This window comes from Natrix helvetica (genome assembly GCF_964273705.1).
Source record: "Natrix helvetica genome assembly, chromosome: 10".
Classification (NCBI taxonomy): Eukaryota; Metazoa; Chordata; class Lepidosauria; order Squamata; family Natricidae; genus Natrix; species Natrix helvetica.
This window is the reverse complement of record NC_138561.1, coordinates 18,203,248-18,275,175: the sequence shown is the minus strand read 5'-3', so window position 1 is coordinate 18,275,175 and position 71,928 is coordinate 18,203,248. Positions and strand designations below refer to the sequence as shown.

Here is a 71,928-nt window from a genome sequence, read left to right as displayed (position 1 = left end):
TAGAAAACATAATCAAATCAGACCTCTGAAACGAGACGTGTCAACCCTAGTTGAACAGAATGCTTCACCTGATAATGGCAGGCTGGGAGGCAAAGCCAGAGAAATCATTGCAAAACAGGATATTCAGCCCTGAAACTTGGGAAGTTTCGGGAAATATTGGGAAATTGGTTAAAAATGGTCATATAACTATTTATAGCTATATAATCAAGTTTTATTTCAACTTGTGTATCATTTAGGCCTAGAAGAAACTCAGAGGTATCTAATATGCTCCTGATAATATCACCAAATTTTAGATTTTAGATCTCATAATGTAGGAGAAAAGGAGAAGATGATGGGGAGAGGAAGTCCCCCTCATTTCCTTTCCTTACAAAAAGAGCCTCATTTCTCAAAAATGCAAAAGACTTTAAAAATGTACATTTTTTCCCTCCGTTATCCTTCAAGCTGCTAGTCGAGCCAGACCTACTGACTGGAATTCAAAGAGGCCTGATTCAGCTTCACAGGTTTGTAAGCCAACAAAGCTTCATTGTGTAACTTATGCAACATTTTTTTAAAAAATCCATGACATGAAACTTAATTTCTACTGTATCTTAAAGGCAAAAAAAAACCCCAACAACAATGAAAAATAGGAATCAATAATACCTTGAAGGACGCAAAGTTATAGTCTTCCCTCTTGCCAACCTTCTCCCTCCTTCTTAATAAGAGGCAGGCATTTTCACAGGCAGATCTATGCTGAGCTTTTGACAACATGTACAGGATACGCAACGGCCAGTGAGATTAATCACAGATCTGGTGAGGTAAAGGTTCCCAGGAGGAAAATATTCAGTGTCTGGTTTCAATATCGGCTAGGTATTTGAAGTGCGACCTGGAAAATTGCTCGGTTTTGCAAATCTTTCATTTTGTCTGATAACAGAAAAATAATCTTTGAGGCAAATGAAAATGGGATTGCTTGTTGGTTTTTGCAGAAGTTGTTTGAAGTGTCACTCCCACCTGGATCTAAGAGGATGCCTAGGTCAGGAGGCGGCTACCTTAAACACTCAACTTGGAGCCATTGGAAGCTGTTTCCCACAGAACAGAAATCACCGGGAGCCCGTGCCTGACTATTTCCTGAGCAGCAACAGAATTAGAATAGGTAGTTGAATTAAACATTCTGTTTTCTTCTGAAACGTTCCTTGGATTTGCCCATGGTTGCTTTACCTGGAGTCGAAAAGCTCAATAAATCGCATGCCGGCGGGTGTCACACATTGGCGGTTGTGACACATATTTTGAGAGACAAGGAGCTGCAGCAGAGGGATGAAAGAGCCACATGCGGCTCCAGAGCTGTGGGTTGCTGCCCCCTGGCCTAGGTAATACAGGTAGTCCTGAAATTACAACAGTTTGTTTAGTGACCACTTGAGGTCACAGAGACACGGAACAAAGTGACATATGGCCGTTTTTCCACACTTACAACCATTGTAGCATCCCCATGGTCACGTGATCAAAATTCAGACGCTTGACAACTGACTCATATTTATGACGGTTGCCGTGTCCCGGGGTCACATGATCCCCCTTTTGCAAACCTCTGACAAGCAAAGTCATTGGGGACACCAGATTAATTTAACAACCATGTTACTAACTGAACAGCTGTGGTGGTTCACTTAACCACCGTGGCCAGGAAGGTGGTAAAATGGGGAAACACTCTCTTATCCACTGTCTTGCTTAGCAACGGAAATTTTGCCCCCAATTGTGGTCACAAGTCAAGGATTGCTTGTACAGAGACAAGGCCCCATCACAATCCCTTAGAGGCTCCTGAAGAAAATTCAAGTCATGCATTATCCAGTTTCTTGCAATTTCCACCCTAACGATGGAACTAGCTGCAGAAATTAATTAGGTAAAACTGACAGCGTGTCCTCCAATCAATGGTCCCCTTAGATTTGAAGGTATCCTAGCAAAACACTTTCTAGTCCATCTTCCTCCTTCTTGACTTCATTTGCACATCCAATTTTCCATATGTTATTTCTCCTCGTTTTTTGTGAGCACTTATTGTTTTACTCTGACTTATAGTTTAAACTTTGGACTGTTTGTTTGATTATGTCACAAGATACATCACAGGAAGTCCTCGGCCGATAGTAGTTGAGACCCGCAATTATGGTTGTAAGAAGCTCATGACAGTTGAGCCACAATTGAGCCGTTACTATTGCAAAGACACCTTCTTGCTATAATAGATCTTAATAGTCCAGAACTTCCACCAGAGGGACTGAATTGGAACTGTCCAAGGTCCTGATCTCTCTTCTGCTCTTTATCAGAGAGATTTTGCTTTGGTTTGGAATTAAATTACTTAAATTTACTTCAAGTAGGAATTTTGTCTGCTGGCTTCTCGGGTAGAATTGGGACTATCTTCATATTTTATTCACAGATGTCAAGATCCCAGCTGACATTCTATATCTATCTATCTATCTATCTATCTATCTATCTATCTATCTATCTATCATCTATCTATCTATCTATCTATCTATCTATCTATCATCTATCTATCTATCTATCATCTATCTATCCATCTATCTATCTATCATCTATCTCTCTCTCTCTCTCCCTCCCTCCCTCCCTCCCTCTCTCTCTCTCTCTCTCTCTCTCTCTGTATGTGTGTGTGTGTTTCAGCATAACTCTGGAACACCTCAAGCAATTTCAACCAAACTTGGTACACAGATGACTTACTCTCTGGAAACAAATACTGTAAGACACCCATAACACCCCTCGTGGTGTGAGTTCTATTATGATACAGCCTGTTGTGCCTTCAAATGGCCTCTACTGTACTGCCATAAAATGGCTTCTACTGTACAGCACAGTGGAGTTACCATGATAATGGCTTCACAGTAGTAGGGGCTCCCTCTGGTAAGGGGGAAAATCCAACATTAGAAATTACGTTTAGTCCAGACATTTTCCCCCTATAAATAAATATCCAGACAATGTCGGGTTATCAGCTGGTAAGTAAATAAAGTTGCTTCCTTTATTCAATTATTACATTCTAGGAAAATGCAGTTGGATTGTTAAACCCACTTCCAGAGAAACTGGATCCTTCAGAATATTTTTTGCTACTACTTCATCTCTCTGGGAGGAATATCTGCTAAATTGATCAACACTGCAATAACCTTTTTATATGCTCTGGCCCTTCTAAAATTCACGTCCAGTGGACTTCATGATAACAATCTGATCCTTGGTGCAGGAACCATGATTCCTACCCAAAGCAAGTTTTTGAATTACAAATAGGTAATGACAAAGAAGCAACCTGAAGCATAGTTCAGTTTATTTCAAGATAGTTCAGATCTTTCTGGAAGAATACGGTCAACTAAATTTAGCAGTAGCTTAGCAAATGTGATTCAGACTGGAATGATGTTGGATTCTGCTAAGAAAGAAATAAGGAAGGAAAGAGAGAGAGAGAGAGAGAGAGAGAGAGAGAGAGAAGGAAGGGAGAGAGAGAGAGAGAGAGAGAGAGAGAGAGAGAGAGAGAGAGAAAGAAGGAAGGGTTGACTGCAACATTGAGGCAGCTGGATTATCTCCTTGAGATAACCAAGAAGAAATGCTAGTTTCCATTTTAAAATTTTGATTGTGTTAGTTTCTCTTTTAAAGTAGCAATGCACTGTTTATGCCCATTTTACAAATGAGGCTTTAAGACTGATTCACTGGAGAACAGTGTTTCTCAACAGTACCAAATTTAAGATGAGTGGACTTCAACACCCAGCATTCCCTAGTCAGCATGGCCAGCTGGGGCATCCTGGGAATTGAAGTCCACTCATCCTCAAGGCGCTAATGGTTGAGCAACACTGCCTAGAGGGTCTAGAATTAGTCTCCGTGTTAGTGGAAGCTGTGGACAAAAAAGTTCACCTTTAGGGATGCTTGAAAGCTGACCTGATCGGCAGAGGGAAAAAAGCAGAGGGAGCTGCCATTTCAGTTCCCCCTAACACCTACGTCTCAACCTCTGCTAGGATGCACCGCAGGAAAATGAAAGGTTAATGAGACCCCTCCCACACAACCCCGATTTGGAACAGCGGCCCTAGGAAAATAAATAAAGAGGTGGGGGGGAAGGGGAGCCACGGATGTCAAATGTAGGCTGTGGACTCATCCAGGGATGACTCGGTTTCCCCAAAACCTCCCTGGAGTTTTCAGCCCCTATTGAAGGCAAACAAGCATTGATCCCTCCGCACATCAAAGCAGCTGCCGTTAAAGCCGAGCATTAGAAGAGGATTCTATCGATTCTGCTTTAAGGTTCCTGATATTGACAGGAAAGAGGGGAAAAAAAGTGCGTTCCAGCGACAGTATGGTTGGCATCGCTGGAGAGGGAACGGAGGAGAAAAAGGGGCCTCTAAATCCCTTGTCTTCTGGGTATCAATTACAGCGTTTTCACCAAAAAAAAATACTTTATTACAGAGACTGGCAAACAAGGGGGAACCATCCCGTGTCATTTGCCATGTCTCAAACCCTCTGTGTCAGAGATAACAATAGGTCCTTTCTGTACACTGACATATTTTTTGTTTTCTAATGTATTCCACCCTTTTGTGCCGGAGAGTATTCTTAAATAAGAGGCACAGATGTACCGTTTTTCCAAAGGTCTTTGACTCATCATGAGGCTACTGTCCTTCCCAATGAAATAAATTGATTACTAGCGACAATGTTAACTGTTATACAAAGACCAGAGCTCGGAGGGGGGTGTCTTTTGTTGCATTTTTAAGAGCGGGGTGGGGCAGTGTGTGTGTATGTGTGTGTGTGCGCGCGTGATTATTTGTTCCTTATGACAGTTTGCAAGATTTGCCAGATTGGGAGGGGCGGAGAAAGAAAGAAAGAAAGAAAGAAAGAAAGAAAGAAAGAAAGAAAGAAAGAAAGAAAGAAAGAAAGAAAGAAAGAGGAAGAAAGGAGAGAGAGAAAGAAAGAGAGAAGGGAGAGAGAAGGAAGGAAGGAGAAACAGAAAGAGAGAGAAGAGAAGGAGAAGGAAGGAAGGAGAAACAGAGAGAAAGATGGACAAGAGGGGGAAGGAAGGAGAAAGAGAAAGAGAGGGAGAAGGAAGGAAGGAAGAAGAGAGAAAGAGAGAGAAAAGAGGGGGAAGGAAGGAAGGACAAAAAGAGAAAGAGAGAAGGAAGAAAAGACGAAAGGTAGGTAGGAAGGAAGGAGACCAGAAGTCGGGTTCCCCCACCATAGAGTCTCCTCCTAGTGCGGTGTCCTTTTTCCTCTACTTGTCCTAACAGAAAGCCCTATCAATTGTGGGCTGACCGGCGATAGGAAGCCACAGCAGAGGGATAGAAGAGCCACATGCGGCTCCAGACCCACGGGCTGCCAACCCCTGGACTAGAAGACTTCCAAGATCCTTTCCAATCTCATTGTTCCGTATCCTGGTAATGAAAATACAATAATTGCGCATCAAAATATTTTGCTTCCTTTTCATGTCTTCCAAATTCATCAGTCTGTGGCAGCTGATTCATCTTCTCAGCAATAGGACAGGTGGCCCTGGCAATATTTCACCTCACTTTGGTTCCTATTGGCATATTTTATATAAGTCTCCAATTATTCACCGTGGCCTCTGGCATCTTTTTCCCCCCCTCCATATTTCTTCCATTAGTTTAATCTGGAAATAGTCTTAATTGCTTTATAGGGTAGGCGTCAACTCAAGAATAATTCAAGCTGGCTATGTGGCTGTAACGGGAACGGTAAGTGTAAGAATCAAACATCTTTATGGGAGAGATTGATATAAAACCATAAAACCTCCCCTATTTCAACCCACTAGGCCTAACAGCTTCCTAGATAAAGTAAATGAAAATTCATGGGAGCGTAGTGTGCCCAAGAGCCAGCTTAACTATCGGCAATATACAATTATTTATAGCTGGGAACCATCAAAGAGAATTGCTGGCCCACCTCCTTGCTCTGCGGGGTAATTGATGTGAAGTGAGGCATCACTTCCCTGGTGACCCCAGTGGAGCAAAAGTCAGATGGATTACATCTGACTCAATTATGATTGATATCATCAAAATCCACGATGAATAACATGCCATAACAAGCTTTCTCAGGATGGCTATTGATTGACTCAGCTGGAGAGGGACAAGAGGTAGGGATAGCAGGGGCCTTCCAGCTTGTGACTGCTCTGACCTAGGGCTTCCCCAAAAAGCACCGAAGCAGATTCCTGGTCCCGACAAAACCCCTTTTGTTAAATGAATGTGAATGCCTCTCATTCACATTCAGCAAAGGCCTGGTAAACAGTCTTTCAAAGGTGAATTGATGACCACAGACCTTATCTAGCTTGGAAAGCTGGCATGTAAATATTTTCCAAATGAGATGCTGTGTAAGGAAAGATTTGACACAGAGTCTCTGAGATTCACGGACAGATCTTCACACTCCTAAAACGAATTAATGAACAAACGAATGAATTGTCTCCTGCAAACTCCACTCCCCTTTTGCTCCTCTTTTATTTCCCCTGGGCGGGGCCACGCATCGTCCACCTGTGGCCTTACTCCCAGGTCGACCACTGTTCTTTAGCTGTTTCCCTTCCTCCGGCCACTCTGCACATGCTCACATTGGGAACAGGCTCCAGCTGTTCGTCTGCCTCACTGATGTCTGACTCTGAAGGCAGCTGAGAACTGTCAGATGGCCCTTGCCCCCTCTCTGCCTCCAATGCAGAGCCCCCATCCAAGCCTTCCCCAGGACTGGTGCATATTCCTCTCCAACCTCCTCACTGCCCAACTCTGCTGCCCTTCCATGCTTTGGAGAATAGGTTAACCCCCCCCTCCCCACCTTCAGAAGAAAAAGAAGGCCCCTAGAAGCATTTTTGCTTGGGATTTAATTAAGCGTGACAAACCAGGGATGCTGTAATGGCTGGCTGAGGAATTCTGCGAGTTGAAGTCCACAAGTCTTAAAGTTGCCAAGTGTGGAGACACTTTCTGTCGATCAAGGCCAAGAAGCTTATGCAATGAAAGACAAGGGCATTCACACATGCCCTTTCACCATCTCTTCCTTAAAAAGTGCAAGGACGCCATCCTCTCCACCCCCCACAAGAATTTCTATAAATCACCTTCTCTTAGACTTGACTTATTTTTCATCAAGTTGGATGAGAACTGGTAGGGATGAAATGCAGGATAATTTCCTGGAATGGCTATAATATGTGGGACTTTTTCTTCTTGTCTACGTTCTTCAAAATACTATATCTCCACTATGATACCAGGCCATACATAATATGCAAATCTGATAAAGCTGGGGTATGAATATCTAGTGTAATATGAATAGTGTTTAATACAGTCTTGTATTAAGTTTCATTCTTGACACCCAACCTATGTTTGCAAAAGTATATTGGAAGCCACTAAAAACCTTTCGATTGCAGTAAGTAAACATTCCATAGATAAATACATATCCAGAATATTTTTTTACTTATTTATTGAATTTATACGCCATCATAATGTATGGCTATGAAAGTTGGACCATAAGAAAGGCTGAGCACCAAAGAATGGAGGCCTTTGAACTCTGGTGCTGGAGAAGACTCCCGTGAGTCCCTTGGAGTGCAAGGCCATCCAACAGGTCAGTCCTAGAGGAGATCAACCTTGACTGCTCTTTAGAAGGCCAGATCCCGAAGAGGAAACTCAAATACTTTGGCCACCTAATGAGAAGGAAGGACTCACTGGAGAAGAGCCTCATGCTAGGAATGATTGAGGTCAAAAGAAGAATGGGACGACAGAGAATGAGGTGGCTGGATGGAGTCACCAAAGCAGTCAGCGTGAGCTTAAATGGACTCCAGAGAATGGTAGAGAACAGGAAGGCCTTGGAGGAACATTGTCCATGGGGTTGCGATGTGTCAGACAGGACTTGACAACTAACAACAACAACAAATCATCATCATCATTATCTTATCAGCTCAAGGTTGAATACAATAAACCAAAAATATCTGCAGTATATGATAAATATATAAATAAGACTTGCACAGTCTGAAAAAGAACATCCATACCCCAGAATTAAAGCCTCCTTATTAAGAACAAATAATGTCAACCCCATAACATCACAACACAATTAACTTATAATCAAAATCACTTTATTTGTCACACTTAAGCATAAAAGAAAAGTACACAATTAGAAATCAGCCAACTCCAAGGCAATGCCAACCACCAAAGAAAACAGTGCTCGTTTCCAATCCAGAAAAAGATCCATTGAGTTCCATTTTGTCTTTTGCTCAGAATACAAAACACCACCTCCTCCTCCATCTCCTCCTCCTTCTCCTCCTCCTCCTCCTCCTCCTCCTCCTCCTCCTCCTCCTCCTGTCTCCTCCTCCTCCTCCATCTTTTCCACCTCCTCCTCCTTCTCCACCCCTCCTCCTCGTCTCTTCCTCCTCCTTCTCCTCCTCCTTCTCCATCTCCTCCTCCTCTTCCTTCTCCTCCTCCTCCTTTTCCTCCTACTCCTTCTCCACCTCCTCCTACTCCTTCTTCTCCTCCTCCTCCTCCTTCTGCCATATCCATCATGGGACATTGGCGATCGTGTAGGCGATACTATTTTTATCAACAGCTGCATGAAAAAGTGCTGCTGAGTTTTGTCCAAACCAGTCTCTTAGGTTTTGAAGCCATGATGTTCTTCTGCCTGGACATCATTTGCCTTCAATCTTTTCTTGGGGGGCACCCCCAGAAGCATTCTGTAAGCCACCCAAAGGCTACTCATGCCTTTTTTTGAAAAAAAACGGGCCCATTTTTGAAAAAAAATGGGCCGTTTTGGGGAGATTTGCAGAATGCAAAAATGTTTTTTAAAAATGTTCCTCTTCAAAACCTTGATGCGTCTTATACTCTGAAAAATACGGTAGTCTAATCCCTCAGGATTCCTTGAGAGTTGGATCTTCCCAGCAAGTTGAGTTTCTTGTGGTACACACAGTCTTCTACAAGCAGAGGGTTCAGTGCCCGACCCACCTGTTGTAACACGGATGAAAACCAGTCTTTGAAATTCATAAATTCAGGGGGAAACCTGTTCTACCTGGACTGATAGCGCCGGTATTAGTTGCGTGAAGTTAATGAGGTCCTGTGTTTGAGTAGGACCAGATTAAAATGAAAAACGAACTACATTACATTCTGTTTCAACAATTATTATCAGTTGGTTGTAATATAAATATGCAAATTTCCCCAGCTTGAACTTTCACATCCTCCGTTGAGACCATTCATCTCTTTAAAGTATTAATTTAAGTTGGAAAAGGATCCATACATCACCGCCGTGTCATTTTGAAAACAAATATTAATCAATTTTGGAATGCGGGATTGCCAGGGTGCAAATCCGACGTCCTCTTACGTTAGCAGCACGGCGACAACGAGAACGATTTACATATTCCTCCTGGGCTTAAGAAGGGTTATGATAAATACAAGAACAATCTCCAGAAACTGAGCGGACTTAAGACCTTATCATCCTCCGGGCTAAGGGGTGGGGTGGGGGGGAGAGGGAAGCCTGGCCCCGCATCTTCAATGCAATAAGCTCCTTCTTCCTATCTCTATAACCTTGAAAGCTGGTGACACTTGATGTCCAGGTATAGGATCTTCCTTCTGGTTCGAAAAGCAAAACACACAACTTACACAAAAGCATGGAGAGGCCTTTAACTTTCTCTTTTTCTTTTTAAGAGACAGGACAAGTTTCAAAAGAGACCTTCTTGAACTGCTCTTTCTTCTGCAGCTCTTTATTATTTGTCTTATGAGATCTTCAAGGAATTGATTGCCCTATGAAAAGTTGCAACTGCTTTTTCATTCCTCCTTCTCTTCCTCCTCTCCTTCCTCCTCCTCCTCCTTTTTTTCTTCCACCTCTTCATTTTCCTCCTGCTGCTCCTCTCCCTTCCTCCTTCTTTACTTCCTCCTCCTCCTCCTTACCCCTTCTCCTTCTCTTTCTCCTCTTTTCTTCCTCCTTTTCATTCTCTTCCTCCTCTCCTTCCTCCTCCTCCTCCTTTTTTTCTTCCACCTCTTCATTTTCCTCCTGCTGCTCCTCTCCCTTCCTCCTTCTTAACTTCCTCCTCCTCCTCCTTACCCCTTCTCCTTCTCTTTCTCCTCTTTTCTTCCTCCTTTTCATTCTCTTCCTCCTCTTTCTCCTCCTCCTCCTCCTCTCTTCCTCCTCCTCCTCTCCCCACCTTCTCCTTCTCTTCCTCCTCTTCCCCCTCCTCTTTCTCTTTCTCCTCCTTTTTCCCCCTCTTCATTCTCTTCCTCCTCTTCCTCCTCCTTTCCCTCTCCTCCTTCTCTTTCTCCTCTTCTTTTCTTCCTCCTCTTCATTTTCTTCCTCCTTTCTCCTCCTCCTCTCTCCCTCCTCCTCCTCTTCTCCCCGCCTCCTCCTCCTCCTCCTCCTCCTCTCTCCTCCTCTTTCTCCTCCTTCTCTACTCTCCATCCTCCTCTTCCTCCTCCACTCCCTTTTTTGATCCTAAGCCTAAACTTCCTTCAGCCTTAACCAACAGGTTCCCCTGATAACAGCAAAGCTGCCAGAAGAGGCTACCCTTAGCAAAGTCCAAGAGAGAGCCAGGGCTTTTTAGAGAAGTCCACTCTGCTAGTTTATTAAAATGCAGCCCCCGATATTGCCAACTCAATGTGCTGGGCAGATGGCAGAGGGGAAAAGTGTTACTCCTCATTCAGAAGCACTGCCGCCATCTGCTCTTGAAAAGTCTTCAAAGGGGTGAGTTTGGGGGCAGCAGCAGAAGCAGGGGAAATAGCCCCTTTTCATGGCCAGCCATAACAGTCCGGGGGAAGGAAAGGACTTTGAGAAGTAACCTTACCATAGGCCCGTGGTGGCGAACCTTTGGCATGCATCCCACAGGTGGCATGCGGAGCCATGTTTGCCAGCACAGCAGCCCTCGATAGCCCTCAGCTCCGGGGCTACATGCGTGCACCGGCCAGCTGATTATTGGCCTTCCGGATGGCCAGGGGAGGCCGTTTCCGCCCTCGGAGATACATGCCTCAGAGTCTTGCTTGCTATGGATTTATTACTTGGAACCTTGACGGGATCAAGGGTGATATGAGAGCAGTTTTCCAATATTTGAGGGACTCCAACAAAGAAGAGGGGGATCAACCTGTTTTCCAAAGCGCCAGAAGGCAAGACAAGAAACAAAGCATGGAAAATAATCAAGGAGAGAAGCAACCTAGAAGTAAGGAGAAACTTCCTAACGGTAAAGACAATCAACCAGTGGAACAGAAGTTGCCTTCAGAAGTTGTGGATGCCCCAACACTGGAAGTCTTTTAAGCAGAAACTGGACTGCCATTTGTCTGAAATGGTGCAGGGTCTCCTCCTTGAGCTGGACTAGAAGACCTGTCCAGCTCTATTCGGTATGTATGTAGGTATGATCTGCTGAGCACAAAGGTACCTACCCGGTGGAAAGTACTATGGGAAGAACGATGAACGCATGAGTGGAAAGCAGGAGGTAGATAAGGAGCATCTGACTTTCCCCCCCCCCTCACTTCCCCGGTCTCTTCTGCAAACCCTTTGCTCCTGGATGCATATTTGGCAGCCAACCTTAAGACACCTAGAGCTCCTATCCATCCCTTCCTTGTCATGTCAACAGCTTTTTTTTTCTGCACACAGCACAACAAATATTAAAAGCCAACAGAGTCTATTAGGCAATTACCGAGGGGGGCGGGAAGCGGGATTCGCCCCTATAAAGCCAATGAAGTTATGACAGCTCCAGCCCAGGAGGAATCAAGGCAGCATCAAAGACGGCCTCTGTGCCAGACAAATGATGATAAAGTGTGCCTTTTAGTTGGCAGTCAATGGAAATTGACAGTGCCAAACCTTGGAAGAAACGAACCGGGCAGGAATCTTTGCTGCGACGCCAGCCGAGTTGGGCTGCAAACTTTCCTCTGGAGGGAAAGATCAAGTTTAAGTAATCCTGTGAGTTGTTTGCCTTGGCTTTCTTTACATCCTCTCATTCCTTCTTTTCTGTTCTTTATTAAGCATGGCATGTGTTCCAGGGTCCCCGTTTGTATTAGGAAACAAGGGGAGAAAGAAAAAGACATTTAGCAAATCCAAACTCCAGCCAAATAAAACCAGTCAGCCTCTGAAACAGTTTATCTTTGGAAAGTTTATCAGGAAAGTGAAATGGTTCACCTCCCACAACTGTTGGAGTTGAATTTCTTTCCTTCCTTCCTTCCTTCCTTCCTTCCTTCCTTCCTTCCTTCCTTCCTTCCTTCCTTTCCTCCCTCCCTCCCTTCCTCCCTCCTTCCCTCCCTCCTTCCTATCATTTCTTCCTTCCTCCCTATCTCCTCTACTCTTCCTCCCTCCCTCCCTTTCTCTTCTCCTTCCTCTTCCCTTCTTTCCTTTCTCCTATCCTTCCTTTATTCTTTCTTCCTTCCTTCCTTCTTCCCTCCTCCTTTTCTCTTATTCTTCCTTCTTTTTTCCTTCCTTCCTTCTTTCCTTCCTTTGTTCCTTCTTTCCTTTCTCCTATCCTTTCTTTCTTCCTCTATTATTCCTTCCTTCTTTTCTCCCTCCCCCCTTTTCTCTTATTCTTCCTTCCTTTTTCCTTCCTTCCTCTTCCTCCATTCTCTATTTCCCCTTCTCTTCCTTCTTTCCTTTCTCCTATACTTCCTTTCTCCCTCTATTCTTCCTTCCTTTCTCCCTCCCTCCCCCTTTTCTCTTATTTTTCCTTCCTTCCTTCCTTCCTTCATCTTCCTCCCTTCTCTATTCCCCCCCCTCCCATAAAAGGTGGCCGTATCTCCATTCGGGTCCATCTGGAGTAGAAAAAGGAGACTGGAAAATTGACAAGCCAGGCCCCACTAGAAGACAACTGAATCCTGGTTAATAAAGCGCCCCTATGCCTGAATATTTATCTGAATGAAAGGACAGATTCAATGGATGAGCGGGACTGAAGGGGGGGGAGGTATAGATTGACTTCTGCAGCATCAAATGCCTTTGAAAACTGGATCATGCCCCACCCCCCGCCCCAAGCAGCATAAAGAGGAGGTGTGGTTTTAATCAAATCACCGCGAGGCACATGCCTCGTCCCATGTTTTGCCCTGAAAAACCTCCTTCTTCCCAGTTCTTCCATTCTTGGAAACTCATCCCAACTCCAGAAGACCATTTCTCTCCCTCCCCCTTCTCCCCCAATGGACAGAGTGTGTTATATCCAACAGGCATGGAGGGTGTAGCAATCACGCACAACAAAAGGACAGCTGCACATTAATAAATATGTAATGTTTGATTTAAAAATATGGATTGTATTTCTCTCGTTTCTCTCCCCCACTCCGGACTTCCCACCCACCCACCCAAAAAACCCAGCTCCGTTGCCAACTACCCCCCCCCCCCTCCAAGGCAGGAGATGCAAACTGGCACGCAGACTTCTTGCTGGCTTTGGAAATCTAAACCTCAAATGTTTTCCTGTCCCAGCTGTTTCCCATTGTTCTCCTTTATCAGCTCAAAGGGTGAAAAGAGGAACAAAGACGCAGGGGGGGGAAAATTCCCCTTGCATTTCAAATGTGCCAGTCAGTCAGTCCATTGTTAAAAGAAGAACGCTGAATTGTCTTTCCTGCCAAACTTCTTTTTTTGGTGAATGTCCAGTTTTTAAGAAAAGCTATTCAGCTGTGCAATTTGTTTAATACATGCAGGGAGGGAGGGGGGAAGGGACAGCGCGTGAGATCACATGTTATGTAGAAGTGGGAGGGTGGGGAATTTTTTTTTTTTAAAAAACCAACCATATCTATACATTTGCAGATTTTGTAAGTTTTTGGCTGCCACGCTGAAATCGGGGCCTTGGATTAAGAGCAGTCAGGGTGGCTTAAATTATTAATTGGTCAACTTTCAGGAAGAGTTCAATCAACAGTAAAACATCCGTCAAATGACAGTTTGGTCAAGTGGATAAGGCACTAGGCTAGAAACCAGGAGATTGGGAGTTCTAGTCTGCCTTGGCCATTAAAGACGGCTGGGTGACTTTGGGCCAATCACCAGGAGACGAGGAATTCTAGTCCCATTTTAGATATGCAAGCCAACTGGGTGATTTTAAGCCAATCACCAGGAGGCAGTGAGTTCTAGTCCTGCTTTAAAATGAAATCTGGCTGGGTGACTTTGAGCCAATCACCAGGAGATGGGGAATTCTAGTCCCATTTTAAGCATGAAAGTCAACTGGGAGACTTTGGGCCAAGCATCAGGAGATATCAGTTCTAGTCCTGCCTTAGGATGAAATTTTGCTGGGTAACTTTGGGCCAATCACCAGGAGACTAAGAATTCTAGTCCCATTTTAGTCATGAAAGCCAACTGGGTGACAACCCCTTGTTGTGGGGAAAAACAGGAGGAGGACAGTGTATCAGATACGTTCTCAGTTACTTTTAAAGAAAATAAAGGCGGGATCCAAACAAATAAACAACCCTGTCCCAAAGAAATTACAGTCAGTGGTTAAAAGGGGCACTTTTTAAGCTAACCTGCATTCCCAGTTCTTAGGGATCTTCCTCTCTCAAAAATAGTTATTTCTCAAAAATAACTTTTTAAGCCTTGAAACTCAACATGAAGAAAACTAAGATCATGGCATCCGGCCCTCTCAATTCCTGGCAAATAGATGGGGAAGAAATTGAGGTAGTGACAGAGTTTATTTTCCTGGGATCCAAGATCACCGCAGAGGGGGACTTCAGCCAAGAAATTAAAAGACGTGTGCTCCTGGGGAGGAAAGCCATGGCAAATCTAGACATCCTACTAAAAAGCAGAGACATCACCTTTTCAACAAAAGTGTGTATAGTCAAGGCTACGATTTTCCCAGTTGCAATGGATGGCTGTGAAGGTTGGACCATAAGGAAGGCTGAGTGCCAAAGAATGGAGGCCTTTGAACTCTGGTGCTGGAGAAGACTCCTGCGAGTCCCTTGGACTGCAAGGCGATCAAACCGGTCAGTCCTAGAGGAGATCAACCCTAACTGCTCTTTAGAAGGCCAGATCCACAAGATGAAACTCAAATGCTTTGGCCACCTAATGAGAAGGAAGGACTCCCTGGAGAAGAGCCTCATGCTGGGAAAGATGGAGGGCAAAAGAAGAAGGGGACAGCAGAGAATGAGGTGGCTGGATGGAGTCACTGAAGCAGTCGGGGTGAGCTTCAATGGACTTCAGAGGATGGTAAAGGACAGGAAGGCCTGGAAGAACATTGTCCATGGGGTGTTGATGGGTCAGACATGACTTTGCAACTAACAACAACAACAAAGCCTGAAGGGAACTTTCAACATTATTGCTGTTGTTTATCTGAAGCAACCTGAAAGGAGAACAGTGTCCACAAGACCACTCCAGATTCCTTCATTTTGCAAACAGGGCTGGTTTTGTTTTGGGTTTTTTTTTGCAATAGCAGAGGGCGTATTTTGCTTGATATAGGAGGAGAAGTTTCTTCTCATTTCCCCCTGCCCCCCCCCCCTTCGATGTTGCCTTTTTTTGGGGTGGGGAGGGGGAGATCTTTGTCTCCTGAGCCATAAAGAGTAAATTGGCAGGTCTTGGCAAAGGCAGTGATCTTATTGAACCTGCAATTGTCTCGTGTCTTTGTTTACAAGTTGGAGAGTCAATACAATATGATTGACACCAGCTCCAGCTGCATTAATGTCATATGCAAAAACTGGGGAGGTGGGGGAAGGAATTAACGGCTCCTTTTGAAAGACCTGGAAATTTCAGCTTTGGGCTAATTAAGCAAGTGAGCAAGCAAGCAAAGAAATGCCACCAGCGGTTTGGGTGACAAGAAAAGGTCTCGCTATTGCGATCTGTCTCCTCTTCTCTGTCCTGCTTGGATCGGTCGGAATTTGTTCGCGTTTTGCTCTATTAACGTAGAACCACATTCTGGGAAGCACCAGCTGGGAAATTTGCAATTTAAAATTCTAATGTTCCAAAGGTGCAAAAAGAAAAAAAAAATAGACGAATGACTAGATTTGTAAAAGTCTCTCGAGCGCTTCCCAAAGGGGTCGTTATTTGGGATTTGGAGCTAAGTAGCGAAACTGGAAAACAAATCTGAGGATGGTACCCGGGAGTTGGGGAAGGGATGTAAGGTTCTTGAAAAAAAGTAGGAAGGCCATTAAAAACGCTTCTTTTGTAATGTGGGAGTCTTCGGCAACTGTGGGATAAGAGAGGGAGGAAAGAAAGCACTGGAGCAAAATCAGGGACAAAAGAACAGAAGAACAGAGTTGGAAGGGACTTTGGAGGTCTTCTAGTCCAGCCCCCTACTCAAGCAGGAAAGCCTATACCAGTGATGGGAAATCTTTTTGGCACCTAGTGCCCAAATTGAACACACATGCATGCATGTGCGGGCATGTGTATGTGCCAGAGCACCAGAAAACCGAAGACCATCTGGTCGGGGTGCACATGCCTGTTTTTTGGCTGTTTTTCAGGCTGTTTTCTGACTGTTTCCTGGGAATTTTTGGATTGTTTGGGGGCCATTTTCAAGTCATTTTTGAGACATTTTTTTCATGTGCGCCAGAAACCAGAAAAGCAGCTGGCAATGGTGTGTGTGCCCACAGCGAGGGCTCTGCGTTCCACCTTTGGCACACATAGGTTTGCCATCATGGCCCTATACCATGTCAGACCAATGGCTGTCCAATCTCTTTTTAAAAGCCTCCAGTGATGGAGCACCCACAACTTCTGGAGGCAACTTCTGTTCCATCGGTTGTTTTCATTGTCAGGAATATCCTCCTTACTTCTAGGTTGCTTCTCTCCTTGATTAGTTTCCACCCATTGCTTCTTGTTCTGTCCTCAGGTGCCTTGAAGAATAGCTTGACTCCCTCTTCTTTGTGGCAGCCCCTGAGATATTGGAACAATGCTATGATGTCTCCCCTAGTCCTTCTTTCTATTAAAGTAGACATACCCAGTTCCTGCAACCGTTCTTCATATGTTTTAGCCTCCAGTCCCCTCATCCTCCTTGTTGCTCTTCTCTGCACTCTTTCCAGAGTCTCCACATCTCTGACTGCAGGCCCATAAAATGAATAGTGATCATTAATTGTCACAACCAGCTTAACCCGTTCTCAAAATCTGAAACAGGGACCCCAAAATGAAGAGACCGAGTGCAACCCATGACAGCAATCAAAGGGAACGACTAGTCAAACTTTGCTATTTGATGTTATAAACATAGCTGTAGGCTGAACATGTTCAGCTGAGACCCCCGATAATCATCAGTTTAGTGCGCTAGGCGATGAAACAGTTTCTGCCATCTTCAATTGAGGATAAGAAGAATCTGAAGTGGAGCAAACGCTGCAATGATTTGGTTTCAAGGGCCCAAGGAATGTATGCGAATGTCTTGCTTGAAATTGTTGTTCTGCCATTCTCTCTCCAGCAGTCCCCCCGTCAAACACTAATTCCAAAGAGCAGGCATTGAGAACATAGAACTCTATCACAGTTGGAAGGGATCTTGGAGGTCTTCTAGTCCAACCCTGTGCTCAAACAGAAGACGTTATATCATTTCAGGCATAAATGGCTGTCCAGTCTCTTCTTAAAAGCACCCACAACTTCTGGAAGCAAGCTGTTCCACGGGTTGATTGTTCTGTTTGGAAATTTCCCCTTAGTTCTAGGTTTCTAACCAATTCCGATGTATATATGATGTACGATGACAATAAAGGCTACGCCACTAGGTTGCTTCTTGATTAGTTTCCATCCATTACTTCTTGTCCTGCCTTCAGGTGCTTTGGAGAATAGATTGACCCCCTCTTCTTTGGGACAGCCCCTCCAAGATTGGAACAGTGCTATTGTGTCACTCCCTAATCCTTCAACCATTCTCCATATGTTTTATCCTCCAGTCCCCTAATCATCCCTCTTATGCTTCTCTGCATTCCTTCCATAGTCTCGACTTTTTATATTGTGGTTGACTGAAACTGAATGCCGAACTGCAGGCATGGTCTTATCAAGGCCTTATAAAGTGGTACTAAGACTTTGCATGATCTCGATTTATCCCTTTGGTTAAAGCAGCCTCAGAGGATTGCATTGGCTTTTTTGATGGCTGCAGCACACCGCTGGCTCATATTTAAGTGAGCAACTAGGACTCCGAGATCTTCCTCCCCCCTCGTCTTCCTCTTCCTCCTCCTCCCCCCCCCATAACCCTCCTCCTCTTCCTCCTCCATTCCACACACCTCAGTCCATTCTAGCACTGATGATGTTACCTAGTTGGGTCATGAAATGTCTGCAAGAAAAAAATAACTCAGAGAACACCAAGGACTCCACAATCCTCCTCCTCCTCCTCCTCCTCCTCCTCCTCCTCCTCCTCCTCCTTCTCCTTTCCTTCCCCTCCCCACTCCCTTCTAGCACCGATGATGTTACCTAGTTGGGTCATGAAATGTCTGGAAGGAAAGAAACTCAGGGAACACCATGGACCCCACAGTCTTCCTCCCCCCTCCTCCTCCTTTAACCTCCAAGAGCAGTCTTTTTCTTAATTATAGTCCCTCCACTCCGTTCGATTCTCAAACATATTCTTATTTATTTTAGGCCTCTGGTTTCTCCCTCCACCCCAGCCCAGGTAATGAAATGTCAGAAGCCTACTTTTTCTGGTTTTGTAGTATGTTGATCAAAGTGACCTTTGAGTGCAAGCAGACACAAATCAATATCGTGCCGAGCGACGTTTGACAGATAAAGGTGCAACATATAATAAATGACAATCACTGGCGAGGAGAGGCCGAAAGCACCTGCCAACTTCGGTTCATACCGGCAATTTTCAGACAATGCCGCATGTTATGTTCAAAGCGAAAATTCATTTGTCCATCTAATAACAGAGATGGGGGTGGGTGGGTGGGTGGGATATTAAAGGACTGGTTTAGTTAAAGAAATGTTTCATCCCACAGTAATAATTCAGAGGGCAAACAGGAGCTGAGTCGCTGCTGGTAAAGTTATTAAGTCTTGAAAAGCAGCCAAAAGGAGGCATTCACAGGTAGACTCGGTCCTCGTTTACCTGTCCCCGGCCAAATAAAAGTCCTAATGAATAAGCTAAACAAGGCAGAGAGAAGACAGCCAAGGATGCAAAGAATTAGTAAAAAGGTAAAGGTTCCCCTCGCACATATGTGCTAGTCGTTCCCAACTCTAGGGGGTGGTGCTCATCTCTGTTTCAAAGCCGAAGAGCCAGCGCTGTCCGAAGACGTCTCTGTGGCCATGTGGCTGGCATGACTCAATGCTGAAGGAGCACGGAACGCTGTTACCTTCCCACCAAAGGTGGTCCCTATTTTTCTACTTGCATTTTTTACATGCTTTAGAACTGCTAGGTTGGCAGAAGCTGGGACAAGTAATGGGAGCTCACTTCGTTACGCAGCGCTAGGGATTCGAACTGTCGAACTGCCGACCTTTCTGATCGACAAGCTCAGCATTTTAGCCACTGAGCCGCCACGTCATTGAGATAGTCCTTAATTTACAATAGTTTGCCTAGTGACCACTCAAAGTTACAACCGCACAGGAAAAAAAGTGACTTACGGTCGTTTTTCACACTTACGAACACCGCAGCTTCCCCGAGGTCACGTGATCAAAATTCAAATGCTTGGCAACTGGCATGTATTTAGGATGGTTGCAATGTCCCGGGGTTCACGTGACCCATTTTTGTAACCTTTGGACAAGCAAAAGTCGTTGGGGGGAGCTGGATTCACTTCAGCAACTAACTGAACAACTGCAGTGAATTGTCTTGACACAATGGCAAGCAAGTTTGTAAAATGAGGCAAAATTTGCAACACCGGTGGCAAGAACGGTCGTAAAAGTGGGAGGGGAAATGCATTCAACAACTGTCTCGCTGAGCGACAGAAAATATAAGCTCAATTGTGGTCATAAATTGAGGATTACCTGTATTGTAGTGGGCTCCAGGATGGGATTCTTTGGGATTCTCCTCCAGTTGGAAACCTCGGGGATCCTAAGGCTGGCATCTCAACCAGTTTGCATGGATCTCTTCTTTGATGCGTTGTTGATTGGCTGCACTGCCTTTCGTCTCTCAGGGTTGGACTAGAAGACCTCCAAGGTCCTTCAACACCTTTTCCACATCCCAGGGTTGTGGAAAACACAATCTGAAGGCAGAGATCAAGTTATTAAAAGTTTGCATGCACTATTCATTCATTCATTCATTCATTCATTCATTCATTCATTCATTCATTCATTCATTCATTCATTCATCCATCCATCCATTCATCCATTCATTCGTTCGCTTTATATTTTGCCCATCTCACTATCTAGACAGGTGACGGGAACATTTCTTAGGATAATTTTTCTTGCTCGATATTTAGGATATATATGTAAACCCAAAACAGAAGTTTGACTTCTAGACTTCCCCGCTCCTTTTTTTCTTTTTTAAAACTTTGTATATTAAAATATGTTAGGCCCTTACGCAGCCCATTTGCTTTCTAAATTGTCAAAGTCTTCCGGCTGGCAAACGGTGGACGGTAAACAACAGATTTATAACCTGACATAATTAATTGCCAAGATAGTGACATTTCCCATATTATAGACAATCATGAATTATGAGGCCGGCTGGTAGCCATCTCATTCACTGAAATCGGTTGATAAATATGTTTATTCGAGGTCAGCCCAGCCTCATCCATTAGAAATATTGTTTTCTCTAAACATTACATTGATTTAATTTAGCTCTAATCAATTTAAAATGGTTCTGACAATTAACAAAAGCTTCAAATATGACCTTAAAGTAATAGGATTCATTAGCTATGTTTAGGATTAAAGTTATCCTAATAGGGCCATTTTTCTTCCAGAAACTGACCGGTGGTCAGTCAAAATGAAATCAATTATTATAAATTATACAGTTTAAGTTGATTATGTAGTTCTTGCTAATTTGTATAAATAAGGACATCAAACAATGGAAGCCATTTATTAATAATTCTCCATCGTAGAGCTTTGGTGTCATACTTCCTGCTAAAGCTTCAGGGTCATCTGTTAACTATGAAATGTTATATTCTCTGCTGCCAGGCATGTATGCTAATTAAACCTATAATTAATTGTAACAGTTATAGTTAAAGTCAAAATGCTGATAGCATTCCTTGCCCTATTATTCACGGTAATCAACTGAATCAAAGGGAATCTAATCAACAATTCATATGGTAGTCAGGGGATCACGGTACATGAAAGCAAGGACTACAGCTGGAACTCATAAGTCGTAGGACGTAATAAAATAATGATTGCAAAAAAAAAAAAAGAAAAAAAAAGAGCCACTCACGTTGCAACATACCAGCGTGAACTCGGTGCTGTCATATTGCAAAACAGCCCGCGTTAAGTCATATTGAAAAGTTCAAAGCTTTGGCAAAAATAACATGCTTTTTTTAACATACCAATAATGCAAATATATACATAAGTCAAACCATGCCTGATTGAGACGTGGCTTTATCAGAGGGCCACAAATAGCCCTCACAATTGAACTCAAAATGTCCATGGCTAGGGCAAGTCAGCCGTTCAGTGAGTTTTGCTCCCTTTTGCAACCTTGTTAAGTCAATCGCTGCGGTTATTAAGTTGGTTGTATTAAGTCAATCTGAGTTCCCCAGACTTTGCCTGTCACAAAAGGTCACAAAAGATGATCCCACGACCCCGGGACACTGCAACCGTCATAAATACATGGCAGTTATCAAGTGTCCGAATTTGGATCATGTGACCGCGGGAATGCTGCAACCGTCATGAGTCTGAAAAAAATGTTCAGTGCTGTTGTAAGTTTGTACAGTCACGAAATGAAAGGTTGTAAGTCGAAACTACCTGTACTAACCCTGGGCTGCTAGTTAGTGGTGATTTTAAATAGAATAGAATAGAATAGAATAGAATAGAATAGAATAGAATAGAATAGAATAGAATAGAATGGAATGGAATGGAATGGAATGGAATGGAATGGAATGGAATGGAATGGAATGGAATGGCATGGAATAGAATTCTTTATTGGCCAAGTATGATTGGACACACAAGGAATTTGTCTTTGGTGCAGATGCTCTCAGTGTACATAAAGAAAAATAAAATAGAATACATTCGTCAAGAATCATAAGATACAAAACTTAATGATAGTCACAGATTACTAATAAGCAATCAAATTATACTAGGAAATAAATTAAACAATATAAATTTTAAAGATTCAAGCAGCATGATCATAGTCATAAACGGGAAGATATAGGTACTAGGAAGGAAGAGAAGAATAATAGTAATATAGTCTTAGTAGGTAATATGATAGTGTTGTGGGAATTAGTTGTTCAGCAGAGTGATGGCATTTGGGGAAAAACTGTCCTTGTGTGTAATTGTGTGCACTGCCCTATAGCGTCGTTTTGAGGGTAGAAGTTGAAGCAATTTATGTCCAGGATGCGAGGGGTCTGTAAATATTTTCACGGTCCTCTTTTTGACTCTTCCATTGTACAGGTTCTCAACGGAAGGCAGGTTGGCATTGTTTTTTCTGCAGTTCTGATTGTCCTCTGAAGTTTGTTTCTGTCTTGTTGGGCTACAGCGCTAAACCAGGCAGTTATGGAGGTGCAGATGACAGACTCAATAATTCCTCTATAGAACAGAATCAGCAGCTCTTTGGGCAGGTTGAACTTTCTGAGTTGTAAGCTGAAGACGCCCCATATAATTTTTATTGCGCATCGACGTACCTGGTTGGGTGACACTGTCAGTTCCAGATTTGGGATCTAGCATAAACAACAGGCAGGGCGGGAATTGTCCTTTTGACAATTCTCAGAAATAACTCCCAATTTCTTTCGTGTCAGCTACACCTTTCCCTTCCTGGTTCTCGGAAGTTAATGACTGGCTGGAAAGTATGTCAACACAACAGCTGGAGAACAACACTTCCGTGTCGCTTTATGTGACAGCATATGCCAGCCACTCAGAACATGTGATAATTCAAAGGGGGGCTGACTGTAGGAAAAGCAGATGGGATGAAACATTATTATTCTCTCTCCGCCTCGCTCCGGCCCTTGAGGGAACCCTAAATAAAATCAAAGCAGATGGACCATTACAGGCTCATCTGTGTTCAACAACAAGCAACACCATCACCTCCAGAGATTTGATATACGGCACCTTGGTAGAAAATGACACCGGGGCGAGAAGATGACCTCATGAAAACAGCGTCCCGCTTGGAGAATTGAAGGAAGGAGGCTGGAGGAAATATATATTCACCGAGGTCTATTTATCACAAAGCAACTTTTGCCGCACAGCTAGGGAAGATCTCAGCTGCTGGTCTGGGCCTTCTGGTTCTCTCACCTCCGCCTCACCTGATGCATGCTTGGTGCAAATTCCCTCACAAGCGGAAGCGGTCGTGCAACGGAATGAGAAGAGCCACGATTGCAGAGAAGATGGTATGACTGGAAGGAGGGGTGGGATTTTCCTTTTGAGGGGGTGGGTGGGAGGATTGGAACGTGAACTGGGAGTCTTTAACTCAGAACAGTTTGTTTAGGGATTGTTCCAGGTTACGGCACTGAAAAACGTGACTTACGACTGTTTTCACCCTTATGACTCCCTGATCATGTGATCAAAATTCAAAAGCTTGGCAACCGGCTTTTATTTATGACGGTTGCGGCGTCCCGGGGTCACATGATCCCCTTTTTGTCATAGTAGAGGTAGTCCTTGACTTACAGCAGTTCATTTAGTGACCGTTCCAAGTGACATCGGGATTGAAAAAAGTGACTCATGAGCGGTTTTAACATTGATGACGGTTGTAGCATTCCCATGATCGTGTGATGTCAAAATTCAGTCGCTGGGCAACTGGCATGAATGCAATGATGGTTGCAGTGTCCTGGGTCATGTGATCACTTTTTGTGACACCCTCCCCCCATGAAAGCCAAATTTGCTTAATATTGTGACCCACCAATGGCCAGAGGAGCTGGCAGCAGATTCGGACAGTGAGGAGGTTGGGGAGGAAGATGGGCCAGTCCTTCTCTAAAACATCCTTCACCCACCTCTTTCTGCCAAATTTGCATTCCTTGTAAATCCCCTCAAGGCTGAGGTCCATGCTGCACAATTGAGCAGAAATCTCAGGAGAGCTAACTTGCTCCTGGACTTCTCTTTCAGGAGATAATCAGTTACACATTGCCACCTCTTTGCTATTCAGGGAGAAAAACCATTAGGGAAGAATCCATGTGATTGCAATAACGGGGCCTAGAGACCGGATTCCATATGATATTGGGCTTTGCTTATATTTTTAACAGCTGTTCTTCCATTTTCATGATCTTAGATCATTATCTGGTTTTGGAAAAGGTAACAGAGGGGTGGGGGAAGGAAGAAGTGGTTCATCTTTCGGCGTTTATTAATAATTATGATTGCCCAACTCATTATTACATTTAAATGCTGCATAATGCATTACCTATTCAGTGATTTATTATATAGTATAGTCTTTATTGTCATTGTACAAAATAAATATAACGAAATTGGTTAACTGTAATTTTTTTTTTGCAAATCACTTCCATGGTCCTGAGATAAAAAAAAGTAGGTAGGTAGGTGATAGATAGATAGATAGATAGATAGATAGATAGATAGATAGATAGATAGATAGATAGATAGATGATAGATAGATAGATAGAATGTGCAACAGGAATAAAAGACTGTAGCTCAGGTTTCAGTTTCGATGGAATTCTTTGTAGGGCGGAGAAAGGCCTACTTTAAACTAAAATAGTTTAAACAGAACTGCAACATAAGACACATTACTTTGGCCAGTGTCTAAGTTCACCCATCACTTGAAATCATGATGGAACACAGGGCTGCATGGTGATGATGAAGATGGTGGAATCCACCTTTATATCAGGTGAAACTCACCCATTGGGGTTTATCAACCATGATTCACACCTTAGCCCACTGATGTAAAATATTTTAACCAGCTAATGGTGTTCCTTTGGCTAACCTTACTGAAAAAGCATGACATACAAGTGCAATTGTCTCACGCACTAAAACCTTTGGACACATTATTTTTAAAATCCCAGCAATTATACGACTGCCTCAGTATGTACAACATCTGGGTATATGCGAACAAATTAATTGGCACTTAGAAAAATTAATGTGGGGCAGTTGCATTCCAAATGCTACAAAGCATTCCAGTGTTGTCCTCCCCTTTTAAGGTGTGTGTGCGTGTTAATAATCAACCAGCAGTTGTGTATTAATTCCACAAGGTGGCATCTAGAGCATTTTTTTTTTTAAAATCTAATGCAGCTGCAAACAAAACTGAACACAAGGTTGTCTTTCAAACATCAAGATATATTAAAGGATATTGTATTAAAAAGGATGCTACAAATGCACCTATGCTTAGAAACCCACAGCTGAAATTGGTGTTGAGAATGTGTAATGAGGGCATTGAAGCTTGTCAGGCAATGAAAAGACGTGCAGTTTTGTGTGTCTATGGTAGCTTTGATAGCAGGAAGCTTATAACAGGCATGAGATCATAGAAAAATGTCTTGGCTGTCAGATTTTGGACTATCCAGCTAATCGATCGGTCCACCTTACCCAAGATTACTAGAAGCAAAGTTTGCCCATCTTCCCATTCTCCACCTGATGGGATGGGCTGATGATGCTCGTTTATGAAAGGCACCAAAGCTAAAAATTGCAACTACACATGTAATATTCCACTAGGCCCGTGATGGCGAACCTATGGCATGCATGCCTGAAGTGGCACGTGTAGCCATGTTGCCTGGCAATTGCAGCATCGCCCGTTCCTCTTCCGGGCACGTGATGATCAGCTGGCCTTCGTGCGTGTGGCAGTGCCAGAAACTGGGAGAGCTGGTCTTCTGTTTTCCAGCGTGAGCATGCGTGCTGGCCAGCTGATCGTCGCGCACACATGCACACCAGTAACCAGAAGGCTAGCATGCCAGCGCGCATGTGCACACCGGAAACCGAAAGGTCATTTTCCAGTGCGCACGCTCCCCTTTGGCAGCTCCTCTTCCGTGTTGCAGACCCAACATGTGCTTGCGCTCCCTTTTTGGCACCCGGTGCCGAAAAAGTTCCCCATCGCTGCACTAGGCTATTCTGTTCTAAGGAAGAGCTTTTCAACAATTCCTTATTTTGGAGGACTCCTTCTGTGAACAGTCATTTTCCTTGCACCTTGGAGTCTTTCAAAATGCCAAGTCCAATGCACATGTCCTGTACGTGGCAGGATTCAGCATAAATAAGCTTTTAGGCTGTAATTGTCAGATCTGCATGCTTAAGTCTAAAGCTTCTCCAATTATATTATCACTCTTCCACCCCCAAAACTAGTGAGCAAAGAAAAGCGCAATATTTTTAATGTGGTCATCCTTTGCCCCTCAAACCTTGGAAACCTTTCTAGCATTCTAAATAAATGACACGGCCACAAAAATGATGAGTTTATTAAATATTAAGTACAGAAATAATATAGGGTATCATTTCTTTCCTCGTCTGAAGAAATTAAGGCTTCACACATGCAATCTGAAAAATTTCCTAAGCTCTCTGTTGAGACACTCAATAGAGGAGACAGCGGCACTCAAACCACAAAATCTTTATTTTTGTTCTTCTAAAAATTGTGCAAGCCAATGCAGAACGTTAAGTTTGTTACAATGGCAGAATAAATAAAACCCAAACCTCGAAAGAGGCAGTTCAGGTCAAGATAAAAATCCAATTCAGCTTTCATATTGATTCAAGCGCTATTATCCTTCGTGACAATCTCAGCAATCCCGGGGAAACCAAAAGACGCCACTTTATATAATGTCTTGCTTACACATCGAAGTCCGTGCGGATGTGGAAAACACGATCTCAAAACAAAACGATCTCACTTCTGTTGAGTTCCTTCCTCAGGGCAATGGCTTAAAAGTTCACTTTTCACAGTACCGCTGGAGACACCTTTTAGAGCGGGGTATCAAAATGCCAAAATCACGACGGATGAAACAGAAGAGGAAATAGAAAGGGCAAGGAAAGGGACGGACGGAGAGCGATTTGCCACGTATGTTTTATTGCCCTGCACATTCAAAAGGGAGACTCTGTCACCTGCGAAGACTTTCCCTCCAACTGCAATATTGGGAAACAAGCTGGAAAGGATCATTATATATCAAAACCACTAAAACTATGTCTCATACACCACCTCCGATGTGATTATTTTAAAAGGGAGATAGTTCCCAAGATTCAGCTGGCCACCAGCTTTCTAGACCCTGTTGTTTTATTCTCACCGCCACATAAACCTTTGTCCAAGGATTGGAGCCGCATCCTCAGATGACCTGAGAATGACTCTGGATGATGCATTCTCCACACCCCTGCAACCTGACAAAAAGACGGAGCTTGTTTTCTGATCAGTATCTCTTTCCACAAATTCTTTCGATTTCTGCTCACTACCTGCCCACATTCTTTCATCCTACTGCTCCATCAAGATTGCCATTTTCCTCTCAGTCCAAGCCAACTGGAGCATGACATGTTCTCAAACCACAATTTCCCAACCGTCTTCTGAGGCACGGAGTTCCCACGAATGTTCAAAGGAAAAGCAGGGTAAGTAGGAACAAGAAGGGCATCCAATCACAAGTTACACAAATGAGAATTAATGCAATGAGCTGGCAGCCCTGCTGTGCAATTAGAAACCATTGAAAAAAGCTTTAGATGCCTAATTACTCTCTCCATCAGTTTCTCTACAGCAAGCTGATCTTAAGAGACATTCAGCACCCACCATCCATCCTGAAGGTGTGTGTGTGTGTGTGTGTGTGTGTGTGTGTATGTTTTTGTGTTACAACCCCTGGTATGCCTGCCTGCCTGCCTGCCTGCCTGCCTCTCTCTCTCTCTCTCTCTCTCTCTCTCTCTCTCTCTCTCTCTCTCTCTCTCTCTCCCTCTCTCTCTCTCTCTCTCTCTCTCTCTCTCTCTCTCTCTCATCTATCTATCTATCTATCTATCTATCTATCTATCTATCTATCTATCTATCTAAACATACAATCCATCTCTATATCATTCATTTGGGCGGAGGGAGTTCCTCACCTCACACATGCCTTCAGCTACTGTTTTCGAAATGTACCTAAGGCAACGATAGCAGGTTTTCCTCCATACTGCAGAAAAGCTATTGCATCTACAGTTCATAAAAAATACTCAATACGACACTGAATACTTCAAACAAGCTAGTAATGTCTTGCCATGTACTGAACAGCAAGTCAAATGATTTAACTACACACTGGCTCAATATAATCCTTTGAGATGATGAATGTGTGAGCACGGTTCTAAAGCGCAGAACGGAAAAAAAAATACAACGTTCGCTTTCCATTTAATAGACAACACACTTCATTTCCGTGGCATTCCCTGAGACAAATAATAATAATAATAATAAGTGCACAATAACTAGCAACCGAGGTCTTAAACATGCTACTATTACATATGGTGTCTACGGGGTACATTTATCCCAAATGTACAATATGCTGACCATTGCCCTCACAATCCAACTTTGCAGACACTGGACTGGGACAACTTGATGAGGCCAATTTCCCATGGTCAACTCGCCATGACCAATTGGCTACGGCCAACTCACAATTCAATTGACTAAAATAATTTTAAAAAATATTTTGTTGTCAATCACATTTCATTTTGTCCCTCCTTTGGCATTCTTTCTTTAATGATTCTATTCCACTATTTCTTTGATATTAGTGTAACTCTTGTCCCACAGCAAGTGGGAAGTTGTCCTAGACCTGAAGACACTGTCAAATCCACCCAATCAACTTATAGTACCTAAAAGTCCCATTGGGCGAATCAGTTACAACCATAAAAGGCAGCCTATGCGGATAGCGAAACAGCAAAAGAATATCTTGATGAGATTAAACTTGACTCAAATTCCCTTGATTAGAACTGTGGAACAAATGTATTAAGAAGACTGGATTGCTTGCGTAATCCAAATTTTCCCTCCAGGTGCAGAAGCATGCGATCACATAAGCTATTACCTAACAGAACACAGAAAGATAATTTAATGGAGTGTTTTTGAATGATCGCTACGACGGCTCTTGAAATGATATGAACTGATCTCATCCCCTTTACTAGGCTGAATTGCAAGCTGTGTCAGAGGGTCTTTTTCCCTGTCACTGGAGGAAAGGAGAATAGCCTCAGTCCTTCTGAGTAATTGGGTACTTTCTGAAAAATTGGCCAAGAGTCACACATGCTGAAAAAGTTTCCAAAACTCATTTAGAAAAAAACAAAACAAAACAGGTTTTCGGGATTCTTCCATTATGGAAACCAAGCTTGAAGACAGCAATGGAATGGCTTTCAGGATTAGCTTTGAAGATGGGTGTGTCCATGGAAAGACATCATACTGGTTCATCCACACATTCCCAGAAATGACCTTACAAATGGCATCCAGGGCATGGAACAGGACTCAGGCAGTTGTGCAAGGGAGGCAAATCTGGCCAAGGGAGGCCACTTCTGGAGCTCCGAGTATGGCTGCAAGGTTGCAGGCTCCTTACTCTTCCTTTTCCTGGAAGGTACCCATTTGCTACGAAGAAAACGATGAGAATTCTTGGTCCAGAGCGACAAGGTGGACTGATCACGTATATCTGCATTGATGCACTCGAGATGTTTTTGGGTTTTGTGATTTAACTTATTCCAGGTCAAAATAAGGAAGCAAAAGACCTTGATGTAGCCAAGGTCGTACGGCTGGTCTTACAGACACGATGGATACAACGCTGGGAAACGTACACCCTCCAAAATATAGTCCTCTTCCATTAGCTGTGCAGGATCAGAAGCATCAGAAGGCTCCAGAGGGTGGGGGTGGGGGGTGTAATCTTCGATCTATGTAAACAGTTTCTCTGAAACACAACCTAAACATTACAATCGCTTCATTTAGACTTTTTTTATTTTTAAAAAAACCCAAACACACACACACACACACACACACACACACACACAGAGGTCCAAGAGCGAAAACATTCGAATGTTTTAGCAACACAACACCGCACCGTTCCCCCTTTCCGATAAAATAGCTTCTTCTTCTTTCTAGTTCTTTGATTTCCATACCCTTTGAGGCATCCATTGCCAGCAACAGACGCACAAGCTGAGAAAGCTCCGTTGCGCTTTCTTGGGCCACCGTCCAGTCCCTGGGAAAAGGCTCCATTCTCACGAGAGTCCTCCACGTCCTACTTGTACAAACTCATCGTAGGGCTCTGATACATGCACATGTAAGCATCGCAAAGGAGCCTCCGCGCACAGCCTTGGATTCTCCTTGAGTCCAGAGAGTGCAATTCATCGAGAGACATTTTCAGATACTCGCCAACTTCTGGGCACGGAGTCACTTGAGGGATGTTAAAACCATTTTGACCTCCTTGGGAAGAGAAAAGAAGGCAGGACACAGGATTACCCCAGCAGGACAATAAGACAGCCCAAACTACCACAGGTCTATGGAGATTCTCAGGCAGCCAAGCCACGGCTGTCCCAAAGGTGCTTTTTTCAAGAGGCAACTGGACTTTCTGGTTTTTCTATGAAGACGTTTCTCTTCTCATCCAAGAAGCTTCTTCAGCTTCTTCAGCGTTGAAGATGCTTCTTGGATGAGAAGCAAAACATCTTCAAGGAAAAATAAAGAAAGTCCAGTTGCCTCTTGAAAAAAGCACTTTTGGGAGATGATGTAATCCCAGGTAAGAAGCATTCTACTTCATGCCAACTTAAATCTCCAACTTGTAATTCCATTATGGAATAAACCACATGAGTTTCACAAAAAGAAAGAGTGCAGAGAAGAGGAATGAAGAGGATTAGGGGACTGGAGGCTAAAACACATGAAGAACGGTTGCAGGAACTGGGCATGTCTAGTTTAATGAAAAGAAGGACTAAGGGAGACATGATAGCAGTGTTCCAATATCTCAGGGGTTGCCACAAAGAAGAGGGAGTCAAACTATTCTCCAAAGCACCAGAAGACAGGACAAGAAGCAATGGGTGGAAACCAATCAAAGAGAAAACCAACCTAGAACTATCATTTCCTGGTAGTGAAAACAATTAATCGGTGGAACAATTTGCCTCCAGAAGCTGTGGATGCTCCAACACTGGAGGTTTTTAAGGAGAGATTGGAGAACCATTTGTCTGAAATGGTTTAGGGTTTCCAGCTTGAGCAAGGGGTTGGACTAGAAGACCTCCAAGGTCCTTTCCAATTCTGTTATTCTATTATATTGTCTCCTTCAACTTTCCATATCCTGCTACTGTCCACATTCACTTTGGATGTAACTTTTGGAATTCCCAAAGCTGAGCAGAGATTTGATTTTTTTAGGTCTCTGGCCTTAGCCTACAGCATTAACCTGGTTTTTCTCAACGAGGTGCCCTACAATCTGGGGAACGTTGACAGAAGTATATGCCATGGTTGAAAGACTGGGTAATTATTGCTTCAACCGTGACATTATGAGTCTCACGACAGATGTTAAGTACTAAAAAAGTTCATTCATTTAAGGGCCAGGCTAACAGTTGAGCGTTCACAAAAGAGAATACATACCATCCCGATCAGCCATGCTATCGAAAAAGAGCCAAGAGGAATCTTCCTTGCCATATTTAACAAAAGCCACATAGTGGCTCGTCTCTATACAAAGAACAGCAAAGAGCTCCATCTTCTGACAAGGTATGCAGCTATGCCTCCAATCCCAGTCCGGTAAATCTTTCGGAAGTGACACTGGGTTGAATTTGTGACTCTGCCTTTTGGGGTGAAGGTGAACCTATCATGGGACAGAGGGAAGAAACTTTTAACAAAGGGAATTACATTCTTGCCCATGCCTGAAATAACTCAGTTCTCACACAAGACAGCAATATCAAAAACGAATTCCTAGGACAGTGATGGAGAACCTTTTCGGCACCAAGTGCCTAAACTGGAATGTGCATACATGTGTGTGCATGTGCCCATGCCAGAGTGCCAGAAATCCGAAGACCAGCTGGCCGGTGCGCGCATGCCTCTTTTTTGCCATTTTTTGGGGGGCCGTTTTCAGGTTGTTTTGGGGGGCGTTTTCCAGGCTGTTTTTTGGGGCCAAAACCAGCTTGAAAAATGGCCTGAAAATGGCCTGAAAAATGGCCTGAAAGCAGCCCAAGAAACAGCCTGAAAACACCCTGGCAAATGTCCCTAAAATGGCCCAAAAATGACCTGAAAATGGCCCAAGAATGGTCTGAAAATGCCCCCCAAAACAGCCTGTTTTTTGGGCATTTTTCAGGCTGTTTTCTGGTACTCCAGTGCCCGCAAAGACCAGTTGCTGATGGCGCACGTGCCCACAGAGACTGCTCGGTGTGCCACCTCTGCAACATGTGCCATAGGTTTGCCATCCCAGTCCTAGGACATTTGGGAAAGAAAGAAAGGAAAAACATTACCTGCGTATTGCAAGTTTTGCAAAACTGCTTGATTTTACCAGAGGAAATGTCTGAATCTTCGTAACATTCCCGACATTCATACATTGCAAGTCCTCCACAGATACGACACTGCCTTGGGGCTGCATTTTACAAGAGGAAAAACACCCATTGTACTGGATGCTACCATTCTGAATAAACAGAAACCCACATCTATGATTTTTTTTTATAGACAATAAAACATTTGAGTAAAAGAAAATTAGCTCACTCCATTTGTGCACAGATATTACTAATTTAAAGAATGTGCCCTGTCATATTTGAAAGTTTAGAGTTCTAGATTTTAACCTGCCATAAAAATCTTAACAGAATAAATTAGTCAGCAGACAGGCTGGTAACAGATTATTTCCTAAAGACTTAGGATATCTGTATTCTTTATTTCCTCATGGTTAGGAACTCATTCATTTTAGGAAGCGGAGAAAAGGTATTATGATCAAAACTAGAGCAGTCTGGAAGTCAACCACTGGTTTGGTCCTGCTAAAGTCTGCAATGAAGATTTCAGACCCTGATTCTATTTGTATGTCTGCATTGAAACGAGATTTTTTGTGCTCAGCAACTCCATTCTGCATTATTTTGAAGGTGATTCATTTTATTGATGAAGTATCCAGGTTCATTCATCAAATGTCATGGAATTCATTTCAACTGAAAATTCAGTCTTATTGCACTATCATGAAGCATATTTAAACTTACTGTCTTCAAGCAGATCTGTGATATTCAATTCCAGAGAAGGGAATATTTTGTTGAACATTTTGAAGTCCTTCCCAAATCGAGGCATCTGAATTATCAGACATGATGGAGCCTAGTAAAACCAACAGAAAAAGGATGCATGTTTTAGCCAAGACACTTCATTCTCTCTGTTTCAGTTTATTAAATCCTGATGCCCCTAATGTAAAATTTAAAAATAGCTCTCTCAAAAGCAAGTAACTAAAAAAAATATTAAAGTTTGATATACATATAACCAGTCGTACAGGTTAGTCCTATCTTTCACTTAATCTAAAGCAAGGGTGTCCAACTAGGCCACTTTTAAGACTTGTGGACTTCAACTCCCAGAATTCCGCAGCCTCTTAGTCTTGAAGTTGCCAAGGTTTGATGCCCTGATCTAAAGCAAGAAGGAAACTAATGGGCCTCTGGATGATGCTGAACTAGAATTCCCAGAATCCCTTTTTCACTGGTCATTCACACAAAGCAGCGGTGAATTTAAGCTGAGGAACATCTGGATACGTTGAGTTCCCTGCCTATTCTTTAATTAATAAATCATTTGCACAAATAGCTCAAGCAAAGCGTCAAGGAAGTTCTTGTGATATCTACCGAAGAAGCAAATCCCTCATTCAAAATAATGAAGTCACCTCCTAATCAATTAAGAATGTAATGAACTACAGTGAAGACGCTTGCATGCGCCAGCTTCTCAAAAGTTGCATCACCCCACCCCACCCCAGCAAAATGTGCACTGATTGGTAAAACTATCAAAAGAGGAATCGTTCTCCAAACCTCTGCAAATTTCAAATTGCTGTTGATGAAAGACCATTCCAGTAACTGCTGTATGGTGGGCACTCCAACTTTCTCATTCTTGTCCATAAAAATCTGATAGAAATAGCAGTCTTGGACTTTTTGCCCTGCCGATCTAAGAAGAGAGACGCAAGTGTATTTGACAATGGGGACGCTTCATATTGATTTTAAAAAAGGACAATCTACTACTACTATTGCAACCAGATTTGTCTTCAGGGTTACAGCAGAATCATTTAGCAATAGATTCCTGCATCTGGAAAGAAGCCAGATCACATGGATTTTAAAATCCTTTCCAAACCTTTAGTTATAAATGTAAGAATAAATTATTATTTAGTCATATATTTATAACAAATAACACACTCTGCTAGAGAAAGGTTCCCTGAAGATAGGCTCCAACACGAGTCTAAAAACTCAGAAGACTAAACCTCTAGTCCCGATGACTGACCCAGATTTGATCCTGGAATAAATTATTCCCCAAATGGATAAAGAGATTATTTAGTTTAAAGTTAAATAGCTGATAGGTACCAGTCTGTGAACTATTACATTTATATTTATAGAGAGAGACTGAGCCCATAAGTGCTGCAAGTTGTAATTTAGGAATACTGAGCTGACCACAAGTTCTCTACACCTGATGCTATTATAGCAGATACAAGTTTGAGACATAACTGACATTTATCAGTGAAGTAAGCGGGATGAGGCAGCAATAAAAGCTTTTGAAATATCCCCAAGCTCTCAAGATAAAGGCACAGCTAAATGTTCACAGTTTACAAAACTAAACACAAATAAAAGTAATGGAGATGCTTTGCAGGGTGTTCCCAGCCATAGCTTTTTGCTGGAAATTATCCTCAAGATTATAAATTATAGATAATAAAATAACTCTTCTGGCTTTTAAAATTCCTCTTGTGCGAGCCAAGGACTGTGTTTACCTTATTTTTAAGAGTGGTTCTACTCTTAAAATATGATGAAACAAAATATTCAAAAATTCTTCTGGATCTGAAAAAAAAAGTGTGTGTTTCATCAGGGTATCAAAGCACAGGCAACCAAAAAACTAAGAGCAAAAATACAAAATTACAAAACATTGCAAGAAACCAAGTCTCAAAACTGTTAATAGCAATTAAAAATGGTAAACTCTTAACCACGTAACTGGGAAACCAATGTTTTTTAGATTATTTGGAGATGGTCTGACACTTGTCTTTAATTGTTTGAAGACTCTACAGATGTAGAACTTTGTTAATTTATCACTTTAAGCACAGTCTTTAGAACAAGGACAGGCTACCAAATGAACATAAAGTTTATTATGGTGATGGTAAGATCTGATCTCGACTTATGTTTAATAACATGCAGCATTCTTTCAGTTCTTCCTCATTAACAATATTACAGAATGAGTTTACCTTTTTCTTCCGAGGTGAATCCTGACGCTGCTTCAACTTTTTCCAGGACTTTTCTCAGCTTCATTATTTTTGTGGCACACACGTATCCATATCTAGAAGATAAAAGATGAAAAGTCTGAAAAGGAACATGGAGCCCCCAAGAGGCAGAATCTGAAGAGGCAACATGGTCTAGAATCTATCTATCTATCATCTATCTATCTATCATCTATCTATCATCTATCTATCTATCTATCTATCTATCTATCTATCTATCTATCTATCTATCTATCTATCTATCATCTATCTATCTATCTATCATCTATCTATCTATCTATCTATCTATCTATCTATCTATCTATCTATATCTATCTATCATCTATCTATCTATCTATCTATCTATCTATCTATCTATCTATCATCTATCTATCATCTATCTATCTATCATCTATCTATCTATCTATCTATCTATCTATCTATCTATCTATCTATCATCTATCTATCTATCTATCATCTATCTATCTATCTATCATCTATCTATCTATCATCTATCTATCTATCTATCTATCTATCTATCTATCTATCTATCTATCTATCTATCTATCATCTTGTTTTGTTTTCGTAGATTTTCATGGGTGTAGGTAGTCTTGTTGTATTCGGGTCTTTTCCCGTGTAAGATTGAGATTGTCTTGGCAACGTTTCAGTGAGGTCTCACTCTCTCTGGAGAAAAATACTGTGGGGGTAAGACACCCCTAAACACCCCTCGGGGTGTGTATTCTGTTAATATGCAGCGTGTTGTGCCTTTGAAAGGCTTCTACTGTACCGCCATAAAATGGCTTCCACTGTACAGCGCAGTAGAGTTGCTATGGTAATGGCTTCACAGTCCTCCACAAGGGGACTCCCTCTGGTAAGGGGGAAAATCCAACATTAGAAATTAAGTTTGGTGCGGACATTCTCCCCCTATAAATAAATACCTGGGCAATGCCGGGTTATCGGCTAGTATCATTTACAACCACTTGATATGCCACCCACAAACCAAAAGGAAAAACAAGCAAAAAGAGGTAAAAACCAGTTAAAAATTGTGGAGGGGCCCGAAGTAGTCGAACCAAAGCAGGGGTTTTCAAGCTTCTTGTTCCACCTTCCAGAAACCATTTCAAACATCTTCCTGTTTGTAGAAGACACTTTCGATATTTCCCACCAAAACTGGCATGTTTTACAGGTAGCTCATTTGTACTTACATTCGAAGGGGATTCACTATCTCTGTCCGTAGCAGTTCTTGAGTTTCGCTGTAATATTCTACATCATTCTTCTCTTTCGGCCGAAGCAAGACTGTATCCAAAACAGAACTGAATGCAAACAGGCTGAAAGAGTAGGGGAAAAAAATAAGTTTCAAATGGGAAAAAAAGGGGGCGGGGGGGGGGGGAGAAAGGAAACCACCTTCAGGTTAAGAACTGTCCCAAAATCTAACACAGAAAGAGATGCTTTTAACGGATTCTGTGAGATTCTGACAAATATCTGTTTCCAGGAACAGCGCTTACATTTTGAAAGAGTGTAATCTGAAACTTGCCAGCAGCTAAGCTCACCATGTTTAAGTCGAATTTGGGACAATTTTGCCTTAGAAAAAAGAATGTGAGCCATATCAAATACCGAAGGCTCAACCAGCAGAGAAAGAGAGAGAAAGAAATACTTGGAATGGAAAAAGAAATCCAGGACAAGAAGTAATTAATTTTGATTCTATGTCTTAAACATAATGCCTTTCCTAGACTGTAAACTAAGCTCTTACACGGTTAAAAGAAATCCCTAATATACACAGAATTCCCCTGTTTAATGACCATTCAAAGTTACGAAGGCACTGAAAAACTTTGTAGTCCTCACATATATGACTCTCACAGTATTCCCCCGTCAAGTGATCACATTTTGGGCATGTCACAAAAATAACATGCACATGCTATTAGGGTCATGTAACCTCGTTGAATTTTTAAAAATGCATATCATTGTGTTTTCTTCATCTCAGGCTTGAAATGCAGTGCGTTTTTTTTCTTTATTTACCAGAATAAGGTGGAATCTAAGTAGCAGGAGTTATAATGACCCTGGATACCCTTTTTCTTCCCGATCATTGTTTCCAATCCTTCTTTTTCCATTTTTGGAGGAGTGTTTTCTTCGACCACTTCACTGAGATAGCCTCCAAAAGCTGAAAAACAAATAGGGGAATTCAAGCTACATCTGTACTCTTTCATAATCCCACATTAGCAACAAGCACAATGGAAATATCAAAAGCCCGATACGAAGTCCAGCAAAGTCACAGGTCCACCCATTTCTCCATTCTTGTGACCAACATTGTTTTGACAGAAACACGTACACTTATTTCTCACAAACGTGCACATATATTACATGCTTACAGGCAGAAGCACACACACACATGCACAGAGACAACTTCCTTGATCGTTGGAAATGGTTGCCCCTCCTCCCCAATTCAGAACGAAAGCAAAGCTGGAGAGAGAGAGAGAGAGAGAGAGAAAGAGAGACCATACCTAAGGAATTGCAACGTTCGATCTGATTGGACACCGGCTGCAATGAAGCAAATCTGGAATCGGGTCGACAGCTCTTCAGTTTGACAAAAAGAGCTTTCTTTGGTGCGCAGGTAAAGTAACGAATCCCTTTAAAAGTCCCATCGGTGCAACCTGCACATTCATCTTCCTGGAAAAACAAATTTGCACTTTGTGGTCAATGCTCACATCTATAGAAGTTGTAGCGCTACGGGACATCCTCCTCCGTATAACCTGGCTAAATGGCAGTCACAACACTTAATCTTCCCGACCCAACCCTTGAAGAGCACACTCACATCATCAACACGATTTCTGATGAAACTACAAAGCTTAAATGTGGCTCCTGGTGAGATCACCATCTCCTTTGATAGAGTCCCTATTTACATCCGTCCCTCCCCACTTAGCACAATGGGTCACAGAACTGCAAGTCCTTGATTTACAATTACTCATTCAGTGACTGTTCAAAATTACAACAAAGACAAATGGGACTTACGACTCGGTTTTGAAGTTCCAAAGCCCAGACAAACACACACACACACACACACGACCACAATTCAGGGGTGAAATTCAGCAGGTTCTGAAAGGTTCTGGAGAACCGGTAGCGGAAATTTTGAGTAGTTCACAGAACCAGCAAATACCCTCTCTGGCTGGCCCCATAGTGGGGTGGGAATGGAGATTTTGCAGTATCCTTCCCCTGCCATGCCCACCAAGCCACGCTCACAGAACTGGTAATATAAATGTTTGAATTTCACCACTGCCACAATTTCAGACATTTTTGCCGGAAACCAGCGTTTACTTCCCCAAAAAATTGTCCCTTAGCAAATGATGGATTCACTTAACAACGGCTGCAAAAAAAAAAAATTGGGTCTGATCTGGTGGAAACCTACCGTATTTTTTGGAGTATAAGACACACCTTTTTTCCTCAAAGAGGAGGCTGAAAATCTGGGTGTGTCTTATACATTGAATACAGCGTTTTTTGCCTCCCGAAGCCCTGCCTTCTTCACCAAAATGGCCATGCGTACCCTTATGAAGGTTTTCAGAAAGCTCCTGGGGGCTGGGGAGGGCAGAAATGGACAAAAAACGGGCTGTTTTTGCCCCCCCCCCGCCCCCAGCAGCACTCTATAAGCCTTCATAAGGCTATGCATGCAATTTTTTTGACAAAAAATGGGCCGTTTTTTACTCGTTTTTGCCCCCCCTCCCCAGGAGCACTCTGCAAGCCCCCCAAGGCTATTCATGAAAAATGGGCCGTTTTGGGGAGATTTGTAGAGTGCAAAAACTTTTTTTTTCCTTTTGGAAAGCTCTTCAACTGATTGAAGAGAATTACATTGATCAAGTGCTGTGCCAGCAGAAACAAAGTCTTAGGTGCTGCAGATTGTCAGTGATTTCCTTCTCCAGCACATGGATAAATACATCTGGAAACATCTACCTATCTACCTACTCTCAATCTCTCCCTACCTACCTACTGTATTTCTCTATCTATCTATCATCTATCTATCTATCTATCTATCTATCTATCTATCTATCTATCTATCTATCTATCTATCTATCTATCATCTATCTATCTATCATCTATCTATCTATCTATCTATCTATCTATCTATCTATCTATCATCTATCTATCTATCATGTATCTATCTACTTACCTACCTACCTATCTAATCTCTCTCTCTAATCTACTGTATTCTCTCTCTATATATATATTTCTCTATCCCTCTACCTACCAACCTACCTACTCTTCCTCTCTCCCTACCTATCTACTGTATTTCTCTATCTTTCTATTTCTCTCTCTCTATCCCTCTCCCTACCTACCTATACACTCTCTCTCTCCCTACCTACCTACTGTATTTCTCTATCTCTATTTCTCTCTCTCTCTCTATCCCTTTATCTACCTACCTACCTACTTACCTACTCTTTCTCTCCCTACGTACCTACTGTATTTCTCTCTCTTTCTCTCCCTCTCTCTCCCTCTACCTACCTACTTTTTTTTAAATTTGCCTCTTCAAAACCTTGGTGCATCTTATACTTCGAAAAATACGGTACATTATGACTATCAGTCAAGCTGTAGCCAGGAAACTTAAGAGAAAAGCAATAATGAAAAGATAATGCAGGGTTAGAGGTGGGCAGGCATTGCCCCACAGTTTCTCAAATCTGACAGTAGTTACCAGTTCAAGCCCGGCTAACACTTCGTTGACCCCTGGCGGCTGCCCGATCCAACGGATTACTCCATAGAAGGGAGGGTTTTCTTTCACTTCTGCTAAAGAGCCAGCTTCGAGGCCATGCATGTTGATGGGGGCCACGGTAGCTGGGGGACTCTCTTGTGTTGGAACGGAAGTCCCTTCTCCAATGACCGACTGGACAGATAAGGAGAGCGGGCTGTGTGATATGGAACTGTTGGTGGTGCTTGACATCTTGGTTAGGCTGAAAGGCAGGGAATGGAATCTGTTTTCGGAAGATATACTATTTGACGGCGCAGGCTGGAGTGGTGGGGAAGAATTTCCAAAGCCAGAAGAGGAGTCGTTGAGTGATTTTGCAGAATCTTCAGCCACTGTTGAATTGGAGGCAAGCAAAGAAATAGGCACAGATTACAATTTTCAACTTTTATTAAGGTACCTGAACTGATATGATGCACTTCTCACATAAAATGAGTTCATTCTCTCTCTCTCTCTCTCTCTCTCTCTCTCTCTCTCTCTCTCTCTCTCCTCCCTCCCTCCCTCCCTCCCTCCCTCCCTCCCTCCCTCTCTCTCTCTCTCTCTCTCTCAACAGTTTATTGGCACTTGCTAACAGGTAGATTTTACTAATACTGTAATCAAGGACTATAACCAAGAATCTGAGCTTCTGCTGCTACACCAATCAGCAAATAGAATAAAATTTCATACATAATTATTACTAAGTTTCTCAGTGATAGATTATAGCAGGTGACAGCAATTCCAAACTTGGGTGGAAGAAACTGGGATCCTGGATTCATTCCAAGTTCATACAGAATATCATGTGATCTTAATACATGCTCCAAATAAATTGGGTATTGTTCCTTAAGTTTTCTGACTCCTACACTCTATGGCAGCTGGGCACAGCAGAAAAGCTGATGTGACAACGACAAAAAACCCTTGAACATAAAAACCTTTGAAGCCACAGTTCCATCTTATTCAACAAATTTAAGGACTATTTAATATTCAAGAGTAACTGGTCAACTTCAAACTATTTGCTTAAAACTGCTGTTCTAGACTGTGTAGGCTAGGGAATTCTGGGAGTTGAAATCTATGCATCACATAGTGGCTGAAAAACAGTGCTGAGATGTTAGTAATCTGGAAGCCAAGATTTACCAGGAAACAAAAAATGAAATCTACCCCTCTCGTGAATTCGTACAATCAGTGGCGGAGGGAGAGGCCCTAAAGGACACATTCACCACCTTGTCTCCTGAAGACACATAAATAAATCATGAGTCAAAGCTCAGTGCATGAGGTCACAAGCTGGTATAATAGCACATTACTATTTATAAGCCTCTTGAACGCTCTGCCTGCAACCCAACTGGTTTAATAAAGAGAGTAAGATCAAGCTGTCATGCAATGCTGGGCATTTTCTACCACGACTGAAAAATTACCATAAAAACCTGAAAACCGAAGAAAAAAGTCTTCAGTTATTTGACAAACTACAGCAGTGTTTCTCAAACTTGGCGACTTTAAGTCCTGTGGACTTCAACTCCCAGAATTCCCCAGCCAGCTATGCTAAGTTTGAGAAACACTGAACTACAGCCATGAACTAAGGAACTGGAAATTAACCAAAGGAGATTTAGATTTTTCCCCACCCTCTTAAAGCCATGTGACTGCTACTACAAGGAATTGCTTAAAAAAAAAAAGTCAAGGGCAACTTTCAAAAGCTGTTTGTGATAGGTTGTTGGATCAAATGAGAGTGTAAAATAATTCCTCTGAGGTCGTGGAAGTAAGTAGGGGATGATGGGCCATGCTCATCTTGACTCAAAGCAGCAAAACAAGGAAAGCTGCAGTTTGGGGGGGGGGGATGCATCAAAGCGCATCCAAAAATATAGGTCAATACAGTTGTCAGAATTCTCTGCATCATTACAGTCATATTTTGTTACTACATCTGTGATCAAAATCCAGTTTGTTACCTTCATCAATATACCATGTATTTTTTGATTTTGACTGAGAATCTACTGAGGAGCCATTTAAAGCGTAGAAAAATTCTGTTCTGTTTCTGTTTCCAGGATCAGAGAGTGCACCTGAAAAACAGGCCATGTCAGAAAGGAAGAACATATACAAGTAAGCTTTGATGTTCTTAGAAAAGTCTGCATCAGAACTGTATGGCTTTTATGGAAGAAAGTTGTCTGGTCCAATCACTTCAACACTGCATGATCTCATGCGGTCCCAACCCTTTAAACCGAACAATTCTGTTCTCAGCTTACATCTCAAACTATGCACATAGTACCTTTTAGAAAACAAAGCTGTATCAGGTAAACATTCTGTTTAAGCTTAATGAAACTGTTTTCTCAATAATGTCCGTAAAATTAATACCACATACGGATCACTGATTTTAGACTTAGAAGTAATGAACATCAGTAGATTACTTAAAATTACATGCCACCAAATCCCAAAAACTCTTGACTCATACATCCTTTGAACATGTGAAATATGGACTGTTAAACTGTAGTCGTTGTAATCTTAATATGCAAGGGAGAAACTGTCTTAAATTGTCTTGTTCAGTAGATTAGAAAGATCCATGGATTGAGAATGGTGCAACCAAAATTTCTTCACAGATTGCTCCACATAAATTGGGATAATCCTAGAAATATGCACCTATGCAAAGGTTCTTATGATTCCTGCTGAAATTTGGACATCCCTTTACAATACATCTAACCCTTCGACGTAAACCCCTCTTTCTTGCTATTTTACAGATCACATTTGCAATTTGGCTCCTTATATTCCACCTGAAGGATCAAGCACAGGAAATTCAAGCAGTGAATCCAGAGGGTTCAATGGAAAATGAATTTATCCATTTCCATTCTTCTCTCTCTCTCTGTCTTTGTCTGTCTGTCTGTCTATCTCTCTCTCCCTCCCTCCTCTATCTTTCCTCTCTGTCTTCCCTCTCTATCTGTTTATATCTATCTCACTTATCCAACCATCCTAGGAAGTCCTTTAAGTATCACTCAAAGAGCTCCAATCATAATTGGTGCAATAACACATATATTTTCCATATATATGGATAGCAATTAAAGATGCTGATATGTTCAAATCTTTATAAGGAATACAATAAAGTACACATTAAATATCTTCACTGACGTTAATGGAGAGACCGTTTTAGTAGTCACACTTGCTTTTGAATAGCAACATGAGGAGATTGCACTGTGGCAATCCTTATTTAACACTCTAAGTTTCACTGAAATGTCGAGTCAAAGTACCTGTAGATTTTGGTTTGCTATGACCAAAAGCTTTCTCACCACCACCTCTGGAAGTATAAGCGAGTTTGGGAGCTCTCCTGTCCTGAGACACGGCCTCTAAAATAGAGCAGAGTTTAGATATTTCACAAAGGATAAGAGCACCCTATACAACAATGCAATGTATTAGTTTCAAAACATTAATCAAAAATAGGAGACACATTAGACATTCCTCAGGAGGGCTGAAAGTCCTGACATACAAGATTTTACATGTAAGAGATAAGCCGAATAGTAACATGATGCCTCAATTATAATACCTGTCATAATGAAACTATAATATGAACTACCATTATCCAGGAACGATGTGTAAGTTTTTTTTTTTTAACGGTTAATGATTAAATATTAAATAAGAACTTTCTCAGTTGGCCATTGTTGGAACAGTTTGCCAGTCTAAATAAATCTTTATATTAATCCAGCCGAGCAAGGTGCTTTCTTACACCTATCTGCATCTCATGCTTCAACACTGGCAGTTTTTAAGATGCTGGGTAACCCTTTGTCTGAAGTGGTGTAGGGTTTCCTGTCTAAGCAGGGGGTTGGAGTAGAAGACCTTCAAGGTCCCTTCCAACTCTGTTATTCTGTTTTCACCTCTCTTAAATTCCGCCAAAGGTTCAATTTACACCTACAAAGCTTCTGTCTTTGTCCTGACCAAGCCAAAAGGTAAGTCTCCTCATCCAGCTGTACTTTCCCTAGAAATGTATGAGCTGCTGGTTCCAAAGGCTGCTCGCATATTTCAGTTTCCTTGGCAATGCAGCCAACTAAATAGTTTCATCGCCAATGTCAAGTTTAAAAAAAACATAAAAGAGCCGTCTAGTAACATAAGATTCCATGGTTTCTTGCTAAGCAAGTCAGCTAATCTCAGTAGATCCTGTTCGTCACTATATTCCTCCAGTGCAAGTGGTTGACTCATGCATGCAGCATAGGGGTTAGAGTATTATTAAAGCTTTGTGAATAGAAAAACTGGCACTCTAATAATATGGAGAAAAGAACAGATTGTCTGTGGTTCCGAGCCCTTCTCACAAACACCAATCCTTTGATCAGAGCATATGTGGGCATCATTTGAACATATTCTTTTTAAAGAAAGTGTAAGAAAACAATCCCATCATCTAATACACAAACGCTGTAAAAAAAAAAAAAAGAATCACCTGGAGAGACCTTATGCATTATTTCTTACAGGTTTTTTAAGTGTTCTTAACTAGCCTTTAAATCATTATGCATAATTATTCACGAATGTGAACTGCAGCCGTATCATTTCCATTCAACGCTGTTCCAGTTCCCTAGCCCACACACTATCCTACTAAACAAAGCCAATTTCTGAAGTAGAAAATTCACTGCCAGATAATGGGACTTTCAGTCCTCAAGCTTTATCATCTACAAAAAATTGTGAAGGCCAGCATCTTAAGACAAATATAATTGGCTTACGAACAGCTCCTTTAGTGACTGTTCAAAGTTACAAGGGCACTAAAAAAAAAAGATGGTTTTTCACTAACTGTTGCAGCATCCCTATGGTCACGTGATCAAAATCCAGTGTCCCAGGGTCATGTGATCCACCCTTTGTGATTTTCTGACAAGCAAAGTCAATTGATTCACTTAACAACCATGATACTAACTTAGCAACTGCAGTGATCACTTAATAACTGTGTGGCAAGAAAGGATGTAAAAAGGGGCAGGACTCACTTAACATCTGGAACATACATTTTGGGGTCAATTGTGGTCATAAGTCACAGACTACCTGTAATGCATTGTTGTAGCACTTCTTAATGAGTTTATGAAACAAAATACATGATATTTTAATGATTCTGAAAACATTTCCAGAATCAGAAGGAAATGCACATTACCCCCCAAAAAACCAATGCCAAGTAATATAGTAGATACTGAAACATCTACTTTAAGAATGAACTGCAAAGGGCCAAATTTTAAGCAAATCTAAAACTAGAACCAGACATTAATCAACCTGCTAAAATCTGGAAAACTCTTCTCAAAATCAAAATAAAATATTACCTGGGATAACATCATTGATATGCAAAAGAAGCGTGCTTTCAACACTTGCAAAACTACAGAGCTGTTGTCCATTGTATCTTCCATCCCAATTTCCAATTGGATTATCCTAAAAAGCATTTTATAACATGTTTATCCTTATAGCCCAAGAGAACAGCTGAATGCATTCAAGAAAACCAGGATGTTACTAAAATTTGCAAAGGCTATGCAAAGCTAAGGTTGAAAGCACAAACCATCACACAAAAAAGGCAGATTCTTGTAATGCTGGCAACCCACCTCTCACAGACAGAAACACAATTTGTCTAGTAATAATCATATGTCAGAGTTAAGAAAAAACTGCCAATTACTGAGGTAGAAAGCCCAGTTTGTAAGCAATTAGAGAACTCACACAAATATAGCCATTCTCATTGGTTACTGAGAAAATAGAAAGGTTGAGGAGAAAGTTAACTGTTTTGATCTTTCATAGTTCTAAGTGGAACCAAGTGAGGCTATGCAAGCACAACCCATTATATTCAATGTGCAAACAGCATTTTGCCACATCAAATACCTATGCATATTTCACCAAGTAGAACATTTGATTTCAGTACTTCAAAGCTATTGTATGTCTTCCAATTATAGAAACAAATTTCAGGACAAAGGTGAGGAACAGCAAGTATTATTGAAGTGCTCTTGAGCATTACAAATTAAGAGGTGCAATTCAAATTCATACCGAAATGTCTTTTTATATAGCCCTTAAAGAGACTAACACTGACATACATCACCATTTTTTTCAGAAAAGAACGGAGTTCAATAAAACATGCTTATCATTAGAATCAAGGACAATATTTTTTTTAACTTGGCAAGTCATTTTGAACAATAAGTAAAGCCTGTTAAACTCATATGTAATCTTGTTCATTGTCTGTTGTCCAACAAGTAATACTGTACTGTAAGATTCAAACGCCCTAGAGAAGATTCTCTGTTACTATGCTGTAATCCAAGAAGCATGATTATCCTCCCCAAAAGCAAATTAATATACATTTTATCTGATACTAAAAAATATACTAGAGTGATTTGCAGATGGCAACAACCGCCATAAGTAGCTTTCAAGGATTCCACCCACCAGCAATATTGCATGTACTACTTTAAACACACATGCAAAAAATCATAAAAATCTTGATTTCTTACCATGTCCACTCCAACAATGTATCCTAAACTCTCGTTTCCTGGTATGACATCACAGAATATAACTGTCCCATACTCTATATTCTTCCCTATCTTCACAGAAACCCTGGAGTTGAGCTCCAAAGGAGGAAGGTCTACCTGCATTGAGTCAACTGGAGCTGCATAGTCATTCTCCAGTTCATTGTCATCATCTTCCATCAGTTCTAGTTTGTCTAGTGCAACAAACACTCCACAGTCCTCATCGCATCTGAACAGCTGTTTGCCTTGGTACTGTCCATCAGTAAAGCCCTGACCACGACCTTCTTCCTGTATTTACAAAAAGGAAAAGATAAAAATGAATTGTGAGGTTCAGCCAAATGTTCGGCTGAGGAAGGATCCAAGTTTCATAACCTTCACAGAAATTACAACTCACGGGAATATCTTAGATTAGGGAGGCCTGTTTCACAGCAGTATGCTGAACTGCCATAAATCAGTTTATTTTTAGCTCAACAAACTGCAGGAATCCAGCAAATGATAAATTGAAATTTATGCAAAGATGTTCATAATAAAAGCAACTCATGTCTGGCATGTAGAGACATTCTCTCAACGCAACCTACTTTAGCTACGTTGCAAGGATAAAATGGTGTGGATAAAACATCCCCCACAATCCTTCAATCTTAAAAGGAAGGCAGGGATACAAATGTAATGAACGAATTAAAACTAACGCTTTGCTGGTTTTCAGAATGGCCCATACCCCAACCATACCAGAAAGCATGCTTCACCAATGTACATTAAAAAAGAAAGAGAATCCTTACCAGAAGCTCCACCCCGAAAAATATACCCGACAGAGATCTCTCTTGTATTAAGGGTCCTCTAAAGCGAACTATTCCAGGGTATTTCTCTTCTCCTGATCTCAGCTGCACTTTCACTGGGGAACCAACATCGATGTGGAGGCCCTTACGCAGCCTGCTTCTGCTTTTAAATATACTGTATCTTTCCTCGCAATTGGTGATTGCCAGTAGCAGCTCGGCTCGTTTTTCATCTATATCAACGAGCTCTTTCTCGTCAACGTACAGGACCACGTGGGGCTGTTCCAAAATCTTGATTCCTATTTGTAGCTTCTTGCTTTTGGACGAAGGGTTGTTCCTGATGTGGCCACCGGAAGACCTGTCTTGAATAAACTGACCAATACTACCTTTAGGTATTTTTAATAGCTTTTGAGTCTGCTTGTCTATAATGCTACATTCCTGGAGAAGTAAATAAAATATACGCTCTTCCCAATATGGAGAGCTCGCTTTTTCTTGACTCCACAAACCCGAAGTCATTGTGGTTCAAGCTTTGTATAAAGGTGAAAAAGAAGAATCTTCAAAAGAAACTTAAGTTGGCAGCATAGCTGTAAATGAGGGTGGTTCTTTTTTTTAAGTGCCAGCTCCAATGACTTAATTTTCTTCATTCATGTCCTACTGAGCTAAATCCAGAATAGATGACCTGAAGCATAAAAATAAAGGAAAACATCATTAGAGGCTAAAGGAGTGAAGGACAGGAAAACAAGACACTTTTGAAAGCAAGTATCATCACTGATTTTTTTATAGACCTATGACAACATCCAGCTGGCAAGAATGAGGACATGTTTAGATAGCTACAAAGGTCATGCTGAAGAATTTCTCAGCACAATAAAATTGACTGACTAACAGATTCATCATCACACCACCGCCACCACAAAACTGACCATGTAGATTTTATCTTTGCAATCCTTATTAATATCTTGAACTGAGTGGACAGCTGCTCTCACAAATAAGAGTCCCCCCCCTTTTAGTTGAATTTTCGGGGGCGGGGGGAATAAAGGTAAGGCAAGCGTTTTGTTAATCTCACAATCTGACTATAGAGAAAACAAAGTTTTACCTTTAGTGTGGGGAAAGCTACAGCTCATTCCTAACTTTGTAGTTCAGTATTACTTATGCAAAGAGACTCCATATGATCATAAGGCTTGCATATACATATTTAAGCTCACTAAGTTAAGACATGAACCACTTCATCCTGAAGTTTCAGTCTGAGCAAACCAGTGACCCCATCCTGACTTATGTTGCAGAAACAGATTCTAGTCCACAATGGCTTCTGCCACAACACAGCTGCCGTTTTTGTGCAGGCTAGCTCACAATGAAGCACGACTGAACTTAATAGTCTTTATTCCAGAACAGGCGTGATCGTGATTCCCCTATAAATCTCTTTCTGTTATGTGATAGTGTGACCTCAGTATTTGTTTTCTGATTGCAAAAGACAAACCCAAGAACTCTGGCTGAAGTAATGTAAGTACTATAAGAAGAAATATTTTTATAATAGATATAGACATGCACACACAAAAACCTCCACTGTTCTATAGAGTAAACAAAACCACAGAACCTTTGTCTGTTTTTAAGTATAAGATATCCATAGAAAAGTTAACAGCTTTCTGAGTGAAAAATCTTAAGCCTGCCTAGAAGTAAACAAGACCCCTTTTTTGTTAAGAAAACAAATGAAAAATGATGCGTGTTTGGCTGGCATACATACATACACACAGAAACACACGCACACATATATACATATTCTACATACATACACATATATTTCATGTATTATGTTTTATCATACATATATGATACACATATGGACGAATACAGACACACGGACACATATACACATATATACACACAAACATTAGGCAAGTTTGTCAACCTGCCCAACACAAAAGGTGGCTCCCTAAATGAGAAAGTGAAACCAGAAAGGGGAAGAGGCAGAAAACTTTCTCTGAAATTGTACACAAAGCATATCCCAAACATTTTAAGGCGCTCCCTCTATGTCTCAAGCACAGAAAGGTGTGTGTAGGTGTGTGTTTATATAATGGGGAAGCCAACCTAAAGGAAACGAGTCAATGAGGAGGGGGAGCAGCTGCCAGCACCATCAAAACTATGTGAAGAGTAGCTTTGCCAACTAATTGCAAGAAGGCGAAAATTCAACATGAAACGAAGGACAGCAAACAGTCGTCTTTGTAGTGAAAAGGATAAAACAATTGACTGTTTGATCAGAGGCTGCAGAACAATTTCACAAACTAACCTCAAGCAACCACATGACCAAGTTGCAGAATTATTCATTGGAAACTTTGCCAAAAGTATGAATTTGAATGTAGCTAAAAAAAAATAACTTCATGGGACCCTCAAGCAGGGAAAGGTTTGGAGAAACAACAGGTTAAGATCTTAGGGGACTTTTAAAATCCAACCGCAATCTTTGTTCAATACATGCCTGATAGAACAGTTACTGAAAAGAAGAAGGCCTGGTTCTGGGTGATGCTAGAAATTTGTCATTATACCAATTATGATTAGAGCCCTCCCAGCGATACTTAAAGGACTTCCTAGCATGATTGGATGATAGATAAGTGAAATAGATATAGACAGGCAGAGAGGTAAGATAGAGAAGATGGATGGGTGGGTGGATGGGTGGATGGGTGGGCGAGTAGGCAGGCAGGCAAGCAGGCAGACAGACAAGAGACAGACATAGAGAGAGAGAGAAAATATAGCTAGAGACAGACAGACAGACAAGATAAGAGAGAGAGATGAGAGATTGATAATGACAGATGATAGCAGATAGATAGATAGATAGATAGATAGATAGATAGATAGATAGATAGACAGAGAGACAGACAAAAACTGATAGACAGAGATGAATAGCTATAGAAATACATAGATGATAGATAGCTCTAATTTATTAAGTAGCCTGCCTTTATTGCTTTTTATAAATAACTGAAAGGTGACAAACATAGCTAATATTTCCTTTTCCTCGCCACAACAACCCTGTGAAGAGGACTGGCCCAAAGTCACCCATGAATTCATCAGACATATACATCCTAAATTTACATAAAAACCCAAAACCCCGCCTTGAACTATCCCTGTCCTCAAACCTTAACCATCCTTAGTTCCTTGGTTAGAACTTGACTTACTAAATTTCCCACCAGTCTCAAGACTGTGACTCTAACTACAGGCAACAACAACAATAGTCAATGGTATTTGTGAGACATTTTTGAATGTTCAGTTGACTGTTCCATGTTTAATGAATAAAATATAATAATAATAATAGTAGTAGTAGTAGTCAATGGTATTTGTGAGACATTTTTGAATGTTCAGTTGACTGAGTTTCATGTTTAATGAATAAAAGATAATAATAATAGTAATAATAGTAATAATTTCCTATTTTCAATGTTCAGTTGACTGAGTTTCATGTTTAACGAATAAGAGAATGATGATGATGATAATAATAATTGTACATATGCACTGACAAAATAAATAATTCTAATTCTAATAAAATAGCAGAAGCCCCGTTTGAGACACCACCAACTCCCGTCTCTCCCTCCCTCCCCCCGCGAGCGAGTCTGGGCCGGCCGCTTTTCCACTCAGGCCAGCCTACCTCGCAGGGCTGTTGTGCAGCGACCTCAAAGGGGCGCTTCGCCGGCCGCCGCGGTCTTTCCTGAGGGGGAACCGTGACCCACGGAGGACCCCGAAGAAAGGAGGGCGAAGGGACCGAACCCACCGCGACGCTTCCCCCCCCACCCCCAGCGCAATGGCCCGGCTGCCATTCCGGCCGCTTCCCGCCATTTACCGTTTTCTCCTCCCTTCGCAGGCGGCCGCAGCGGAGCTTCTTGGCCTCCCGGCGCCCCGTGGGGGAAGACGGGGAGCGACGGCGACGACCGCCACCATCCCCATCCCCTCAGGAGCTTCGCCGAGCGCACCCTAACCCCCCCCCGGTCTGGGTTGCCCGCTCCGACCCACCCCGTCCCCGCGCTTCGCCAATCAGAACACGGGGCAGCAGGCGTCGCTCCTTGCGATTGGTTTTCTCTCCCTTTCGCTCTCGCTTTCTGTCAGGCAGAGGGAATTTCCATCTTTTTCCCTCACCAGCATGCTAGGTTGAACAGTAGCGACGAGTCGTTGGATTGGCTGGCCGGCTTCGTTTCTGTTCGAGGAGTGGCTAGAAAGGGAAGAAAGCCCCCCCCCCCGATGCCTCTCCCCCACCCACCTCCTTCGTACGCGCCGTGATCGGTTGATTTGATTGGGCGGGTTTTCCCAGGACTCGCCTATCTTTCTTTCTATTGGATAAAAAGCGAAAGAGCGGAGGGAAAAGTGGGCGGGAGCTCTAAAAGGTAAAACGTTACCATTCCTCCTCTTCTTCCTGCCCCCGCCCCCAGATTGATGACGTCATTCGGAGGAGGGCGGGGCCATGTTGTCTGTGCTGGTATTGCATATTAATCCGTAATCGGCGCTTATAATTATTTGCAGTGGAATTTGGGGGGGGGGGGGATTCTTTGATTTCTGTTCTTTCACCCCAAAATAATAATAATAAAAATAACAAGGCACAGTTGAAAAGCAAAGAATAAAAATGGAGGAACACCTGTTGAGAGAGTGCGTGCAAATGCGTATGAATGCATAAAGAGAGGGAAAATCCTTTTAAAATAGGTGGTTTCTTTTTAAATCTTTGCAGATCTTTAGATTTTCGTATAGATTCTTCAAAAATGTATTAAATTCTTTGCATAGAAGATGCACTATGTTTAAACGTTGAGAGACAGGAAATGCACACACACACACACAAACGTACTTATATAATATAATGGACATAAAATTGTGTGTTTGGGTGGATGGAGAGAGATAATGAAAATAGATGTAATTTATGTCAGACTAAGTCTTTGACGTTGAATAACTATTGTCACTTCGAAGGTACACTAATCGGCAAACATTAAAATGACATTTTGTTGTATGCAGCTCTCAAAGGCTCACCACCTCCAATATACATTACATTTCTGTTTTTAATGGGATATTTTTAAACCAAGGATTTATTTATTAATTTGATAGATACAGGTGGCTACCTATCTCATATGCATGGCACTGGGTAGCTAATAATTTAAATTATTAAGGTTCTACATTTAGGCAAGAAGAATAAAATGCAAAGGTACAGTATATGTGGTACCTTGCTCAATAATAGTAACTGTGAGAGGGATCTTGGAGTGGACAACCATTTAAATAGGAGCCAGCAGTGTGCAGCAGCTGCCAAAAAAGCCAACACAGTTCTAGGCTGCATCAACAGAGGGATAGAATAAAGATCACATGAAGTGTTAATACCACTTTATAATGCCTTTGGTAAGGCCACACCTGGAATACGGCATACAGTTTTGGTCGGCACAATGTAAAAAAGATGTGGAGACTCTGGAAAGAATGCAAAGAGCAACAAAGAGGATTAGGGGACTGGAGGCTAAAACACATGAAGAATGGTTGCAGGAACTGGGTATGTCTAGTTTAATGAAAAGAAGGACTAGGGGAGACATGATAGCAGTCTTCCAATATCTCAGGGGTTCCTACAAAGCAGAGGGAGTCAAACTATTCTCCAAAGCACCTGAGGGTAGAACAAGAAGCAATGGGTGGAAACTAGTCAAGGAGAGAAGCAATTTAGAACTAAGGAGAAATTTCCTGACAACAATAACTGGAACGACTTGCCTCCAGAAGTTGTGAATGCTCCAACATTGGAGGTTTTTAAGAAGATGTTGGACAACCATTTGTCTGAAGTGGTGTAGAGTTTCCTACATAAGTAGGAGGTTGGACTAGAAGACCTCCAAGGTCCCTTCCAATTCTGTTATTATATTATATAAATTACAAATAAACACAACCAATGCAGACAGGGACTTCTGGGAGTTGAAGTCCACATGGTAGAGAAAGACTGATCTAGACCAGGGGGTTCCAATTTGCTGCCGAACCCTTTGGAAACTGGGCCACCAAAGCACACAAAGCTTCATTTGTGTATGTATGGGATTTGGGTTGTGTGAGAAACCATTCCCGGCGCCGAAATCACCATTGCTGGTCCGCGGAACCAAAAAGATTGGGGACCCCTGACCTAGAGTTTGCACAAGTCACTCTCTGTCCTTCCTTCAATGAAATTGACCTATGGCAGAGGACCCAAGAACTCTCAGTCAATCACGGTTCGCTTCCTGCTGACTTAATTGCTGAGTATCTCCACATAAGTGAGAGAAGGTATTCTTTTCTTCCCATGCATCATGCATTTTTGCGTCTGCAGTTGGGTCCCTGAGTCTGTTGGTTCTTCTCCCCAAAACTGTTCCAACCTAGGCTTCCCCAAAAACCACAAAGCAGACTCCTGGTCCTGACAAAACCCCTTTTGTTAAACGAATGTGAATTCCTCTGATTCACATTCAGCAAAGGCTTGGTAAACAGTCTTTCAAAGGTGAAGTTATGGCCACAGTCCTTATCTAGCTTGGAAAGCTGCCATATAAATATTTTCCAAATGCAGTGCTGTTCAAGGAAAGACTTGGCACAGAGTCTCTGAGATTCACGGACAGATTTTCACACTCCTAAAACAAACAAACGAATTGTTTCCTGCAAAAGCCCACTCCGCTTTCACTCCTCTTTTATTTCCTATGGGTGGGGCCATTCACCATCCACCTGTGGCTTTACTCCAAAGTCGACCCTGATTTCTTAGCTGTTCTTTTCTTCTGGCAGCTCTGCGCATACGCACACTGGGAACAGGCTCCAGCTGTTCCTCTGCTTCACTGCTGTCTAGCAGCTGAGAACTGCCAGACAGCCTTGGCCCCATCTCTGCCTCCAACGCAGAGCTTTCGTCCAAGCCTTCCCCAGCCTCCAGGACCAACCCATGTTCCTCCCCAACCTCCTCACTGTCCAACTCTGCTGTCAGCTCCTCTTCAACCCTAGCTTTAGAAAGATGCTACTTTGCTGGCACTTCTGCACCAATGTGATGCCAGTATGCAAATTATTTGGAACAATGCACACAGAAAGCATGAGCTGAAAGGTGTCACAAAGGCAACACCAGGCAGTCCAAGGTCATAGAGGTGGGGCATTCACTCAGGTATCTCCATCCAAGCCAAGAGGGAGCTTTGGGAGGGTAGGGTCTGGTGTTAGGACTTAGTAGACTTGACTGCAAGGTGCAGACGTCTTGTTCCCAGGTGTCTTTTCCAAGAGGTCTTGGTTGCCACCTCAAAAGCGCAAACAAATGAGGACAGCAAAGTGCTGGAGATGCTTCCATGGAACTATTTTATGTTGCCTTTGCTGTTTTAGGACGAGGAGAAGGTACTTCTCGTTCTTATTTCTGTTCTTTGGCTTGCTAAAACAGTGTTGACAAGTAGGAACAATTTGGAGAAACCTGTATCCAATATTATTTTTGGATTCTAGATGAAAGAATCATACAGTTTCGGTTCTTGACCAACCTGTATGATATTGTTCGAACAGTTGTTAACTGATTTCCAAACAATCCATCAAGCAATGATACTTGGGAAGAACATCAGTAAAAGAAGTAATATTGCAAAACACTGTCAGATGAAGTGTTTGCTTGATGCCCAAAGTAAATGTGAGGATTTTCTTAAGTGTTATGCAAACAAAAATCAAAATATAAAGTTCCAAAAATGCTTTCAGAGTTTTAAATAGACTAACTCCGTTACCACTTTTTATGAAATGGTAATATGCAAATATTTCATTTTGTTTTGCTTTGTTTAGAGAAGCAATCAAGGATACTATATTCTTATAGCCTATAGAACAATCCAGAATATTTCTTATTCTACTTCAGGATATTTCTTTTCTTTTTTTTTTGTAAACATTTTTATTTTTCCATTTTCACAACATATAATCACATTACATAACCAACATCATTTTGTATTATTAAGTTTTTACATCAATTCATCTTACCATCAACTCCCCAAACACAATTCTTGGCTCTTCGGCTCTCCATACACCATATTTATCCTTATCCATCACTTTCTTCTCCCTCTCTCTCCTCCCCCTCCCTCCCTCCTTTCTTCCCTCTGTCATCCTACCCTACTCTACTTCCCCTTCCTCTCTCCTTCTCCTCTCCCCCCCTCTCCACTCCTCGTTTCTCTCCTCTCCCCCTCCTTGCCCTCTCTCCTATTTCATTCTCCTTTCCCTGCCTCCCCTCTTTTCTTCTCACTCTTATCATTTACTTCGTGTATTTCAGCTTCTGAGTAAACTCCGTTTTATATTGATGGTATTTATAATTCCTTTCCAATATACATTTTTCATTTTAGCACCCTTTCTTGGAGAAAAAAACAAAAACGAAAAAAAGTATACATATATAGTCATTGTACTTTTAAGCCCCTCCCCACCAGCTAATTTTGTCCAAGATGTAGACCCGGTTACAATTCGTAGCTAGTCTCATCAGTATCTTTATATAATTATACATCTTTACGCGCCCCCAACTTGTGATTCTATCTTAAAATCATAATAATTTCCCATTGTAGATATATTCCATGTTCTCTCTCTATTTTTCTATAACTTGGATCAAATTATACTTCAGGATATTTCGAAGGGTTTATCCCCGTGATGGCAAACCTATGGCCAGCAAAGCCTTCTCTCTGTGGGCACAAGCGCGATCACCACCTGGTCTTTTGGTTTCCAGCACTCCAGCATGCGCGAAGTCCAGCTAGCCGGCGCACATCACACGCCAGAAACCCAAAGATCAGCTGGCCAGCGCACGTGCACATGCCAGAAACCCAAAGATCAGCTGGCCAGTGCACATGCAGCTGGTCTTTGAGTTTTCAGTGCTCCAGCGCACGCTCGCACCTGTGCGCACATGCAGGTGTCACAGTTTGGGCACTCATTTGCCAAAAAGGTTCTCCATGACTGGTTTATCCCATCCTCTGTGGGCCACTGGCCAATCTGTGTTGAGCAGCCTGAAAATCAGTTCTCCATCTGATGACATTATTTGCTTTTCCCTGCAGTTCAGTGGAAAAAATCCTGGAGTTTTCTGGAGCCAAGTGGTACACGCCTGGTCTGGAACCAGTGATAGTCCATGACATCTTATCGGACAGCATTCCCGATCTCAGGGACGACGATAGCATGGAAATCACTGCGATGATGCACGAGGCGAAAGAAGACGGCGATCTTTTGAATAGCACTTCTGACCTAAATCTAGATGATGACCCAGATCTGAGCAACATGCCCGTCGATCTCCAAGACTACCTGGATGAATGGAAAGGCTATAGTACATTTCCAGGCCGTGGCTTCAAAGCCTACGAGGCAATAGTGAACCCAATGGATCAGATTATGCCAGAAGAATCTAAAGAAATAGCAGAAGAAACTAGAAGTCATTCTGGGACACCTGGAGAAGGATAAGAAATGAGGGGTGAAGAAGGACAAATCTGCATGTAGTGTCGGGCCTTGGAGAAGATTCTTATGCAAGCGATTTCCTTTGATTCTGAGATGAAGGAATCTTGGCTTATAAACGAGCGAGCGTTACTTCAGGGTCCGAAATCCTGGTTGATTAAGATCGAGAAAGTCTTCAGATCTTCAACCTAGAGCAAATCCCAACAAATTATTTATTTGATTATATTAGCAAGGCATTTTCCATATCTTTTTTCCCCCCTTAACACTGAAGCTAGAGCAGGGATGGGTGACCTTTTCTGCAGAAGGTCCCGTGAGGGTAGAACTTAGTCAGTGGGTGAAATTAACTATGGTCTCCTTGCACTTCCTTTCCTTTCCGACATTCGTTTTCTCTGTTCCTTCAGACCAGACTAGTACGGAGCACTCTCTTCAGAAGTCTAAACTTGGGCTTGTAGGCAGCTTTGGGAAAAGGTAGCATTCAAGGTGCAGGTTATGCACCCTTAAAATATACGTCTTCTTTGCCGATTCTGGATTTCTTCGGTTTCACAAAACCTTGTTGACTGATGATGGTGTCATACTGCATTTCTACCCTGTTTATTTCCTTTTTTAAAAAATAAACGCTTTAAAAATCCTCGAATCTGTCTAGTTCTTTGAAATGCAAGGAAGATAAGTAAACGCAAACATGCTGAAGAATTCCACAAGAAAAGGAAGGGAGGAAATATAACGCTCCATTGTCCTCGTAGAAAATATCGATAAGGGCAATAGGCTTCCATTCTAAACTGGATTCTGTATTCTCGAAACTGTATTCTTTAAATCTGGCTGGATGTTCACCTCATCTCACACTGTATATTAAAAAAAAAATCAAGCATCTTTTAAAATGTGAATCTGTTTTCCAACTTGAGGTGGGAAGGGTGTTTTATTAGATTTTATTTATAAAAAGTTGAATTGCTCTATGCCTGTAAACAGTGACACAAAATAGAAGAATGTATCTTGGTTCATACGCAATGATAGTTTATCATTTTAGTTCATTGTTAACTGGGGCAATCCATACATATTCCAGCTTCACTATTACACGCAGACAGTTGAAGACTGCTCTTCTCAACACTGACCAGATTATTGGGAGTGTGCCGAGACCATATATTTCAAAAAAAAAAAAAACATTAAGAGAACTCATGCCTTTCGTAGTAACCACCTTCTTAAAACAGCACAGATGAGATTAAAAATGAGGAAGCTCAGCTACACTTCCTTCGCCAGAATAAAATAGAGAAGTTGACCAAGATATCTAAAGTGAAACTCAATGTTTGTTTGTCTCTGGAGAGCTCAAAAGAAAGCCAGAAGCGTTTTAGAGGCAAGAGCTTCGCAACACATCAAATCATTTCCAAGGTTCTATCAGGGCAGGATTTTGTCTGTCTTCATTAAGAGTAAGTTTCCAACTGGTGGGATGTGCTTGCTTGTGATTTTTGCTTAGGGCTATGTCTGTTCCTAACTGTATTGTTTGGTCCTGTTACAGAGTCAGTAGGCTAGGCATGGTTGTAAGAGAGTTCCATCCATTGTGTGTTTTGTGTGAACCCAATCTACTGCACTTTATTCAACAAAATGATAACTGCACCTTATTTAACATGGTGAAAACATGTCCAAAATGCTTCCTGTAATATACTGCAAGCTGTCTCAGGTACAGCAAACAAGAAACATGTCAAGATGAGCTCATTCTACATTATTGTAAGGCTATATTAACTAAACCTTGCAAGTCTGATAGGAGAAATCTCCCGCCATCTCTTTGATAAATCGGAGAGGTATTTTTCTCTGCCTGTTATGCATCTGTGGGCCGTGTCCTCTCTTATCTGATCATTCCCTAGACAGCATCTCTTCTCTCCACCTTTCAAGGCCATTCCCACCTACTATTATACGTACCGGTTACATTTGTTTCTGGAAGCTGTACGATGGATGAAAACCAGTCCTACTCAGGAGCGGAAGAAGGACAGGAAGATGCTGCAGAGACATCCAAACTTCCTAGAGTCACCCATTCCAGTGAAGAGGACGATTATGAAAACATGGATTCATGTCAAGCAACCCAAGAAGCAAAAGAAGCCATCAATCAACCAGGTAAGCCAATTTGTAGGATAGGCAACTTGCTGCCCTCCAGATGTTTTGCATCCCAAATCCCATCAGCCCCACCATTGGGAAGGCACGGCTAAGAATTGTGATCCAACACAACTACCTACCTGTGGTTCTGAATTCAGTGGCTCTTATTGGTTCATTCCTATTCTGAATTGGATTTTGAATCCCTTTTTACAGGGATTGAAGTCCATGTATACACTCCAGAAAGCTCGGATTATGGTGAATGGGGCTTTGACAGAACTGAATAAATCCAGAAAGGAACAAGATAGGGTGTCTTTTATCCCCATTATTATTTAGCTTTGTGTTGGAACGGCTAAACTGGGACCTTAGAGAAGATAACAGAGTAAAAGGAGTACAAATTAAAGCACATCAAGTATAAACTTCGTGGTTTTGTTGATGACTTGGTTTTGGCTTTGCAAGACCTGCTAGAGAATATTAAAATATTTGGAGAAATGGCAAGTTTGAAAATAAATAAAAGATGACAATTCTGCTCGGTTTACTGCATGCATTCAGCAAGCATGGTTTGTAAACTGTGACTTAACTAGATGTAGTCTATAAAAACTTCCCCTAGAATTCCAAGTTAAAGTTATTTCAGTGCTCTAAAGATAGTATCGAATATCTTTATTACAGTCTTTGACTCAGTTTTGCAATAAGAGTACAGTAAAAAGGAGAGTTAGTTTAATACAGCAGTTATTAAGGAAGAGGCAAAATAGTCATAGGACAATAGAACAGCCTAGCTAGAGAAAACTTTTCCATAGTTGTGTAACTGGGGGGAAATATTTGGCCTTCTGATATGTGAGTATAGGGTTAGCATCCCTCCAAAAATAATAAGCAGAACTCAGAATAACTTTATTTTCACTTTGAATGTACACTAAACGGCATACATTAAAATGAAATTTCATTGCATACAGCTCTCAAAGGGTCACCACCTCTAATATACACTACATAAACATGACCAAAAAAAATTACGCATATACCCACATGCGCACATATACTATATGTCATGGAGAAACATCACAGTGTCAGGGTTCCAAGTAACTCTCCCAACGAAAGAAGACTCCGAGGCTTGAGGTTCCTCAAAGTTCCACTTTATTAGAGATGTCATATTGGCACATCTGGGAAAACCCGAATCTGAAAGTTTCCAGGTTTTCCCCACCCAAATGAAATTCCAAGTCCCTGCCCAGCACCCACATGTCCATCCCATGGCCCAATCAGGCACCGTCCCAACTGGAGATGCCTCCCAGTCACACCCCTCCAAGTGCAGGGCAAGATGTCCTTGACTCTTTGATAAAGGAATGTTATTTTGACTATATCTCTCAGACTCCATATAATCCCTCCTCCCAATTTCCCACAGCATTAAATGTGGCAGACCTGATGGTCCAATACAAAAGACGGTTTCCAGGCCTGACACGCGGTCTATCTCGGGTGTATATATGTACATGGCAAGAAAAACTAATCTTGCGAGTTTACCAGACGGATGGCATAGGAAACAAAGCTGCTATAGAATCTGGTAGTCCTACTGGAAATACTTCAAAACCTCCTCCCAGAGAGGACCATAAAAGCATAAAATTTATCTGCATGATCCTTCTATTTGGAAATGTTTGGGGCAGTGGTGGGATTCAAAGATTTTTACTACCGCTTCTGTGGACGTGGCTTGGTGGGCGTGACAGGGGAAGGATACTGCAAAATCCCTATTCCCTCCCGATCAGCTGGGACTCGGGAGGCAGAGACTAGATGGGGGTGGGGCCAGCCAGAGGTGGTATTTACCGGTTTTCCCAACTGCTCAAAACTTCTGCTACCGGTTCTCCAGAACTGGTCAGAACCTACTGAATACTACCTCTGGTTTGGGGTGATCAGAGCAGATCTTGGAGCATCATAGAAAGAACACTATATGGGAATATAAGATAGAGTTTCTACTTCCTGAGTACAACATAGGCAAAGTCTTGTGAATAAGGGATGCTATAAAATCTTTCCCCCAGTGCAACTGATGATAAGGGGTCAAATCAAAATCTGGAAAAGGCCCGTCTCTATTTGATTGGTATTAAACTGTATGAATCCTCCATGCGATCTAAAGGTGGTATAAAATTTACCAACCACACCATTATTCTAAATCAGCACATTGTCTATAACCCATGATTCTAATTTTAGATGAAAAAAATCCCAACTCTTCCATGACAACTAAAGAACTTCAGGAATACTGGCGGAATGAGAAACGAAACTGCCGAGAAGTCAAGGTGCTTTTTGAAATCCCATCAGCCAAAATTGTAGAGAAGCCTTTCTCGAAATATGTGGTAAGCTAATAAGCTAACAAAAGGATGATGATGAAGAAGAAAATGAGGATGGTGGTGCTGGTGAAGATGATGATGAAGCAGACTAGGGCTTGAACAACCTGTGTTGACCTAACATGTCTCAGATCTCTATCTGAATAAATCCTATTTCATCAGTTGAGTCAATCACAACTCTAATAACTTCATTAGGACGAGATAGTTTTATTTGTTGTACTAAATCATGGTTAAGAATACAATGGTTAGCTTAACGCCACATTATAAGCCATAAATATAATGATTATAGCAATTACTGGATTAAGCTACCTTGCACCTTCGCACAAGCATCGTGGTTTTGAATAGGGTGGTACCCCAGTTGTAAACTATAGGTTGCAGCATAATGTGTGAGCCAGTAATTCGCACAAAGTACTAAGCCATAAGTACTTGGATCATGGGTTGTTGAATAAACCACGGGATGTAAATCAACACATAAGATTAAACCATCCACCATGGCGAAAAACCAGCATATTGTGCTAAACTAAAACTGCAAATATTCAAAGTAATACAGCCCATATTCAGGGTAACTTGAAAAAGAGACCCAGATGACTGGGTCTCCTTTTCCATCTGACATTCCTAAAATATTTTGCTTGTGTATCCCTTCTAGAAGTACCAAATCATCATCATCCAGACTGGCAGCTTTGACAGCAACGTATCAATGATCGAACGACGGTATTCTGATTTTGAAAAGCTGCACACGAGCCTATTTAGGGAGTTTTATGACGAAATGGAAGACCTCGTCTTTCCCAAAAAGCTCCTGACTGGCAATTTCATGGACGAAGTCATCCTGGAGAGAAAACTAGCTTTCCAGGATTATTTGCGAATTTTATACTCCATGGAGTTCATCAGGACATCACGGCTGTTCATTGACTTCTTAACAAGGCCTGAGCTGGAGGAGGCCTATAGCTGCCTTCGGGGAGGACAATACACTAGAGCTTTGCAAGGTCTTCTGGAGGGCATCGCTTTGCAAGAGAAGCTCACAAAGCACAGACCCATTCTGCTGGTTCCCACCCTCTGTGCCATCCTTGTATGTCACAAAGATCTGGAGAACTTCAAAAGTGCCTTCGAATTTGGAGAAAAAGCCCTACAGCGGTTAGAAAGACACCCTGGTCACCGGTACTACCTGCCATTGCTAGAAACGATGATCTCCTTAGCCTATGAGCTCGGGAGAGACTTCTTGTTCTTCCAAAAGAAGATGGAAGAGAGGAAGACCAAAAAGCTCCCACAGAAAATGTTGACCCTGAAGGAACTGACAGTACAGGAATATGTGCAATGAGGAGAAGAAAGGGAGAGAAATATAATGTAGGTTTTGACGAGACAGGAACATTTCCCTAAAGACTGAAAGATATTGGGAACTTAGAGTGGGGGAAATATATATACACGAGGGAACAGTTTAATACACAATTTGTTGTGTGGAGAAAGCAAAACTTCTTGCTCGTTCTTCTTATGATAACATTCAGAGATCACCCAGTGGAAACATTGCAGAAAGATCCAAAACTGTTTTGTAAAAGTGATCCCTCGGACATCGCCTAATAAATGTGCAGAACGTGATGTTGACAGTTTCATTCTTCCAGGACGGTAGAGTTGAAATGAAAGGCATCCCAACTCTGCAGCTGAGAGCTATCGTCTATACCCTTATGCAGGATTGGACTTCAAAAACTTCAGCAATGGGTTCTCTGACCAGTTGCTCGGTGGATGACCTTGGTGGATGTGGCCTAGTCGGCTTCCTGCACCATGGAGGGGGAGCGTTTTGCCTTCCCCAAGCTCCAGAAATTTTCCTCGAGCCTCTGGGAGGGTGAAAACTGCCTCCCCTGGGTTCCGGAACTTCCAGGAGGCCTGTTTTTCCCAAGCCTCCATGGCGGGCACTGCATCTACCTCACATTCAAAACGGGCCACGTGGAGACTCCTGAGAGGCGCGGAGTGGGTGGGAAGAGCCAGCCAGGCGTGGGATTTGGAGGTTCTCCAAACTGGCCATAATGTTAGCTACAGGTTCTCCCACCCCTGCCCTTATGGCAGGGGGACTCCACCTAAAAGTCCAGGAATGTAAGTGGCCCCTGGCAACTTGGGGTGCAACTCGCAGGGTCCTTGCAAAAATTTGCCCTCAAATTGTACATTTTTAATCCAACAGGCGGAGGGATAATTGAAGACACGAGGGGCAATCTAGACTGAATCGATCTCATATGTTTGTAACCCCATTTAAGTGTTACGTCAAATTAAATCAGGTTTAGGTTTGGGTGTTGGCTTGAAGACCAAGGACAGAGGTGTGTAAAAAAATTGTGGCGGGCTCAGACAGCATGATGGTGTACCTCCCTTGTAGGTAGCTCCACTATAGGATGGTGTACCTCCATTGTACCCAGTCCCAGGTACAGATCTAAAAACTATACGATGTCCACATGGTTAATTTATGATTCACCGAAACCTAGAAAATGTCCCATATTAGCAATGGAGTTAATTGTGCTTGGTTATATCAGGATAAGCAGTAAAGGACCAAGTATACTAATATAGAGATAAACTGTTCACTTTGATTAGGTTTTTTGTTTTTTGTTTGGGGTTGGCACTTCAAAAGCTTCTGTGAGCTTTTGTAAAGAAACTAATCATGGGTGACAGACCAAATGCAAATCCTACGCTATTTCATCTCAGAAGAGACAGGAGATGGCTAAAATCTGCCTGATGTTTTATAGAAACCTCCAATGACACCATCATGAGCGTGTAACATCTGGGTTGGAACAGTTTGAACGTCCTCTGGGATCCGTGTAACAAGTTATTCATGTTTGAGCGAATTTTCCCATCCGTTAAAATTACTGGGAATTGAGATGTTTACCTTTGATGGGAAAGATGTTGAGCATGCCGTGTGAATACGGTTAAATAAGATGAAACACTAAGCCAGAAATCAAGGCTAACAAGTCTAGAGTAACCCAAGATGCTAGGACAGTATTTCTTGACCTTGGTGACTTTAACTCCCAGAATTCCCCAGCCAGCGTAAATACATTTTCTCAATAGAATTAGAAAAGATGCCCATCCTTCTCAAAGTGAAGCCACCGCTGGATTATCTGTTCTGAAAGTCAGGGGGACAAATAGCAATAGCCCTTAGCCCTTATATACTGATTCACAGTGCTTTACAGCCCCCTCTAAGCAATTTATAGAGTCAGCCTATTGCCCCCAACAACCTACCCCCTCCCAAAGGTGCTTTTTTCAAGAGGCAACTGGACTTTCCAGTTTCTCTTTGAAGACGTTTCGCTTCTCATCCAAGAAGCTTCTTCAGCTCCGATTGGATAGAGGGGAATGGAAGGATTGATACCCCTTGCGGACAACTGGTCATTTGCATCCTTTTAGAGGGTCCTTGAAGCACTTGGAGGTTTGTCTGTGTCCTCAGGGTCACTTGAGTGGTGCAAATGGTTCCTGTAGTGTGCAATTTTTCGCTCTGGAAATCCATTCCTACGTCCACACCATTCCAAGGGTCTTCATCGCAAATTGTATAGCTGAAAGTCTTTAGGGATTCTCAGTCATCCAGGTCATGGTTGTCCCAAAGGTGCTTTTTTCAGGAAGCAACTGGACTTTCTTGTTTTTTTCTTTGAAGACATCTCGCTTCTCCTCCAAGAAGCTTCTTCAGCTCCGACTGGATGGTGGGGAATGGAAGGATTTATATTCCTTGCAGACAGCTGGTCCTTTGCATTCTTTTAGAAGGTCATTGAGACCACTTGGAGGATTGTCTGTGTCCTCAGGGTCACCTGGGTAGTGCAAGTGGGTGTGGAAGCTTCTTGCAAATGCCCAGCTGTCTGTAAGGAGTATAAATCCTTTTGTTCCCTACCATCTAGTCAGAGCTGAAGAAGCTTCTTGGACGAGAAGCGAAACGTCTTCAAAGAAAAAACATGCAAGTCCAGTTGCCTCTTGAAAAAAAGCACATTTGGGACAAGCCCGACCTGGATGACTGAGAATGACCGTAGGCAAATCAGGATCCTCATTTTACCGACCTCAGAAGGATGGAAGGTTGAGTCAACCTTGAGTTGGTTATGAACTTATGGCGCCACTAGATGGTGCTGCCACATTAAATGCCATCTGTAGTTCTAGACGCCTGCGGTAAAGCCAGCCTCTTTCTTCTTTTGGGGGGGGGGGAAGCTAAACTTTTTATTTTTCCAAAAAAGGGGGAAGAAAAAAACAAAAAACAATTGGAATTGAAACCTGCAATTCAAAAAAAAAAAAAGAAAAAGAAAAAAGAAACCAGGCCATTTACCTTATTAAGGATTTAAATTTGAAAGCCAAAAAAGAAAACTACACACCCAAAACAATTCCACTGTGAGCTTTGGATTGAAGAATTTACTTTTCTAGTAATCCTGGTGGACAATTTAATATCTCCCTTTATCACGAGGCTGCGTGAGCGAGGCTGCAGCGAGCTGAAAGGGGGAAAAGAAAAAATTCTTGCAGACTTTTAAACCTGGTGAGTTCAAAGCCAGAGGCACAGCTGTGCTTCCTTCCCCACGCTGCCATTTCCTCCTGATCAAAAGGAGGCAAAGTAAAACTTGAAACTCTTTAAAGAACTATCAGATAATGAGGGGAGGAGAAGAACAAAAGCGAACTCTCTCTGTCTTTCTCTTTTTCTCTTTCTCTTTGCACGATTCAGAGGGCAGTTGCAATTCAAGTGTCTTGGCTGACTTTTCTTGTTTTTTGTTTTGCTGGAATCAGAAGATGCCTGAGATTGTTTAACCTCACTGAACGTTGAGAATCCAGAAAGTCTAGATCAGGGAGGGCTAACCTTTTTCTAAAATTGTGCCAAAACGCCACCTATGCACACAACTCCCTCACCAGCACATGCACGGACAAAGTCGGGAACCAACATCTGATTTGCCAGGTGGGCTGTTTTTCACCCTCCCCAGGCTTCAGGAAAGCCTCTAGAACCTGGAAAGGGTGAAAAACCCTGACCCTCCGGAAGGCCGAAAATAAGCCTGCTGGCGCGTACATGCGCTCCAGAGCTGAGGGTTGCTTTGCCAGCAAATATGGCTCTCCGTGCCACCTGTGGCACGCATGCAATAAGTTCTCCATCACATGTCTAGATACAATGGATGTCCAACCTTGGCAACTTTTAAGACATATGGACTTCAACTCCCAGAATTCCCCAGCATGAGAGCCTAGGGAATTCTGGGAGTTAAAGTCCACAAGTCTTAAAAAGTTGCCAAGGTTGGGCCACTTCATGGATTACTGCCTTGTCGTGGCAAAGGGGCTTGCGTAGCTCAGTGAAGGTGTGAGCTATGGTCCGTGCAGGGCCACCCAAGATGGACAGGTCATAGCAGAGGGCTCTGACAAAACATGATCCACTGGAGAAGGAAAGGGCAACCCACTCCAGTATCTTTGCCATGAAAACCCCATGGACAGTATCAAAAGACAAAAAGATATGATGCTGGATGATGAGCTCCCTCAGGTCGGAAAGTGTCCCATATGCTACTGGGGAAGAGCAGAGGGCTAGTAATAATAGTGCCAGAAAGAGTGAAGCAACTGGGCCAAAGCTGAAAGGACAAAAGGCTGAGCGCCAAAGAATGGAGGCCTTTGAACTCTGGTGCTGGAGAAGACTCCTGCGAGTCCCTTGGACTGCAAGGCCATCCAACCGGTCAGTCCTAGAGGAGATCAACCCTGACTGCTCTTTAGAAGGCCAGATCCTGAAGAGGAAACTCAAGTGTTTTGGCCACCTAATGAGAAGGAAGGACTCCCTGGAGAAGAGCCTCATGCTGGGAGCGATTGAGGGCAAAAGAAGAAGGGGACGGCGGAGAAGGAGGGGGCTGGATGGAGTCACTGAAGCAGTCGGCATGAGCTTAAATGGACTCCAGAGGATGGTAGAGGACAGGAAGGCCTGGAGGAACATTGTCCATACAACAACAACAAGGTTGGACACCCTTAATTCAGATAAAAGCAGCATCAATCTGTCACAGCATGGAGGTTCTATCTGCACTTGACTGACCTTTCTTGGCTCAACAAGGCGGAACCTGGTTAATATTGTGGAGGGGAAAACTGTAGAAAATAACAGGGTCATATTGGGAAATCCAAATAAATCCCAACAGACATTGACAAACCACTTCTAAAATGAGATGAAGTCAACTTCAGGGATGTGGCTGTACAGTCACCGGAAACCAAGATTGATTAGAAGGGGAAAGGGTATTTATTATTATTATTATTATTATTATTATTATTATTATTATTATTATTATTATTATTATTATTATTATTATTATTATTATTATTATTATTATTATTATTATTATTATTATGCACTCATGAGGCCAGATTCATAAGTCACTCTTACGCCATGATTTGTTGAGTATGAGGCAATTGGCTGACTTTACATGAAATGCTAAGGGCGCACTACACCACAGTGGCTGAACAAGCCACATTATGGGGTGGTGCAATATGGAAACTTAGCTTGGCTTTTTCTTTGACCCAGCACATCATTTTCTTATTTCCCTGGGAGAACCTCTTACGGGAATCTGACAGGCTTCCACACCCAAACCATTCATGGTTCTAAGCTGAAGAGATTGCAGAACCTACTATGAATGTATGGGTTTGTGGTAGCTTTTAGCTGGCTCTTTCTAGAATCTCCACATCTTTTTTATAGTGTGGTGACCAAAACTGGATGCAGTACTTTAGGTGTGGTCTTACTAAGGCTTAATGGAGTGCTATTAGTATCTCCCTTGATCTTGATTGGATCCTGATTGATGGGCCTGAAGCAAGGGTGAAATTCAGCAGGTTCTGACAGGTTCTGGAGAACCAGTAGTGGAAATTTTGAATAGTTCAGAAAACCGGCAAATACCACCACTGGCTGGCCCCAGAGTGGGATGGGAATGGAGATTTTGCAGTATCCTTTCCCAGGAGTGGAGAGGGAATGGAGATTTTGCAGTATCCTTTCCCCGGAGTGGGGAGGGAATGGAGTTTATGCAGTATCCTTCCTTCCCATGCCCACCAAGCCATGCCCACAGAACCGGTAGTAAAAAAAATGAATTTCACCACTGACCTGAAGAGATGGATAGGAATGGGTAGATGTTGAAAGAAAAGTAGAGAAGATCCCTCAAGTCACCGGATCGCATACCGTGATTAATTTTGCAAAACAAGAAAGAAAGAAAGAAAGAAAGAAAGAAAGAAAGAGAGAGAGAGAGAGAGAGAGAGAGAGAGAGAGAGAGAGAGAGAGAGAGAAAGAAAGAAAGAAAGAAAGAAAGAAAGAAAGAAAGAAAGAAAGAAAGAAAGAAAGAAAGAAAGAAAAGAGACACCACTTTCCCTCAAAGGAAAGAACACTACGGAGCTTTAGTCTCCCAGGAGCCCAATCTGACATGCCAATCTTATCTCCTCCTTTTGTTTTCCAGCCCTCTCCCCACTTACATCTTCCTAATTCCCTTGAAACCCACCTCCCAAGGTTTATTCGTCCTCCCTCTTCCAGCTCTGGTTGATCACCTGCCCTTCCCGTGGATGAATTCCTGTTTGCCCGTTTCAAAAAAGAAAATTAAAAAAAAGAAAAACCAAAGGAGGAGGATGGGAGGGAGGGAAATGAGAACCAAGCACAAGCTGGAGCAGTTGGATATGTTGCTTCATCTACAGTTCTTTAATATGTACAAGCAAATCTGGCAACTTTCAATCCTGTTTCTTCCTTTGAAACATGCCTCAGTCTGTCTCTCCCGGTTTCTACTTAGCAGCTCTTCATAGGGTTTTTAATACTCTTTCTCCTTTTGCCGTGATCAAAGGAATCAGCTCTCCGTTTGCTTGTTCCTCTGATAAGTGATAAAAGGTGGCACTGAGACTAATGAGAACTGTCTCCAGCCTTCTTAATAAAACCCCTGTAGAAAAAAAAGGAGAAGAAGAAGAGGGGAGCGAGAAATCACAATGCATCATCAACTCTTTTAGGGGAAGAAGTGAGGGGGAGTGAAAGAAAATGCTAGGTACAAAGGCTGTGGGCCTCCAAGTATTGGAGGGCTGGGGTTTGGGGGCAGGAAAAATGAAAGCAGCAGGACAATAGCAGAAGCGGCTCCAAAAGTCCCATCTGAGATTCCCCAAACTCTACAGCTCCATCATTAAAAAAAAAAGATGTTGAGACGCTAGAAAGAGTGCAGAGAAGAGCAACCAGGATGATTAGGGGACTGGAGGCTAACAATGAACTGCAACTGGGCACATGGCTAGTCTAGTGAAGAGAAGGACCAGGGGAGACATGATAGCAGTCTTCAAATACTTGAGGGGCTGCCACAGAGAGGAGGGGGTCAAGTTATTTTCCAAGGCACCTGAAGGCCAGACAAGGAATAATGGATGGAAGCTGATCAAGGAGAGATTCAACCTGGAAATAAGGAGGAACTTTCTGACAGTGAGAACTATCAACCCATGGAACAGAGGTTGCCTTCAGAGGTTGTGGGAGCTTCATCACCAGAGGCTTTCAAGAAGAGATTGGACTGGCTTCTGTCAGAAATGGTGTGTAGGGTCTGCTGCTTGGGCGGGGTGGTGGTGGACTAGATGACCTACAGGGATCCTTCCAACTGTTAATCAGGAAGATGCCTTCATGATCACTGATCCTCAAACATTGCAAAAATAATTTAAGAAATGTGGCTTTAATAGGACCACGAATAGCGATAACAATATTGGATGGTCTCCTCAACTTTTGGGGTTGATACTGAGCTCTTGGGGAACCTTGATCTAGAGAGACAACCAACCAACAAGAGTCGTGGCCAAATTATTCCTGAGGATGTCATAGTTGTACATAGTTTTTATTTTACACAACGTTCCTTAGGCAACGTCTTATATTAGGAAAACAACCAGGTTTAATAGCAGAAAGGAGATGTTACTCCAGTCCAGAAGTCCTATCAGGGGTCCCCAAACTCTTCAACTCCTTCAGACATCCCCCCTACTCCCTTCTAGCATTGATGATGTTACCTAGTTTGGGTAATGAGATGTCTGCAAGAAAACAACGAAGCTCAGAGGGCACCAAAGGACCTTAAACTCACTTGTCCTGGGCTGTGATATTATGAGTGGCCACTAGATGGCAGAAAAGAGATTCAGGACATGCCAACACTCTGCTGCCACCTAGAGCCATCTGTGATTTTCACAGCACAAATCCAGCAGCTTCATTCCACCACCACCCCACCACCTCATGCGGTAAAGAACTCCTTCAGTGGATTTCCTCTGTTCTAATTGCTGGAGAGAAAAAAAGGAGAAAATCCATCCCCTTTCACAAAATAGCCTTTCAAAGGATCTATTAAGAGGAAATCCCTCCTTCCCAAACTTAATGTAGTGCGGTGGAGAACTTGAAGCAATTTGGAGCAAGAAGAACCATTAGAGATTTTAAGCTCATTATAACAAGCACAGCTTTTGTATTAAATGTGGGGGAATTTTTATAAGGAAACCTATTAGAGTAGCAGAAGAGAGCAAATGACTATGGATTGGGAACAGATGTAAGGGAAAAGAAACCTCAGACCAGAGCCTGATTTAATGCTCTCATTTTCCCAAGCAGCTTGGAAATAAGAGCAGAGCATTAAATCCAAATTTCAACCAAAGCACTTAATTTTGTAAACTTCAAATACAGGGCAGTCTTTATCAAAAGTTCATACACATTCCTTCTGAAGCTCTTTTTCTGTGCTGTACTTTCATTCACATGTCAAGCTAAGTCTGTCTGCTTAAAGGTGGTTTATAGAATAAACCACAATTAAATTTACACCATGTCCCAAAGCAGCAGAGCCCATTTTGATATAGGTGTTTGCTTCAGTCCAGTCTACAAGGGAGCTTGCTAAGGTCTGTTTAATCTCGGGGTTGTTAGCTGTTGTTAGTTGCGGAAGCTGTGTCCGACCCATCGCAACCCCATGGACAATGTTCCTCCAGGCCTACCATCCTCTGGAGTCCATTGAAGCTCACGCCGACTGCTTCGGTGACTCCATCCAGCCACCTCATTCTCTGCCGTCCCCTTCTTCTTTTGCCCTCCATGGTACCCAGCATGAGGCTCTTCTCCAGTGAGTCTTTCCTTCTCATTAGTATTTGAGTTTCCTCTTCAGGATCTGGCCTTTTAAAGATCTGGCCTTCTCTCTCATTTATCCTTTCTGTCTGTCTGTCTGTGCCTATATGTCTGTCTGTCTGTCTGTCTGTCTGTCTGTCTGTCTGTCTGTCTATCATGTGACATCCCCCTCTCTATCATCTATCTATCATCTATCTGTCTATATGAAATATCTATCTAGCAGATAGATTATCCATCTATCCATCTATCCATCCGTCCGTCCATCTGTCTGTCTGTCTGTCTGTCTGTCTGTCTGTCTGTCATATGTCATATCTGTCTATCTATCTATCTGTCTATCATGTGACATCTCTCTCCCTCTCTATCATCTATCTATCATCTATCTGTCTACATGTAATATCTATCTATGAGATAGATTATCTATCTGTCTGTCTGTCCGTCCGTCCATCCGTCTCTCCATCCATCCATCTATCCATCCAACTATCCATCTATCTATCTTGGCTATCTCTCATATTTCTCTCATATATCTATCATTTCTGTCTATCTATCATCTATCTATCTATCTGTCTGTCTATCTGTCTATCTGTCTATCTGTCTATCTGTCTATCTGTCTATCTGTCTATCTGTCTATCTGTCTATCTGTCTATCTGTCTATCTGTCTATCTGTCTATCTGTCTATCTTGGCTATCTCTCATATTTGTCTGTCTGTCTGTCTATCAATCAATCAATCATCTAGCTGACCTTTCTTTTGCCAATTGGGCCCACAATACTTGCTGATGTTATCAATCCATCATGTTAGGTCTCTTTCATGGACACTTTTTATCAAGTCGGATCCTTTCTGTGAACATGCGGAAAAAGCTTTCCTCCTGCTGTGGATAGACAATGGCTAAAATGGTGTACCGGTATATATATATACCATGCTTTCAAAGAAAGGAGGAAGGAATGTGTTTGATACAAGATAGGAACTAATTCCAGGGGTGGGTACAGATGCCTGCTGATTTGCAAGCTCATGGGTTTTTGTTTTTTTTCCAAATCTCCTTAGCTGTTGCTGCTTCTGCTGCTGCTGCTGGCACCTCTTGTAAGCTACTGACGGGAAGATCTTTCTCTCTGAAGGGCAATTTGCACAGTGGGAGATCGGCAGAGCGACTGCCTGCCATGGTACCATAAAAATATATACGAGAGTCAAATCGTACCACAAAAAAAAAGGAAGTGAAAGGAAGAAGAGGGAATAAAATAAGAGGTTGTAGGAGGGTGAAGAGAGA

The 71,928-nt window shown here is 42.3% G+C and overlaps 2 protein-coding genes across 3 annotated transcripts; one reads left to right on the top strand and one right to left on the bottom strand.

Annotated features, from left to right (window-relative positions):
* Positions 1–26,140: 26,140 nt before the first annotated feature.
* CYLD (CYLD lysine 63 deubiquitinase) lies at positions 26,141–51,060 on the bottom strand. 2 transcript variants are annotated; one of them, XM_081962970.1, is made up of 17 exons: positions 50,745–51,060; positions 46,934–47,606; positions 46,143–46,445; positions 44,982–45,087; positions 42,948–43,043; positions 41,661–41,771; positions 39,700–40,082; positions 37,523–37,688; positions 37,041–37,182; positions 36,230–36,352; positions 35,016–35,107; positions 34,551–34,617; positions 33,607–33,739; positions 32,809–32,917; positions 32,086–32,204; positions 31,229–31,445; positions 26,141–30,076 (listed from the first exon to the last, which is right to left on the bottom strand). In XM_081962970.1, the coding sequence occupies exons 2-17, from the start codon at positions 47,441–47,443 to the stop codon at positions 29,892–29,894; spliced, it is 2,862 nt and encodes a 953-aa protein (XP_081819096.1). In that variant the 5' UTR covers positions 47,444–47,606; positions 50,745–51,060; the 3' UTR covers positions 26,141–29,891. The 2 variants fall into 2 exon arrangements, with proteins under 2 accessions (XP_081819096.1, XP_081819097.1); XM_081962971.1 differs by having other exon boundaries at positions 46,278–46,445; positions 50,745–51,058.
* A 6,543-nt stretch (positions 51,061–57,603) lies between these two features.
* SNX20 (sorting nexin 20) lies at positions 57,604–62,257 on the top strand. Its single transcript, XM_081962896.1, has 4 exons — positions 57,604–57,690; positions 58,154–58,372; positions 60,536–60,678; positions 61,316–62,257. The coding sequence occupies exons 2-4, from the start codon at positions 58,210–58,212 to the stop codon at positions 61,982–61,984; spliced, it is 975 nt and encodes a 324-aa protein (XP_081819022.1). The 5' UTR covers positions 57,604–57,690; positions 58,154–58,209; the 3' UTR covers positions 61,985–62,257.
* The last annotated feature ends 9,671 nt before the right edge of the window (positions 62,258–71,928 follow it).

Excerpts from the sequence above, each read along its gene's own strand:
- CYLD (XM_081962970.1), bottom strand. The coding sequence starts at position 47,443 with ATGACTTCGGGTTTGTGGAGTCAAGAAAAAGCGAGCTCTCCATATTGG. Across the intron at positions 45,088-46,142 it reads ACATTGTTGGAGTGGACATG|GATAATCCAATTGGAAATTG; the intron begins GTAAGAAATCAA and ends AATGCTTTTTAG. Across the intron at positions 34,618-35,015 it reads ATTCACCTCGGAAGAAAAAG|ATCCAGAAGAATTTTTGAAT; the intron begins GTAAACTCATTC and ends TTTTTTTTTCAG.
- SNX20 (XM_081962896.1), top strand. The coding sequence starts at position 58,210 with ATGGATGAAAACCAGTCCTACTCAGGAGCGGAAGAAGGACAGGAAGAT. Across the intron at positions 58,373-60,535 it reads AGAAGCCATCAATCAACCAG|ATGAAAAAAATCCCAACTCT; the intron begins GTAAGCCAATTT and ends TTCTAATTTTAG. Across the intron at positions 60,679-61,315 it reads AGCCTTTCTCGAAATATGTG|AAGTACCAAATCATCATCAT; the intron begins GTAAGCTAATAA and ends TATCCCTTCTAG.